This window comes from Spinacia oleracea, chromosome 5 (assembly GCF_020520425.1).
Source record: "Spinacia oleracea cultivar Varoflay chromosome 5, BTI_SOV_V1, whole genome shotgun sequence".
Lineage (NCBI taxonomy): Eukaryota > Viridiplantae > Streptophyta > Magnoliopsida > Caryophyllales > Amaranthaceae > Spinacia > Spinacia oleracea.
The window spans coordinates 75,876,007-75,940,972 of NC_079491.1; the positions used below are offsets into that span (position 1 = coordinate 75,876,007).

General features: G+C 36.4%; 1 long non-coding RNA gene across 1 annotated transcript; it reads left to right on the forward strand.

Annotated features, from left to right (window-relative positions):
* Window positions 1-29,412: 29,412 nt before the first annotated feature.
* On the forward strand, window positions 29,413-51,748 carry LOC110783647 (uncharacterized). Its single transcript, XR_002532121.2, has 4 exons — window positions 29,413-29,490; window positions 50,641-50,829; window positions 50,936-51,052; window positions 51,553-51,748. It is a non-coding gene; the product is annotated as an uncharacterized lncRNA (long non-coding RNA).
* Window positions 51,749-64,966: the final 13,218 nt, after the last annotated feature.

The following is a 64,966-nucleotide window of genomic DNA, read 5'->3' on the forward strand; positions in this document are numbered from 1 at the left end:
ATAAACCCTTAGGCATCTTAATCAGCATTCTATACTTCCAAAATCAACAGAAGTTCCCACTGCTCTGATATTGAGAACATAACTGGTTTTGTTGCTATTTCTTGGTCAAGTTTAGGAGAACCTACATCTTGTATGGAACATTACTGCTAGAGTTTATCATTACTTGTATGGAACATAAATTTCAGTGCTTTGAGTGAATCATAATGATTGCAGTATCTGTAATGTACCTTATGGGTTTGAGGGGTTCTGAGATTGTGTGGTGCTTATCGTGTTGGGTGCTTTTTCCAATGATATTTTATGTCCGTCATTGGTTGGCATGCTTGGTGTAATGTACTGGACTAGGTCAGTAGGCGTGAATTCCTTAGGCTGGGATGTCGGTTGTGTTAGGTTATGATACATATGACAATTCATAAATCATGCGGAAAAACCATAAACCCAGGAAAACATATTATTTACACATAATCATTTAGCATAGATTAGATGCATACTCTTTGTTGCGTGCCTTCCCTAGCTGCGCCCGAACCGAACAAGAACAAGTCTTTAGGACTCCAAGTGTCGTCCCTCCGTAGATAGTCCACAGCACGTCCGGATCCGCCTTAAGATTGACCAACTAGAATCGCCATTAAGGTACTATTATTTTCGGCACTTTATAGGCAAATGTGTGACTGAATTTTTCTCTCAAAAACTCACTTTGAATACTTTTAAACTTGTGTTATAAATTGTGAGCCCTAGCCTCATATTTATAGCGGTATGGAAAGGGAATCGAAATCCTATTCAGATACAAATTAATCAAACCTAGAATCCTACAAGAACTCTAATTTAATTAATTTATCAAATAGAATTAGGAATTTAATCATTAACCGAACTCTGCATGTTTTAGGAAACATGCAAGAACACAATCACTTGCACACATACGCACGGCAGCCACGATGGGCCTCATGCGTGCGCGCGAGCAGCAGCCCACTCAGCGCCCGCGCGCGCTGCGCGCTGCGCGCTGCGCGCAGCCTGCTGGGCCTGGCCTTGCGCTGGGCCTGGCGTGGCTGTTTGTGCGGCGCGCTTGGCTTGCTGGGCGATGGCCTGGCTTCGTGCTGGGCCTCGTCCGGCAGGCCTCGTCCGATGCTTATTCGTACGATGCGCTTCCGATTAAATTTTCCGATTCCGGAATTCATTTCCGATACGAACAATATTTAATATTTCCGATTCCGGAATTAATTTCCGTTTCGAACAAATATTTAATATTTCCGTTTCCGGAATTATTTTCCGATTCCGGTAATATTTCCGATTCTGACAATATTTCCGTTTCCGGCAATATTTCCGATTCTGGCAATATTTCCATTTCCGATAATATTTTCCGACACGTACCATGTTTCCGTTTCCGGCAACATCTACGACTTGGATAATATTTATATTTCCGATACGATCCATATTTCCGTTTCCGGCAATATCATCGTTTCCGGAGTATTCATTCCTTGCCTGTGACGATCTTTGCTCCCACTGAAACCAAGATCCGTCGGTTCCGAATATTCATAGATGGAGTATTTAATGCTATTAAATACTTGATCCGTTTACGTACTATTTGTGTGACCCTACGGGTTCAGTCAAGAGTAAGCTGTGGATTAATATCATTAATTCCACTTGAACTGAAGCGGCCTCTAGCTAGGCATTCAGCTCACTTGATCTCACTGAATTATTAACTTGTTAATTAATACTGAACCGCATTTATTAGACTTAACATAGAATGCATACTTGGACCAAGGGCATTATTTCCTTCAGTCTCCCACTTGTCCTTAGGGACAAGTGTGCATTTCCTAATTCCTTTGTCGCTCGATGCTTGCTCTTGAACATAAGGTAAGAGTTGTCATCCTTATTATGTCCAGAGGTGTTCCTCGGTTTCAGAGTTCAACTGATCAAATAAACAGATAATCATAGCCTATGATTCATCCGAGCACGGCCATGCATTTCACAGTTTCTAGCTCTCCGAGTGGCCTTGTACAACTTTTAAGCATCTCATCCCGATTTATGGGAGGACAATCCCAATCTTGCGATCTTGAGATTAGACTTCGTTTGATAGGTGATTACCTGAGCGTTGCCTTTATAGCCTCCTTTTACGGTGCGACGGTTGGTCAACGTCAAAGCAACCAGTTCTCAAACAAGTAATCTCAAATCACTCAGGTATTGAGGATTTAGTGTCTAATAATTTAATGAAATTTACTCATGACAGATTTTCATCTCTTACAGTAAAGTTTCATAGGTCTTGTCCGATACTAGTCTTCCCAAAGTAAGTATCTATGCAAATGATTATGACATTGCCATGTCCACATAGTTCAAGAAACAGAACTACTAGTCATCTTGCATTCTAGTCGTCTAACGTTTTCTATGCGTCCGATTTTATAGAAAACTCCGACTAGGGACCATTTTCAACCTTTGACATTCAAGTTCACTTGATAGACATTTCTTAGTCACAGGACTGGTCCTGACAGTCTATCTTGAATATATCGTCAAATTGAAGGGACTCATCATTTAATACTAAACCAAGATTAAATGGAATATGAAAATACATTTCATATATGATAAATGTTCAACCCCAATGTTTTACAACCATGGGCCTCAAACCCATCTTCTAAAACAGTTCATGGAATTTCAAAGCTATGCTTGATTTCCAGTGCTACAATGTAAGTGTTGCTTCTCACTTGTTGCATAGGTTTAGTTATCATGCTTTGCCAATCTTAATATCCTTTTCATCGAATGTTCTTCGAGATAGATGATAAGATCTTTTGAGTATGTTTATTTTGTGATCTAGTCTTTCTCGCTACAATGGTGGTTCTACGCATTTCTCAATGAAGAACCATCAAGTTAGCAGACCTTTTTCTTGCTTCAAGAGTGGTTCTACGCATTTTTCAATGAAGAACCATCAAGCCAGCAGATAGGTGATCTTCCCAAGTTCAGTGAAGAACTCTTTAAACAACCCTGTTTTATTGCTTCTTAGGCAATAATTACTTTTACTTCAACTGTATAGGTTGCTAGTGATGCTTTGTTTGGTTTTACCTATCCAAGCAGTTCATAGATATGTGGAAGACTCTCCAACTATATCTTAGAACATAGAAATTATTATTTTAATTTCCCACGCAACAACTCATGGTCTCCAATCCATGTTGCCATTTCAAAACACGATGCTCTATAGCTCGTCCTTATCAATGGTTAACTCCAAAGGGTCTTGCTTGATCCTTTGCCAGTGTTTATGCGTGTAGCATCAATATTTAGCATATCTTTATTTCCTTGAATTCAAGAACTATTCCTATGTACCTTTTCAAGTACCATAAGTATTCTTGATCTCAAACTAGTTGATCTTTACTTAGATCAATAGAGATTGGTATATGTTCGTCATGGCTAAAGTCATACAATACGTTTTTGGCGATCCTCATATTATATCATACATGATAAGTTCTTTTGCAGAATAATTCCCAATTGAATTCTATTCATGTAACTTTAGCTCATCTAGTTTCAGTAGATACTAAATCCAGCTAAATTCTTTGACATATAATATAGGTTTAAGAATCTTACTTAGATTCTTTGATGTTTAACTTAGTAAATGCTTATACATAGTTCAAACATCCTTTACTTAGATTTATTCATATGGGTCGAATATCTCCAATGGAGTCTTTCGTGTTTCATTTAGTAAATGCCATTACTTAATCCAAAACAATATCATAAGATCTTTGTAAATAGATCTTAATATCCAGTATGTACTAAGTTTCGCCATGGTCCATCATTGATGAATAATTTCAAATCTAAGTCATTAGCATTTGAATGTTGTTTCACAATAGAGAGATATGTGTGTGATACACATAGGACCAAATAAGTTTTTATGTACTCCCACTAAACTTCTTATATATCTATAAGAATCATGTATATTTTATGAAACTAAAATACTTATTAGCTTCACTAAAATACATTTCTAATTCCCAATTGCTTGCTTTAAATCTGTACTTAGATTTTATAAACTAGCTTTCTCTTTCAAGCATTTATTTGGATCCACAAATCCTATGACATACCATGTACATAGTTTCTTCCAACATTTGATTGAGGAATACGTTTTGTCATCCAATTGCTATATGTACCAATATGCAATCATTGCTTGAATTATAGACTTGAGCATTACGATTATGCATGAGGTTTCAACACAATTCACACCATGAATTTGCTTGTAACCTTTAGCAACTAATCTAGCTTTGTGTGTGAACACAATTCCATGTTTGATGGTTTTTATCCTTAAAACAAACTTGCAACCAATAGGTGTGAACCTATTCTTGCAAATCAACAAAATTTCAATTTTGTCATCAAAACATTGAGTATGTTTTATGGCCTTTAACCAATTAAACATATAGTCTATATATGGCCTCTAACCATTTTAGGGAATCTGGGTTTCGTCATAGCTTTCTTACAAGTCACTTCTTTTAGTTTGACTGCAAGTTGTAGGTTTCTTTACTATCTAATAGAAGAATTGCATAGTTTCAGTGACCTGAACTCCATGTTTCTTCACTATCTAATAGAAGAATCTCATAGTTCCAATGACTTGAACTCTATGCCTACTTGGGTATAGAACATCAAACATTAGAATATCAATAGCCACTTAAAGTCCTTTGAATATTCTGTTCTCCTTGAAGCACTTGTAAAGTCTTCTAAGAGATGTCTATTTTTTAAAGCCACTTCTAAAGTCCTTAAAGAATAAGTTCGGATTTTCTGAAGCACTTCGAAAAGCCTCCGGAATTTCCGTTTATGTTTGTTGTTCGCCTCGAAGACTTTCGAGGTCTATTTTCTCCCACTTGTCAATTTGGAAACGAATCTCTAAAAGGACATTATTCCGAGCAAACAAACATTATGTTCTCAAAAATTCGTGGTAGAAACAATACCCTTGTGTCTCATTAGAATAAATCACAATGAAACATATATCTAGACTTGGGCCTTAGTTTGTCGAATGACAAACACTAAGCTCCCACTGAGTTTTGCAACTCTCTAGATATTTTATGAAAAGTTATTCTGAAATTACTTTTCAAAAGCTTTGACGAATTTGGTTTAGTTTGGTGGTAGTTGAGCATTTTGTTTTAGAAATTATAGGAAAAGTCTTTATGATTCATCATTGATCGAATCAAGTACTAATCGACTTCGATCATTCCAACTTAGATATGCCATATCTTATGGACCTAGATTGTGAAATTACAACACACAATCATTGATGATCATATTTGGTCTCAAGTAATCATCAACATGATCTAACCTAGATCTTTATGATTTCTTGCCAAGTGGATTTTATACTTCTGAATCTTTGAACTAGCCAAACAGATTCAACTTATATCACATTTGAGTAAATAAACCTATATTCACTCAAATCCATGTGAAATAATAAAGTCATAAAATCTTTCTTTAGCTTTGAACTCTATTGTCTAGGCGTTCTAACAATAGTTCATATCTTTTGTTACTTTCAACAAGTAAGACTAGTCGTCTTAAATTGATCTAGAAATCAATGAACTTCCAAAAGTCCATCAAAATAGAGCTTTTGAAGTTTAACTTATTGATATGGTCTAAGCAACAATGCCAAAGATTAGTGGAACTCAAATCAAGGGTTTGATTTGAACCTTAGTAAAGTTCTTTAAAGAGTTGTTTGTTTTAATCAAGCATATTGACTCAACCTGTAATTGACCATTTCATTCAAATAAACAAACAAACATTGTTTTTGTTCTTCTGAATGTGAGTCTTTCTGTGTTTGAAACAGAAATTTAGGTATGCTGATTATGGAACAAAGTAGCCATTAAGTTCCAGCCTTTGAAAGGACTTAAAACAAACTAGATGACCCTACAATTAATGTAGCAATGCCATGCTTCATTTCCCACTTGTAGGTCATTAGTGTATCCTAGCTTCCATTGTTTGAGTTATTACCGAAGTAAGAACCTCAAGCGGTATATGATACCAAGGAAGTTTGATTGCTAGGTCACTTCTCTTTAAACATAAACTTATAGGTAGAAACGGAATCGTAAATTCCTTTCATTTGTTCCTCGTTTTCCTATTTCTTGTACCCTTTCTTATAGTCTTAAGAATTGAATTCTTTAGTGTTGACTTTTATACTTTGTTAGACATGTCCAATGTCACCAACAAGGTTCTTTACCATTTTAATTTATGTTGAATATTTTGTTTCAACTAGATGATCTTACCAGAAGCTTCTAAAGTTCTCTAAGCATCGATCTATTCGAATGTCTAGGGACTAGACTCATTCGAGAATTAAATGGACAACGATATTAGGTTGTTAACCATTGGTAAGGCTGAGCGTTTAAACTCAATGCTTTACGATCTCAAAACTACATTGTATTTTGAATTCACAAGCACCAATTGGTTTGCCATTCGATTTTGATATTCGAAAACAACCATAAAAGTCGCTATAAGAAACGTACACTTTAAATTGCTCACTTTCTCTCATTTCCGTGAATCGTTCTTGGATTCACTACCAATCGAGGAAATTTACTGTTACCTTTCTAAAAGGATTTATTGCAGTGCAAGATATTTAATTATAAACAATAATTAAAACATTCATTGAAGCATGCAAAGTCTAAACATTTATCATGAGTAATAACTTGAAAATGAAAGCAATCATGCAATCTAAGCAAGTCATTAGCATTTTATTCGAATTATGTGTTCCGGCAGGTGTGAATAAAATGATTCCAAGATCCTAAAATCATTGAAGAACTAAGCACAGTTTGTCGACTTAATCCTAGAATATCTTAGGTAAGCAAAAGCCTTTTGCTAATAGTCTAGAAACTATTCTTGGTTGATAGGTACGTCTAAGAACTTATTAGGTAAACCTATCGAATTTGCCACGACATAAAAGGACTCCTTACTTATATCGTTGAGTTTCACCAAAACTAACATGTACTCACAATTATTTGTGTACCTTGCCCCTTTAGGACCAATAAGTAACACCTCGCTGAGCGAAAACTATTACTAGATTGATGTAAAGGATATCCAAGCAAGTGTATATTTTGGCATGGCACCTTTTAACTCAATTTTTAAGTTTGGAACTTAAGGCTCTTACTATGTTGGTTAGATTTTAAGTGAACTAAAATCCTTAATCATGCAACATAATCAAGCTTTTGATCTCATGCATTTTAAGACATATTTAAAAGCAATAAATAACTTAAAACATGCATAAGATATTTGTGATCTAGTATGGCCCGACTTCATCTTGAAGCTTTGACTTCAAAGTCCGTCTTGAAAATCTCCGTGGGAGGCACCATTTTCTTCAAATAGGATAAGCTATAACTAATTACAACTATTTGATGGTTCGCAGACCATATTTGAATTGAAAAATAACTTTGGTACTTTAGACCAATTACATTCAAATTAATGGTACGCAGACCATATTTTCTATCCTATTTGGGCCATACTAGTCACTTCATAACCTGCAAAACAGTACATATACAATATATACCATTCACCCATTCATTATCATGAATGGCCCACATAGCTGGTTAGTAAAACACATTATGCATCACGTAAACATTTGCAGCAATTAATCAAGGGCACCAATAATCTACCAATTATTCAGTCCTTATTAATTCTAATCAAGTTGTTTTAACCTTAAGGATTTGTAGACCTAATCAAGAGTTTATGACTAAAAAGCGCTCCCACTTAAACCAATAAATTCATATGCTTTACCAATTTTAAACATAAAAATGTATTTCTAGTCTAACCGGAAACATACAAATTTAATTAAAATTTAAAGCTCATATAAATTTATAATTGAATCCAAAAAGTTTAATTTAATTTCAGTCGCATTTAAATTAATTCATGATTTTAATTTTAGTAAAATAATTAGAATAAATAACATTTATTATAATTATAATATTCAAAATTAAAATCCAAGAAAATAATTTAAATTATTAATTTTAAAATTAATTAAAATTACGTGAACTGAAATTTTCAAATTAAACATTCAGAACGATCTAATCGTAACGCAAACACCCTACGCGTTGCACGCCCATGGGCCGCACGCACACAGCCATTGCTGGCCATGTGCGCGCAGCCCATGCGCTCGTCGCATAGCTGCTGCATCCCTATCGCAAGCCTCCGCACGCATTGGTGCTCGCTGCGCGCGCCAGCGCTCATCGCACGCGGGCTATCGCTCGCAGTGCGCGCGCGACATCGCTCGCTGGGCGCGCGACATCGCTCGCTGGGCGCGCGAGCCATCGCTCGCTGGGCGCGCGACATCGCTCGCTGGGCGGGCGACATCGCTCGCTGTGCGCGCGAGCAATGCTGGGCGCAGCGCTCGTGGCACGCGAGCTTGCGCTCGCTGCGCGCGAGGCTGCGCGCTCTTGTGCGAGGCAGCGCGCGTTGTGGCGCAGCTCGCTTGCTGCCCACACGCGACTGCCTTGGCTCGCCCTACGCCCATGCCCATTCGTCCATTGGTCGTGGCACACGACACAAGGCAGGGCTGCTGCCTTGTGCTCGTGCACTACGCCCTTGCTCATTGCATTCGTGCGGCATGGGCGACGAGCTCCCTTGCTCGTCGTCGCATGCCCGCATTATACAACACCCCTTAAGGGTAACACGAAGCGTCCATTGCTTCGTGCGTGCAAGTTATATGAACGAATCGCATAAAAATTTAAAATTTATATTTAAAATTAATGACAAATTAATAAATAATATTAATTTCATAATTTTAGGGCGAAAAATCGAAAATTTATTATCCAATTGATTTCCGATTGTTATGGATTCAAGTCTAGGTCATAAAAATTTAAAATTTATCGTAAATTTACAATTTTTATGGTGGTTTTTAATCATAGGTTTCTAATTAAATTACAATTAATTATGAAAATCAAATTAATTCTAAATTATTCTAATTTTCAACAAATTAATCATAATTACAAATTAGATTGCATAATTAACAAGACTAGGCATTCAAACTTGTTAAACATATGCAGTAGGTCAATCAAAAATTCAAGATTTATCAACAAGAATCGCAAATATTTAATTTAACATCTTAAATTTACGAAATTTTGCATTCGAAAAACTAAAACCTTCGAAAATTCATAGTTAGGCTTCGAATTTGAGAATTCTGGGTTCGGCAGAAAAATACTATTTTTGTCAAAATTTTAGAATGCCTTTTACATGCGGAATTGTCACAAAAATCACTCAATTCGGATGAGTAACGAAGAAACTGCCGAAAAACTGCGTACGTATAATTAAATAAACGCAATTTGCAATTAATTAACAATTACGAAAATTAATCACCCCTTTTAATTCTTGCAAATTTGTAATATTTAACCATGTTCATGCAATTTAGATTATGAAAATAATAAGGGGCTCGTGATACCACTGTTAGGTTATGATACATATGACAATTCATAAATCATGCGGAAAAACCATAAACCCGGGAAAACATATTATTTACACATAATCATTTAGCATAGATTAGATGCATACTCTTTGTTGCGTGCCTTCCCTAGCTGCGCCCGAACCGAACAAGAACAAGTCTTTAGGACTCCAAGTGTCGTCCCTCCGTAGATAGTCCACAGCACGTCCGGATCCGCCTTAAGATTGACCAACTAGAATCGCCATTAAGGTACTATTATTTTTGGCACTTTATAGGCAAATGTGTGACTGAATTTTTCTCTCAAAAACTCACTTTGAATACTTTTAAACTTGTGTTATAAATTGTGAGCCCTAGCCTCATATTTATAGCGGTATGGAAAGGGAATCGAAATCCTATTCAGATACAAATTAATCAAACCTAGAATCCTACAAGAACTCTAATTTAATTAATTTATCAAATAGAATTAGGAATTTAATCATTAACCGAACTCTGCATGTTTTAGGAAACGTGCACGAACACAAACACTTGCACACATACGCACGGCAGCCATGATGGGCCTCATGCGTGCGCGCGAGCAGCAGCCCACTCAGCGCTCGCGCGCGCTGCGCGCTGCGCGCAGCCTGCTGGGCCTGGCCTTGCGCTGGGCCTGGCGTGGCTGTTTGTGCGGCGCGCTTGGCTTGCTGGGCGATGGCCTGGCTTCGTGCTGGGCCTCGTCCGGCAGGCCTCGTCCGATGCTTATTCGTACGATGCGCTTCCGATTAAATTTTCCGATTCCGGAATTCATTTCCGATACGAACAATATTTAATATTTCCGATTCCGGAATTAATTTCCGTTTCGAACAAATATTTAATATTTCCGTTTCCGGAATTATTTTCCGATTCCGGTAATATTTCCGATTCTGACAATATTTCCGTTTCCGGCAATATTTCCGATTCTGGCAATATTTCCATTTCCGATAATATTTTCCGACACGTACCATGTTTCCGTTTCCGGCAACATCTACGACTTGGATAATATTTATATTTCCGATACGATCCATATTTCCGTTTCCGGCAATATCATCGTTTCCGGAGTATTCATTCCTTGCCTGTGACGATCTTAGCTCCCACTGAAACCAAGATCCGTCGGTTCCGAATATTCATAGATGGAGTATTTAATGCTATTAAATACTTGATCCGTTTACGTACTATTTGTGTGACCCTACGGGTTCAGTCAAGAGTAAGCTGTGGATTAATATCATTAATTCCACTTGAACTGAAGCGGCCTCTAGCTAGGCATTCAGCTCACTTGATCTCACTGAATTATTAACTTGTTAATTAATACTGAACCGCATTTATTAGACTTAACATAGAATGCATACTTGGACCAAGGGCATTATTTCCTTCAGGTTGGTACTGTTTGTCGTTAACTGTTCTTTAGGTGAAGGCCTCTCAGTTGGAATTGTTAGATGTTAGGAAAGCGACTTATTAAGTTATTATGTTTGAAAAATTTACAAGGCGAACAGTTGACAAATTAATAAATTTAAAGGTAGTACAACAATCACTAAAATCAATTATGGGTATTCAGTTAAACCCGATTTACCTGAGTGCAAAAGTTGCTGGAGTGCCTCAGGATTTTATTCAGATATTTCACCTAATGGAAAAGGCTGATGTCTTAGTATCCCTGGAAGGGGGAGGCCTGAATAGTTAAGTTTTGGCCAACCCTGAATTCTATTTGGAAGGTCCTGTGCTTGGTTCAGGGATAAGTTAATTGGAACAGAAGGATACAAGAATAAACTTAACTATGAGTCTATGCGTGATGCAATAAAATTTATCACTTTATTTTTTGTAAACTTAACTATAAACTTAACTATAGTTTCTATGCTGAACGTTATTTTTCTTCACTCACAAGGTAAAGGTTTATCATATAAATTATCTAAATCTGTCAAACAATGTCCTAAATTAATAAAACATGCACACACAAGTTGGAAATTTTCAGTTATATATACTGTGTTGACAGGTAGATGAAAGATGAACATATCTATACACTTCTAAGAACTTTCGCCTTGCTCACCTGATTGGATCCTTACTAAGCTCGAAAATTATGAAAGCAATTCTGGAACTTTCTTGAGCTATTTTCAGCTTTCTACCAAACTTCAATCATGTAGGAATGTAGAAGGCCCATGCGTACATTCCGGAAAAAACTGTGTCACAGTTCGTAGAACTGTTGTTTTTGTTGTTGTACAGTTCGTAGAACTGTTACATCCACCCCAAAGGAAGAGGTTGCTTGTCACTGATGTTTGTCTCAAATGGGCAAGAGAGTGACGGTGTTGGACTTACAATCGTTGAAGCTCACAGGTACTCTTTCTCCAAGTATAGGAAATTTAAGCTTTCTTAGGGTGTTGAACCTCCAAAGTAACAGCATGACTTGCAAAGTTAACCAACCCCGTATATCGTTTATGTAATTAGTCTCTCTTTCAAAAACTGCGTCATAGCTAATGAGTTGCAAATAAGTAAATTAAAATCATAGACTGTTGTGCAAAAGCTGATGCATGCCTTTTGTCCTCATGTTGCTTCTGTCTTCTTTTCCTGGCATATGTACGGATCAAGGATGGGTTGGGTGTGCGGCAAGAACCCTCGGGATGATTTGGGTGAGTTCGTTCCAGCTTCCCTCAAACCTCTCCAACTCCTTTCCAAGATAATCTGCAGGGCTAACTGAATACCTTGATCTCACCCATAAGACCTAACTACAATCTGTATTTCAGTTGGTAACCCAGCTTCCATGTTTCATTACAGGACCTAAAAACTCATGCTACACCTGCAAACTCACCTAATTTTTCCAAGTTCCATTACAGGACCTAAACACACCAACTTCCAGGTTCCATATAATTAGCATTTCACCTGCAATCTTTGAATGACGAGTGATGTGGAACTAGTGCTAGTCTATTTGCTTCCGAATCTCCTTTTGTTTTTCTTGGTTAGATTGACTGGTAAATTTTTCATGCTCTATTTGCTGACATGATTCTATGTCATTTTAGGTAAACAGAAACAGAACTAGAAGTGTTTACAGCATTACCATGACTGCATTTAACAACATTTTTTAGAACCAGACTTCAAGCTTTGAGTGCACTTAACTGCATTCATCACTTTAGGTTTCAAAGACATTAACGACCTATAAACTTCCCTTGGCTCAAGAGTATGCTTCATATGAACTCACAAGAGTAACAGGAATAGCCAAGAAGTCACGAGCCATTTTAGAGAGACTGTACCAAGTAAGATGTCTGCCATGACTGTAGTCCCCTATAATTTAGTCTCTTGACAGAATTAGAGCCATTTGACCAAAGACCAACTTTTTTTAGTTAATTGATTTTAGTATTTTATTTACTATTAAGCACTTCCGAAGATTATGTGTAAAACATTATTTATGATGGTGGCAGTGGTCTCTTTTTGTACTAGATAGATAGTGCCTCAATCCTCTTTAGGTGCCTAATGAGTTGGTTTTGTGTCTCAAATCAGAGGTAATCAGAGGTATTCAACTGGTTTATGTGTCCTTATCATCTTTTGTGTTTTGCATTAACCGGTATTGTAGTACTTCCGAAAAGGTAAACTTACTCTCTTGATGGGGTTTGAAAATGCAATTGATACAAGCAGTTGTTATTCTACTATTGAGAAAGAGTTAAGTTTCAAAGTTCTCCTGATTCCATTTCTAGGTGTGAAGGTGTGCCCACAGTGCAGCCTTCCACACTGCTATGAAGGTGTGCACACAGTATAGACCACCCAGGCCCCTCTTGTCCTCGTTTATATAGGCTATAATTTGCAGCGATAAAAAAACAATGATGTAATTGCATCCCAGTTTACGCTAATCTTTTGGCTTGTTATTTGTATGGTATGTTGCGGTGTATTAATTGTAGAGAAATGTTTTCATACTAGTGATATTAATTATCGTACATTCTTTTAACTTGCAGATAACTCTTTATTTGGAAAACGGCGAAGTTGGATGTATTTGGGGAAGCACATGACTTTATCGAGTTATACTATATTAGAAGTTGCATTGTAGTAGTTAATTAGTTATTTATCTTGTCATCTGCAGATTATTAGATAACATTTGTTAAGTTTTTAAGACTATTAAACAATTATATATCACTTATGTAATGACTTATGACTTACTCTTTATGAGTTATTTATTTATAATATTATTTTTATCTTATAATTATTTGTGATTTTAAATTTATACTCATGTATAATTATAATTTTCCATATGTTTGATAGCGGCAACATTTGACAAACCATTGTAAAACTAAATTATAGTATAATCCATTATGTAGCGATTATAATCGCCGCTATAGACTGTTAATTTGGATTGTTATTTTAGCAAATGTATCAATTACGAAATTAATAGTATCACTTAAATTTGCAACAATAAGTAACCTATAGTAGTGATAATAATCGATACGATATGTATCTAATAGCGTCTATTGCATTCGCTACTATAACTACCTATAGCATCGACTCTTTTGCCGCTAAAACTAATGTATTTGGTATGTGAAATTAGGAAATTATAGCGATTATAATCGCTACAATAATCGATACTATTATACATAGTATTTTGAATCGATTGTTTTGGTCAACCCCATTGAATGTACTAATCGATACAAAAGGCTATGGCAACGTTGGCTACCGCCTCGAATAGCTAATTGACGGGGAATGTTTTCGTAGCGAATATATTCACTACTAAAGGCCAAAATAATCACCACGAAAGCTTCATATTATTTTTCTACTCAGAAACAAAATTGGATTTTAGTTCGAATGGACGAGAGAGCACATCGCCCTAGGCAAGAGCTGATGTCCGGATGCGCAGGCGCGCGAACAAGGCAATGGCCTGGGTGTTGGGCCGCGCGTTTTGGGCAAGTCGAAAGGGAGGGAGCCATCTAGGGACTCCTCGCGTGTGAGCATCAATGGTGAGCCAGTGAGAAACGCTTGAAGAGCTAGCACTCACTCGTTCCGGCGAAGCTTTTCGCGCATGATGGGTGACACGTTAATGTCGCTACATTGCCGCGCGAGGTGCTGCTTGGATAGCACAAGGATGGGCTTGGTACGAAGACAACTCCCATGGGCCACGCTACACAACAAGAAAATTACGTGAATTGGGCCTCGCAGCCTGCTGCTCATGTGCTGGTGAGCTGCACAACACAGCGATGGCTGGGCGCAAGCCCATACCTCGTTGCATCATTTTGTGCGTATTTTGTTTGTGATTATAGCCAAATCCCTTGTTCCGGCTTTGGGCTTGCGATTTCACACAGAGGCTAACAACTTAGACCTTTTGATATTTTGTTTTATTTACTTGGGCGGGGCCGTAAGTTTAATATTTAAAATTAAAAGTTCAAGATAATATTGGTTTAAGTGGGAGCTATTTTAATGAAAAATGGAAATTAATTATTTTAATTAATTTTTCGTAGGAAGATCACTTTAATTAAATAAGTATTTGATTAGAATATAATTAAGGATTAATGATTTGAAGTTGATTATTCTTCTTAGAGCGCATATACATTAACGTGATTTTAATTAATCGTGTATATTTTGTGTAAACCTGCTTGGGCCATTCGTCTTAGAGTACGAATGGGTGAATTTATATTGTATTATGTTCCATTGCAGGTTCGCAAGTGACTAGTATAGCCCAACTACGATAGTTAAATACGGTATGCGGACCGTTTTATCTTTGAATGTAATTTTTAAATATGGTCTTCATACCATGGCGTATTTTATGTAATAATAGTTAGATTATTGATTTCAAATACTTCTAGGTAGTATTTAAAAATTCTAGTATAGTGTTAGCAGTTTGAAAGGATTTCAAGATGGTGTCAAGTTAACAAGATTAAGTTTGAAGACTGGATGCTTCATGACCAAGTCAAGGGGCCATACTAGATCACAAATTTTCTTATGCTTTTATATATTGGTGTATGTATAATATGCATTAGACTGTTGTTTTATGATTTGAAAGGTTATTAGTTCACTTAATAATCAAACCAACATAGAAACAACTAAGTCCTGAAGAAATATTGAGTTTAAAATTGTCTTCCAAATCAAGCACTTACAGAAATCTTGGAACCTAAGGTAGTAGGTTTATGCCAAAGCGATGTGCTACTTTTAGTATTCTTAGATATTAAGGTATCCCAAAGGAACATGTTGATTCTGGTTGTATTTCAAGCAGTATTGGTACTTGTTGTGGCAAAGGAATAAGTTATGGAATTAGCTTATTGACCAAGAGTCGTTTGGAACTATTAGAAATTGGTTTTTGCTTACCTAAAAATCTTAAATAATTAAGATAAGTCAAGCATGAATAAGACTTAGAGATTTTAAGGGTCTTGGATTCGTTTTGTTCAAATAGTACACTCAAAATGACTCGAATAAAACGTTTAATAGATTAAAAATTGCATGGATTGCTTGTTTTTAAAGTTATTATAGTATGATAAATGTTTTTTCTTTTCTACTTCATTTTGTATAATATGAATTACAATGCATATAATTGTACATGCATCTTCAGTTTTCTTGCGTTCGGATAATAGGCTGCAATGTTTCCTTTATCAACCGATAACTTATTTTGAGCGCAATTCTCAAAAGAAAGGAGATTCAGAGCGTGTCTTGGATGCTACATTTTCTTATATTGATCTTCATGGTTTTATTCAACTAAAACTTGAATGGTAGACCAATTGGACCTAATATTCAAAATACTGGGTAGTTTTAGCATAATGAAGTATTGAGTTAAAAGGTCATGTATTACCAATGGTTAACAACCAATTGCCTTTTGATTCAATAATGAACTAGACTAATTGGATGTGGACATCGAAAATGAATAAAAGGAAAGGGACTTTGTAAGCATAACAAAGTAAGAAGATCAAGCAAAGAGTAAAATCTTTTGGCCTATAAGAAAATATGCTAGAAGGGAGAGGAAACGGGAACAAAAGATAGGAATTCAAAATTCTATTTCTACCTAGATGTTTATGTTAAAGAGAAACGACCTAGAAAATGATAATCTAACTTTGTTAAGAACTCAAATATTGGAAGCTAACACTAGTTATTGACCTACAAGTGGGAAAATAAAGCAAAATTATGCTATATTAGTTGTAGGGTCATTGTTTGTTTTAAAGTCCTTCAAAAGGCTGGAACTTAATGGAAATTTGTTCCATTAATCAACATAATCAATTTTCTGTTTTGACACAGAAAGACTCACATTCAAAGTAAACAAACCTATCATTTAATGTTTATTTTAATGAAATTGTCATTTATAGATTGAGCCATATGATTGATTAATAAACAAAAAACTCTTAACATTCAAAACATCAGAAGGTTCAAATCAAATATCTTTATATGCGTTCCACATATCTTTGGCAATGTCATACGACCGTATCAACAAGAAAAACAATCTAAAATTCCATGGCATAGATTTTTTGAAAGTTGATTGATTTAAGAAACATGGGGTCTTACTTGTTGAACGTGACATGGAAATGGACTATTGTTAAATGGTTATAGACAATTATGTTCATGGGCTAAAGATGAATTTTATTACTTGACTCAAGAATTTGAGAGAATATGGCTATATTTACTCAAAGTGAAATACGTGAATGCTTCAATGCGACTCACAAAAGGGTATAAAATCAACTTGGCAAGATATTTAGAACATCTAGACTAGGTTAAGGTGATGTTTTAATGAGCCAAGAATGATTATCAAGATTTTTTATATGGAACTATTACAATTAAAGCTCCACAATAATATGTTATGTCTAATTAGAGAAATATAAATCTATTTGAACAATACTAATCATGACTATTTTCCTATACAGTTTCCAAATGATACTCTCAAATGACTATCACACTAAACAAATTTGTCAAAGCTAAAGATAAGATGTCATAAGAATTGAATTTCGATAAGAATTGAATTTCGATTCAATGCATCTTTTCAGTATATATATTCAGGGTTGTCAAACCGAATGGGAGTTGGTGTTTACATCAAACAAACTCAAGGATAAATATATGGTTGTTTAAGATCAACTCATAGAGACCAAAGGTATTGATTCTACCACAAATCTGAGAACATGTGGTTGTCTCTCTAGATAGTGTCTTTCAGAAAACCATCATATTTCCAAAAACACAAGTGGTAGAAAAATGACCTTGAAGTGACCTTAAAAGAACTTCGAGTCAAGCAACAAAAAAATGTAGGATGCTTAGAAGTCTTTGGAAGAGATCCATACTTATAAGTCTTTGGAAGAGCTTCAAGGAGACTTTTGAAGTGCTTCAAGAGATTCTTAATACTCAAAGGAGTTGAGTAATGTCTTTATAGATACTAACATTTGATGTTCAATACCTAGGTAAATCGTATAAGGAATAGAATTCAACCAAGAAATAACATATATATCTTGAGGAATCTAAACTATGAAGATTTTGGAAGTGCTTCAAGGATATACGACTTACAGGTAAGCTACGACGAATTAAAAATTCTCAAACATGGTTTGAGGCTATTAATCCTAAAATGGTTTAAGGTTTGAGGCCATCAAATCCTAAAATGGTTTGAGGCCATTAAATCCGAAATATCTTCATCTTAAGAATCAAATCTATGATTTGGTTGTTTTGCATAAAGGGTTCACACCCATTGGTTTCAAACATGTTTTCAAAAACATACAAAGAGAATTGTATACGCATACAAAAGAAAATCTAAATTGTTGGTTAAAGATTACAAACAAGTTCACGACGTTGATAATGTTAAATTCTTTTTCACCAAGTCGGAATTCTTGAGTTATTTTGGATAAATCTAGAAGTCATTGCATATGGGAATATGAATATTAGAAAAACGAAGCATCTTCCTCAATTGGACTTGTTGGAAGAAATTGTGTACATTACAAAATTTAAAATTTTTGGATTCTAGATAAAGGAGCAAGCTTAATAAATCTCTTTGTAGATTAAAGCATGCAAGTGGGAATTGGACCATACTTTTCAACAAGGCTATTAAATAATAGCTTTGTGGAAATATGGAACATATTAGAGATAAGAAGTTTAGTGAGAGTTAACTCAAATTTATTGGTTTTATATATAAGATACGTATATCTTTATTGAATATGACATTGAAATTATAAATGGTTAGATTTGAAAATAATTATCAAAATTAGGATCATGGAAAAACTTAGAACATATTGGGTTAAAGATCTACCGGATAGGATCTAAAGCGTTGTTTGGATTCTGTAAAAGTAATTACAAAATCAAAGACAAATGTAAAACTCTTAACCCATATTAGTAAATCAATGTAATGGATGTTATGACTAAGTGTAAAGTTGGGTTGTTCTTACTAAAGTTAAACATGATGGAATTGAAAAGGAACCTTCCCCTTATATCACATGGCAAGGCAAAGATTTTAGCAAGATTTGGTATCTCGTGAAACTGAATGAGCTAAAAGTTACATGGATAGATTTTAAATTCGGAAGGGTTCTGCAATACAATCAATCATGTACGGTGTGATATATTTATCGCCAAGATAACTCGTAAGTGTTGGATCATGACGAGTTTATACCAATCTTTCTTGATCTAAATCAAAGATTATTAGAATAATATCCAGAACATCCAATACATTTGGACATGTAGGAGGAGCACTTGATAAGAGGAAATGAAGATGAACTAAGTTTTGATGCTACATACATAGCCTAAGCAAAAATTGATTTTGCTTTTAGGTAAACCACAAACATACACGGACCATTGAGCGTCGTGATTAAATGGTGGTAACATAGGTTCAAAACCATATGTGATGCATGGGAAACTGAATCGATGATTTGTTTCAAAGTTCATAGTCGAAAGATAAATCTCCCACATCTTTGTGAACTGGTTGGAGTAAATCCAAAAGAAAGCATCATTTGCAATTCTATATTATTGAAATAAATTCATTATTTCCTAAGAAGCAATAAAAGGGAATTGTTTATATTGGAGAGTTTTTCAATGAAATTCAGAATGATAAAGTGAACCTCTGCAACAAATGAGATACAACACTCCTATGCAGAAATAGAATCAAGTTTGGGTTCCATGAATGGTTTTTATGTATTGGGTGAAAAGCCCATATCTGTAAGACATAAGAAGTTTTAATTTTGGGTTAGAGGCCCATAATTGGACAGCATTTGGTTTAAACATTTGTCATTTATGAAATTAATTTTGATATTTCATTTACTCATGGTTTAGTATTAAATGATCAAGTCCAACTGACTTAAAATTATTCAAATGGGATATCAAGATTGGAGTATTTAATAAACGCCCATACGTGAACTTGAATGTTGAATCTCAAGAGGATCCCTAATCCAGGTCATTAAACGGTTGGAAGAACAATTATAACGAAGATTAGATTGCAAGTTGATATGGTTCAATTTCTTGAACTAGATGGACTTGGATGTCAGAAATCATTTTCATAGTTACTTATTGGAATTCGTATCGAATTGACCATGAGAACACTTTAAGAGATTAAATTTATGCCATAAGTCGTTCTCATTAATGGTGATTGAAACATATTCCACAAAACATGAGTAGTTATGATTTCTTGTTTAAAAATTAGTTCGCTTTGATGCTTGCTAAACGTCACACCGTAAAAGGAGACTATAAAAGAAGTATTCATGCTAGTTATGAATCAAAGTAAGTTGTTTCATAAGTTACAAGAAGGGATTGTTCTCCTATCTTTGATAGGATATGGTGTTGTTGTTGTACAAGGCCTCTCGAAGAGTTAGATACTGTGAAAATGCATGGTCGTGCTCATATTGGTTAAGGCTTAACCATCTGAAAAAAGTTTAGAAGTTGAACTCAATAATTCGAGAAACACTTCTGGATCCAATAAGGATGCTTTTGATCTTATCTTATCTTCAGTAAGTAACACTAGGAGACAAAGGAATGGGAATGCACACTTGTCTAAAGGACAAGTGGGAGACTGAAAGAAATATTCCCTTCATCCAAGGTGCATTGGTCCAATACTAAGGTCCAGATTAATTATGGAATAATTAATTCAGTGAGATCAAGTGATCAGAACAGCTAGCTGTAGCATTGCTTCCAATCATTGATTTCTAATTCTTATTAGTCTCACAACTTACTCTTTACTGAACCTACCAGGTCACACCAATGGCATTTAACGGATCGCCAAATTAAATGAATCGAAAATTAATTTATTGGCAAATCGGGAATTTAGTTCGAAAAACATGAATATACAATAAGTCGTTGGATCGTAATCGTATATCGTGTTGCGTATATTCGTAGGTCGGGCCGTACGAATAATCATATCGTACGACATTGGATTGACGAGTACTATACGATAAATAATGGTTGTATGGCCTTAGACGTAACACGAGAAAGCAGAAGCAATGTTGCGGCCCACGAGCCAAGTGTGCAAGCAGCGAGCACGCGAAGGCAACAGGCCCAATGCCACGTTGAGCGGGCGCGGAGCAAGCACAAGGCAGCAACAACACACTTCACTGCGCGACCCAAGGTCCAAATATTGTGCGCGGTTGTTGGTTTGTGTGGCTATGCGGATAGCCAACCAAGGCTCTAATCCTTTGGTCGGTTCTCTCCTTATTGCTTCTTAGGTTTTATTAAAACCTATTCCTAGGGTTTTCCAAACTAGACTACACTACACACAATGAAGAACCCTAATTCTCTTTGTGTGCCTCCAAAGTGAGTTTTCCGAAAAAGCCAAAGTTACCTTGAGAAAGTTCTAAGCTAACGGAATCAAGGTGGATCTAAATGTGTTGGTGGACTATTGTCGAGGAACTAAACATGGAGTTCTTGTTCGTGTTCGTTAGGCTAGTAGGAGTACATGCATCGATTGTATGTTTTATTTAATTTGTACTTTTACATGTGATTTTGGATTCGGGATTGTTCTTCCGCTTTGTTAATTATATTATCATAAATCCCAATACATGTTGGGTTCGATTCGTTTGGTTTTAGGTTAGGTAATGTCGGGGTTTTTCCTCCATTTCGGATACAAGTCGGTTTTGGGTCGAGTCATGTTCTGGTCGGGTTTAGTTTCGTATTTGGGTACAAATCGGGTTTGTAGCAGTTAATCTCGGGTCCTGGTCAAGTTCGGATGAGATGATTTTCGGTCTGGTTAAAATTCAGGTCAATTTCACTCTCGTAGACGGGTTAAGATCGAGTTCAATAACTATCAGCTAACAATCAAGGTTTTAACCTACAATTATTTTTTATTATATTGTAAAAATTAATTATTAATTTATTTTAATTTTTAGTTATATTTAGACCAAATCATCGTGCGTTCTTGCAAAGTCAATACATATATTATTAATGTTAAGTTGTTCAACACATTTCCATTTAGTATACCCTAAGCTTTAGTGTATTTAATTAATAACGTTAAGTTGTTCAACACGTTCCCATTTTTCCAAATCAAGTAATAAAAATTAATAACATAGACTTATCGTTTAAGTTACTATTTTGTCGGGTCAATGGCAGATCTGGTGGTTGCTATATCGGGTAAAATTGTGTATCGGGTTGTCACAGGTCAGCTCAATAACAAGTTTCATGTAGTTACAATCGGATTCGGATTGGCATCGTGCCGGTGTTGAATCAGGTTCAGATGTCGCGTCGAGTAATTCGGCTATCGGTCATCTCCAAATCGGGTCCGTGTCCGAATTCGGGTTATACGGTACCAGGTCAAAACCGATTATCGATTTTATTGGGTCGGGTTACGGATTTTCTGTTATAACATTATTTTCGAATTTCGATGAGTTGCGGATACGATCAGTTCAGGCCGCATTTTCAATTTTTTGACGTCAGGACGTCGATGGGTTTAGGGGGAAGGTGGACTGGTGGCGTTGCTAGGACCATATTAAATAAGAGCCACGGACATATTACATATAACATGCTCTATATGAGCAATACTTAAAATGGCCCCTCCCCTCCACACCTCACATGGTTTCCACTGAAGTGCAACATATGCACTTTGCATCACTTCATTATTGGGTGGGTCCTTCTTTGTGATAAGACATAAGCCAATTAATTGACAAGCTCATAAAATAATTAGTTAAAAAAATTTACTTCATTAACTAACCATCAAATTTATCACTCTAATCGCAGGCCTTACTTTTATAACACTAGATGATTAGATATAATTATATAAATGCAAGTCATACGTATTTTATTTTATTCGCTTGTTTCAATAAAAAAAATGTACTACAACACATAAGGGTAAACATTGTAAATATTAAAATTCATAATTATATACAAAGTATAAAAAATAACATTATTTTAAGTATTTTAGGTAGACAAGTAAAGTGGCTTACATAATAGAGATTAGAGTTAAATTAAAATACATAAAATGTAATTATCTCTAAATATTGGGACCCACTTATGAAATTTTTGACATACATTTTCAAAGTACACTATCTACTCCTGCAAGAAATGAGTAGAAGATCAGCAATTGAGGAATTCTCTTCGTGTCATCATCTAGGATTTAAGTTCTACCACCAACTTTGCTGAATATTCAGTATTATACTACTCCGTATAAATTATTATTATTATGTTTATTTTGTCTTTTGACATTCAAAAAAAGTACAAGGAAGAAAAAATTATAAGAAATAAAACTAAAATTAAACTAATCAGACTCTCTAGCAAAAGTAGCTAGAGAAAATCACTCTTAAATTCTAATTAGTTAAAGTGCATAATTAATTGGTTCTTGTGCATAAAAGTGGTCTAGCTGTTAGGCCGTCTTTTCTAAAAGTTTGTATACAAAACCTTTCATGTAAGACCGCCTAAAAAAAACGGTTAGACCATTTTTTTGGTACTAACTAAAATAGTGTAAAACATAACTAAAAGTAATAAAATCATAACTAATTGAATAATAAAATACACTACAACAAATAAGATCAAAGAGGGCGACATTTGTCGCCCTCTTTGATTCAAATATCGCCCTCTTAGGCTATAAGGGCGACAAAAAATCGCCCTCAAGGTCGCCCTGTTATAGTCATTGTATTAGCTTTGCAGGGCAATTGTTAAATGTCTCCCTCTTTGGTTGAGATCAAATAGGGCAATTCGTTTCGCCCTCTTTGATTAAATCAAAGAGGGCAACCCATAATTTCCGCCCTCTTTGCTCGAACCCAGACATGGCAGCTATATCGCCCTCTTTGTTCAATACCAAACACAACAACAAACTAAAGTCGCCCTGCCTGTTCAATACCAAGAAGGGCAATATCAAAAAATCGCCCTCTTTGTTCTTTTTTTTATTTCAAAAAAAAATAACAATTAGGGAACAGGGATGAGGAGGAGACCAGAAAAACAAATTTACTCTATTTTTCTACTCACATACGGTAATTACACTAAAAGTTATTACAAGGGAATAAAGATAAGTACTAATAACTGACCAAAGATAAAATGTGATTAGCCTAATTTAGTGCAAATCAAGAATCCAGAACTGCTCAAGCTTCATTTTTGGGGTAGAATAATTTCCTGACTGTATCCTTGTTGCTACAAGATGATTAGAAGCTTCAGCGTAATGAACTTCATTCCAAACTACACCCTTTCGTTTATCAGTCGTAGTGTCTGCGTGAAATAAGAAGCAGCAGTGCTTCAGCAAAAGCAAAAAACCATGCAGAACGCATAACAAACAACAAGTCCACAAATAGAAAGAAGCTTACCATTCATTTTTAACAAATAAACTTAAATCTTCTAAATTTCAAGAATCGCAATGTAAAGTTGTCATTTACGCCTAGTAATAACTAAAGAATAAAAATACACAGATATCACATGCTGGAAGTTCTGAGATGCTTTAGAGTGACAGAAAAACGGAATCACAATAATTGTATGGGAAATACATCTGGATTATCATATATCAGTAAGCAACTAATGTGGTCATACCATTCTACTCATAACCTTAACTCATAATCACTAAGCTCAAGTCTTCACGTCGATTTTGGGCCACGGGTTTCAGTTACTCAAAGCTAAAAGAAATAGGAAATATAGGTTCAGTTGGTACTTGGTACTCACAAATATCATAGGGAAGAAGTGAATTTGTCCTTCTGGCTTGGTTTGTTTTCAGAAATACTATGTCTCTGAACTTAACGGACATACACTAGCAAGAATCATTACCCTAGCTTCTAGCTGTTTATAACACCTATTCGTTTTATTGTCAAATTAGTGCATTGTTAGAGTAAAGCTAAATGACTAACATACTAACCGCCGATTTTGATTATGTTTTATAGGATGAACAGAGAAAAATACCTTCCAGTAGTAAGCAAAAGCTTCTTCCACCAAAGATGACATGCCCACACACTCGAAGTAGTAGTCGATCAACACCCCCATCTGTCATCTCGTTTATAATCTGATCAGTATAAGAGTATTTCAGAACCAAAATTTATCAAGAGTCATCCATGATAATTAAGACTTGCAATCAATGACATGGTGGATTAAGAATCTAAAATAAGAGAGAACAATCAGAAAATTTGTAAGAGACGAGATGTAAAGGTAGACGTTTTGTGGAGGCCTTTTCTCCGTGGTCTTATGTGCCTGTCTTGGCTGTCTGATTGAAGAAGCAACTCTATTTTCCTGTACCTGTCTAGTTTTCCTCTCTTCTGCCAGTCTATTCTCAAGGTCTCGCACCTGTCACATATTCAAGACTTAGACATACACACGAGTATCACTAAAAACAACGAACATACTACTACCACATCGATGCATGTGATAAGTTTCACAAGAGCAACCTGCAAGCTAATGACAATATATTGAATTGAAAGTACAGTACCTTCTCCTGGAGATTTATGCATACATGCTCTCTGGCAGAAAGCCTTAGCTTCAAAGATTGTACATTGTTCTGCAGTTTCTTTGCTTCTTTTTCATCATGCTTTGGTTTCTCAGCCTGTTAAAAGAAACACGAGCATAAGCAGTAGGCAAAACTCAACAACAATATTATTCTAAATAACTCTCACATAGAACATACAAGATGCTTATACTTGAGGAGCTTAGAAATATCTGTCTGCTTGCGAGCTGGACCATATTCGATTCCCTTGACTCGACTAGCAAATTTCAGGGAGCATAAAGTCTCCCCTAAGTCTGCAGCGCTAGGACTAATCTGGATATATAAGACAGATAACTTACAGCCACATCTCGGTTCAACAAGTCTTAGTTGTAATCTGATCCTTCTTAAGCGATAAATAATGGGCTAAAGTATCTCACCTAAAGAGCTCTGCAGCATGTGCGTAAGATTTGAGTTTTTGGAAATTAACAAAACAACCAAGTTAAGGTGATGAAGTCCTGAATATCTTGGAAAATGTGCTTATAGAGAAACATGTGATAGACCTGTATGGAACATGGGTTGTTTTGGTTGCAAGAGCAGAGATGACATCACCAAGAGCAGAGAGGGATTTATTGATGAACTGATGACATCACCAAAAGCATAATTAAAATGATAGGACAATCATTAGTGGAATACATAATCTCAAAACATGAATTTCAGGGATATAAATTTGATAAGGTAAATGTAAAATAGAGATGCAAACTCAAGGAGGGAAAGGTTACCATTTTCAAATTTAGCAGGGTTAATATATCCAAACCAATGATTTTAGTAGCTCCACAAAGTCTAGCTCCCTCTCCCACCTTCACTATAACAATGAGATCAAATCATCAAGCATTGCCTTGTCTTAGCTAGATAACAAGAGGGAATATAAGATGCATACCGCTAATCCAATTGCACCTAGGCCAAATATAGCAACTAGTATTTACAGTGAAATCAAAAAATACGAGTACTCTAGCCACACAAGTGCATGAACAGAATTACCTGTGGAAACTCCACAGCTGAGAAGGCAAGCCCTGTTGGGCGGAATTCGTGGGTCAACCTTAGTTACATGAGCAATATCCACAACAGTTTCTATGTAATCATGTCATGAAGTTTGTTTATTTTTCTTTTTAGAAGTTCGTTTATTCATTTATAGTTGTCCATTATACTACTTTTAACACTTTTTTTTTTGTAGAAGGAAATTTCATACAATAGACACTAGTCCCTTTGCCTAGTCTTTAAAGCTAGATTATGGGCTCTAGTTAACTCTAGGAACTTTAGGGATGCAAAAATAATTTAGTTCATTCAAGCTTCTAATTATATAAACAAAGATAAATTCATTAAGAGAAACTAGTCATTCAAGTTTCTTGACGTGTTCATGTTATGGTAACAAATCCAGATTATACAAATGATAATATTCAAATGATCTGAGATTTGATTATACAACCTAGGAAAGAAATATATTTTTTTTCGAATATCATCTGCTTGTGTAGAGGAAACCTCAGTCGCATAGTCACATTCATGATACTCATCTGCATATGTAAATCAGGAACTGTAGATTATTATCCTTTATAATCTAGTGAACATAATCCATTTTAAGTATCACCATAGCTGCATTTGAATAAACTAAAACCCATATCATCACTCCTTCCCACTGCCAATAACCACTAGTAGAGAAATCGTCATTTGCAACTCATCAATTGCAACTCACGCAAGTCATACGAGTTGCAACAAGGGTTTGGTCAACGCGGGTCAACATTTTAATGAACTATTCGCAGCAACTTCAGTGACCAAGCACTGCGAAAAAGCTAATTTTTTTTTAAAGAGGATTTCGCAGCGCGGGAATCATGTACAAGTTGCAATTAAACTCATTAATCGCAGCTTGTGGCCGACTGAATGCTGCAACTCATAATATTCGCAGTCTCCATGTCTCGAGTTTGCTGCAATTCAAGGAAATTTTTTCGGAAAGCATTCAATTCGCAATTTCGATCTATCTTCTCAACCCAGTCACCACAGATCTAGAATTCGCAATCTCTCTCCTCCGCATATTCTCCCAATCTCCATAGCCACTCGCTACTTCACCGGAAAGTTTCCTGCTCCATCGGATCTGCAACTCGCTCCTCCGCATCTTCACCGCCTGCGTACCTTCATCTTCTCCTCTGCTCCACCACGTACCTTCCTCTTCTCCGCTGCTCCCCCGTCTGTTCTTTTTCGATCTGTTCACGGGAAAGGTAATCGATCTGTTCTTTTTCAATTCGGTTGTTATAATTTCTTCAACGATTTCTATGACTTAATAAAAAAATATTCTCCCAATTTTAATTTTGTTGAATTAATTTCGCGTTTCATGTAATTCAATTCTGCAATTTCACATTTCGCGTTTCATATAATTTCTGCAATTCAATTCGAGAAAGGTAATCAAAAATAAAATGAAATTAATCAGGACAACCGACATAGCTAATACCAGGGCTTTCTGTTTTAGTGTTGTTTCTTTGGTCTATCGCAGTGACACAGAACATAGCTGATACCTTGCAAGCCTTTTTCTATTTGATGATTCCAATATGTTTCATGTTTCTCATTTGCTGTTTTTTTAGCATTACTCTATAAATTGTTGTCCAATTTTTACATTTTTTTAAGTCTGAATGGTTTAATCAAGAAATTTCAGACTTGAGATTTTGTTAATAAGCAACCAAAATAAAGGGCGATTTGTGAAAGAGGTAGCTTGGTGTAATAAGTTGATGTGATGTTAGTGTGTGTTTAATACTTCAATGCAGAGTGGGTATTGTTGAGCTAGTTAAATAATTTTCCTATGATAGTTGCTCATTAACTGAGGAAGTGGATGGTATGACAAAGTGGAAACATGAGATTGGGGATGATGTGAGTGAAGATAGAGTTGGGACAGGGAAGAAGAGGCAGATGGGAAGAGTGTTAGAGTTTTTTGTTGATGTATATGGGAGTGGCCGGGTGGGTATAGGAAGATGACATTGTGGTGTTTGACTTGTAGACTTGTAGTTACTAGTTATCTGTTAATATATTTTCTCGAGGGAAGTTAATATATTTTCTATTAAATGTAATTACTCCGTATCGTATATACTGCTCCCTTTGTCATCTCAGTTTACTATTGTACTTTAGTTAATGCTTACTTCATGTACTTGACAGAAGCGGCAATTTGCAGGTTGGATTGGCTAACATTCTAGATATATATTTTGAGGATTTCTGCACACTTCCCAGTAAACATCAACTATCGTGTGATGCAGTCAGAAGCCCGAAAAAGTTGTCAAAGAGTAAGGTAGAGTATGCAGATTATTCTTATTCCCCAAGCTTCTTTAGGCTGTAGTAATGCTCTCTACTTTAGATGGAACTTGATGTAGGTGTTCATTTCCTGCATTTCAATTTTTTTTTGAATTGATGATTATGATTCTCTTTTGGTTTAAAGGTAACTACTACAAATTATGGTTCTGAACTTCTTATACTCATATAACAGTTAATGAGTAGGAAATTTTCCTACAAAGTATGGTTCCGAACTTCTTATACTCATATAACAGTTTAAGGCTTGCAGTAATGGCTTTTGGTTAAACATCAATCATTTATGAGTGTCCATTGGCTAATGAAAAACTTGCTTGAATTTACAAATGAAAAACTTAAGCAAAGTCTGTAATTCTGGAGTCTTGTTTTTACTTGGTGGATTTCATTTTATCTTTTGAGCATTCTTGTTTACTACCAGTCAATCAGTCACCTTTGAAAGGATGATTGAGTTGGAATACTTCAAAGCCATAAGCTCACTGTCATCGTTAAATGATTATTAGACATCAGTTCCTTAATAACTATGGCTCACTGGCATTTAATCCCAGCTCCTACTATCTCTTATTTGTATACCAGATGGCACGGCAGGCATAACAATTTTTTTGGTTTTTTTTGAGGGATAACATTCTTTAGTGCTTGAAGTGAGGGGAAAGTCAGAATATGCCCATCCTGATTGAAATAACTTTTTGTTTTTGCTTCTGCTTCTGATCATGTTGACTATATGAAATTGACTTAAAACAACATTTGAAGCAGATAGTTCATGAATTCAAGATATTGAATTATTGCTGTTGCTCGGAATATTGAATTATTGCTATTGCTGTTCCTGTTCTGTTCTTGTAAAATATGACCGTAATTCGCTTCTGATTATTCCAGGAACACCGTAGATTTTTTGTTAATTTAATGTGTATAATCATAAAATTTATTGTTTGACTTGTTTGAAGTAATATTATTATAAATTTATTAAATTTTGTATGTTTTCATTTTCAGGACCCCTTGCTGGTATTGCTAGTTTCTTGAACCAAATCATCCATTTGAACTATCAAGGCGTGAGTTCTTCTACTAGGTGAGCATAATCTCCCGACTGTCATTCTCCTCTTCCATTTTAATTTAATATAATTTTCTTATATGTGAGTTTCGAGATAATTTTTTAATAGCTTTTGTAGGTTTACAAATTGTTTCTTATTAGTTGTTTGTGTTATTTATTTGCCGAGTTAGGTTCATATAAAACATGTAATTACTTTAAAATGAATCATTAGGTTCATTAGTTCAAAAATGGGAGCGACAATGTCTCATTTTAGCTTAAATATGTCCATAACGACCCAACAAGCCTAAAACGGGCATAACTTGATTGGAATGAGTCTTAGAAAGTTTAAACTAAGCATATAAAACATGTAATTAGTTCTAAATGTGTCCTTAGGTTCATTAGTTCAAAAATGGGAGCGAAAATGTCTCATTTTAGCCTAAATATGTCCATAACGACCCAACAAGCCTATAACGTGCATAACTTGATTGGAATGAGTCTTAGACATTTTAAACAAAGCATATAAAACATGTAATTAGTTTTAAATGAGTCCTTAGGTTCATTAGTCAAAAAATGAGAGCGAAAATGTCTCATTTTAGCCTAAATATGTCCATAACGACCCAACAAGCCTAAAACGTGCATAACTTGATTGGAATGAGTCTTAAAAAGTTTAAACAAAGCATATAAAACATGTAATTAGTTTAAAATGAGTCCTTAAGTTCATTAGTTAAAAAATGGGAGCAAAAATGTCTCATTTTAGCCTAAATATGTCCATAACGACCCAACAAGCCTAAAACTTGCATAACTTGATTGGAATGAGTCTTAGAAAGTTTAAACTAAGCATATAAAACATGTATTTAGTTCTAAATGAGTCCTTAGGTTCATTAGTTCAAAAATGGGAGCGAAAATGACTCATTTTAGCCTAAATATGTCCGTAACGACCCAACAAGCCTAAAACGTGCATAACTTGATTGGAATGAGTCTTAGAAAGTTTAAACTAAGCATATAAAACATGTAATTAGTTCTAAATAAGTCCTTAGGTTCATTAGTTCAAAAATAAGAGCGAAAATGTCTCATTTTAGCCTAAATATGTCCATAACGACACAACAAGCCTATAACGTGCATAACTTGATTGGAATGAGTCTTAGAAATTTTAAACAAATCATATAAAACATGTAATTAGTTTTAAATGAGTCCTTAGGTTCATTAGTTAAAAAATGAGAGCGAAAATGTCTCATTTTAGCCTAAATATGTCCATAACGACCCAACAAGCCTAAAACGTGCATAACTTGATTGGAATGAGTCTTAGAAAGTTTAAACAAAGCATATAAAACATGTAATTATTTTAAAATGAGTCCTTAGGTTCATTAGTTCAAAAATGGGAGCGAAAATGTCTCATTTTAGCCTAAATATGTCCATAACGACCCAACAAACCTAAAACGTGCATAACTTGATTGGAATAAGTCTTAGAAAGTTTAAACAAAGCATATAAAACAAGTAATTAGTTTTAAATGAGTCCTTAGGTTCTTTAATGCAAGTTGGGAGCGAAAATGCCTCAATTTGGCGTAAATATGTCCATAACGACCCAACAAGCCTATAAACATAACGTGATTGGAAGGAGTCTTAGAAATTTTAAACAAAGCATATAAAACATTTAATTAGTTTTAAATGAGTCCTTAGGTTCATTAGTTAAAAAATGGGAGCGAAAATGTCTCATTTTAGCCTAAATATGTCCTTAACGACCCAACAAGCCTAAAACGTGCATAACTTGATTGGAATGAGTCTTAGAAAGTTTAAACAAAGCATATAAAACATGTAATTAGTTTTAAATTAGTCCTTAGGTTCTTTAGTGCAAAGTTGGGAGCGAAAATACCTCAATTTGGCCTAAATATGTCCTATAACGACCCAACAAGCCTCAAACGTGCATAACTTGATTGGAATGAGTCTTAGAAAGTTTAAACATAGCATATAGAACATGTAATTAGTTTTATATGAGTCCTTAGGTTCATTAGTTCAAAAATGGGAGCGAAAATGTCTCATTTCAGCCTAAATATGTCCATAACGACCCAACAAGACTAAAACGTGCATAACTTAATTGGAATGAGTCTTAGAAAGTTTAAACAAAGCATATAAAACATGTAATTAGTTTAAAATGCGTCCTTAGGTTCTGTAGTGCAAAGTTGGGAGCGAAAATGGTTCATATGTTTTTTTATATATATATATTTATATGTTTGGTTTACTCATGTATATGTAAGGTGTTATATGCCGAAATTGAGGCGTCCTTGGATAGACGGAAAACGGACTAGTCTTGAATACTTGTCCGGAGTGGAGGAATTTCGTAGACAAGCTGTGGAACACCAAAGTAGTATTGGGGCTGGAACAATATTTTGCCCTTGTTGTGACTGCAAAAATGTCAAGAGATGGGATGACATAGAGGTCATAGAAGACCATCTGGTTCGTCGCGGGTTTAAACAAGACTATCACACATGGTATTGGCATGGTGAGAGTCTTGATTCAATGAATGAAGATGGTGTTGATCATGAGGATAATGGTGATAGTAGTGATGTAGAAAGTGTTGAGAGTGATGAGATGGATGAAGAAGATGGCGACGAGGAAGACCGGATGAGGGATATGATGGATGGGATTGGAGATCATGTAAAACACCAATCTAAGATGATGGAAAACTTGAACGAGGCTGCTAAAACACCGTTGTACCCTGGTTGTACGAAGTTCACAAAGTTGTCTAGTACCTTAGAACTTCATAATGTGAAAACAAAGTTCGGTATCTCTGACGTGGGCTTTGATCATTTGTTAGCAAAATTTGGTGAAATATTACCAGAGGGGAATACCCTCCCCTCTTCTACCTACTACGCAGAAAAGCTAATGTGTCCTTTTGGGTTAGATTATGTCAAGATCCATGCATGCCGGAATGATTGTATACTATATCGAAAAGAGTATGAAAATTTGGATAAGTGTCCAAAGTGCGGCGAATCACGCTTCAAACGAACAGATGGCGATGATCCAAAAAAGAAAGCCCCCCCGGCAAAGGTGATGTGGTATCTACCGATAATACCAAGGTTTAGGCGTCTGTTTGCAACTGAGAGTGATGCTAAGAGTCTTAAGTGGCATGATGAAGGGAGAGAGAAAGATGGGTTACTTAGGCATCCGGCCGATTCTCCGCAATGGAGAAACATTGATAGGGCATATCCAGAATTTAAGAAGGAGGTTAGAAATCTTAGAATTTCTTTATGTACGGACGGGATGAACCCGTATGGTACACTTAGCAGTCAATGCAACACATGGCCGGTCTTATTAGCGATATACAATCTCCCTCCTTGGTTGTGTATGAAGCGCAAGTACTTGATGTTGTCACTTTTAATTTCGGGGCCTAAACAACCCGGAAATGACATAGATGTATACTTGGCACCTCTCATAGATGATTTGAAGCTATTGTGGAATGAAGGTGTTCCAATGTATGATGCCCATACCAAAACTGACTTCACTTTGCGGGCCATGATTTTTTGTACCATTAATGACTTTCCGGCTTACGGGAACTTGTCCGGGTACAAGATTAAAGGAGAGAAGGCATGCCCTATTTGTGAGGAGGAGATGACACCCGAATGGTTGGACTACTTCAAAAAAAATGTGTATTTGGAATTCAGAAAGTTTCTCCCTCGTCATCACCCATATCGTAAGAAGAAAAGGCAATTCAATGGGTGCACGGAGGAAAGACAAGCTCGTACGCCTTTGAATGGAAAACAAATTTATGAGAAGATCAAGAATATTGAAACGAGTTATGGTAAATGCGGAAAACAGGAAAAATCACCGAAGACTGTTCTTTGGAAAAAAGTCTCAATATTTTGGGATCTTCCATATTGGAAAGATTTGTCAGTCCGACATTGCCTTGATGTGATGCACATTGAACAGAATGAATGTGATGCTATTATTGGTACATTGTTGAACATAACTGGAAAGACAAAGGACACTAAAAAGGTGCGACTAGACTTGAAAAAAAGGAATATTCGACCAGAGTTGTGGCCTGTGGATAAGGAGGGTAAGAAGAAGTCATATTTGCCTCCGGCTTGCTACACATTGTCCCGTCAAGAAAAGCGAATTTTATGTGAATGTCTATATAACATCAAGGTACCTTAGGGTACTGTGCGAACATGAGAAGAATAGTTTCTTTGACCGACTTGAAGTTAATGGGTATGAAATCCCATGATTGTCATGTGATGATGCAAGTTTTTTTTGCCGATTGCTCTGCGTGGAATTTTACCAAAGCATGTGAGACATGTGAAGGAAATAATGCCCTTGGTCCAAGTATGCATTCTATGTTAAGTCTAATAAATGCGGTTCAGTATTAATTAACAAGTTAATAATTCAGTGAGATCAAGTGAGCTGAATGCCTAGCTAGAGGCCGCTTCAGTTCAAGTGGAATTAATGATATTAATCCACAGCTTACTCTTGACTGAACCCGTAGGGTCACACAAATAGTACGTAAACGGATCAAGTATTTAATGGCATTAAATACTCCATCTATGGATATTCGGAATCGACGGATCTTGGTTTCAGTGGGAGCTGAGATCGTCACAGGCAAGAAATGAATACTCCGGAAACGATGATATTGCCGGAAACGGAAATATGGATCGTATCGGAAATATAAATATTATCCAAGTCGTAGATGTTGCCGGAAACGGAAACATGGTACGTATCGGAAAATATTATCGGAAATGGAAATATTGCCAGAATCGGAAATATTGCCGGAAACAGAAATATTGTCAGAATCGGAAATATTATCGGAATCGGAAAATAATTCCGGAAACGGAAATATTAAATATTTGTTCGAAACGGAAATTGATTCCGGAATCGGAAATATTAAATATTGTTCGTATCGGAAATGAATTCCGGAATCGGGAATTTAATCGGAAGCGTATCGTACGAATTAGCATCGGACGAGGCCCGCTAGACGAAGGCCCAGCACGAAGCCAGGCCGTCGCCCAGCGAGCCAACGCGCACCAGCGCACGCCAAGCCTCGACCAGGCCCAGCGCAAGGCCAGGCCCAGCCAAGGCCTTGGGCGCGCGCGCGGAGCACAGCAGTGGGCCGAGCGCTGTGCGCCTAGCTTGGGCCGCAAGGCTTGCGCGGGTGTACGGTGCTCGTGCAATGCTTGTGCGGGAATCCTGAAGCAATCAGGATTCGAAGTGTGATTAAATCCTAAAACTATTAGATAATGATTATATAATTAGAGTCCTAGTAGGGTTATAATTAAATAAATTAGTATCCTAATAGGATTCCAAAACCCTTTCCATAACTCTATAAATAAGTGCCTAAGGTCACATATTTTGATAGATTATTCAAGTATTCAAAGTGAGTTTTTGAGAGAAAATTCAGACACATTTCTTGACTATAAGTGCCGAAAATCTTTAGTACCTTAAGGGCGATTCTAGTTGGTCAATCTTAAGGCGGATCCGGACGTGCTGTGGACTATCTACGGAGGTACGACACTTGGAGTCCTAAAGACTTGTTCTTGTTCGGTTCGGGCGCAGCTAGGGAAGGCACGCAACAAAGAGTATGCATCTAAACTATGCTCTATGATTATGTGTAAATAATATGTATTCCTGGCTAAATGGTTTTTCCGCATGATTTATGAATTGTCATATGTATCATAACCTAACAGTGGTATCACGAGCCTCTTATTATTTTCATAATCTAAATTGAATGAACATGGTTAAATATTACAAATTTGCAAGAATTAAAAGGGGTGATTAATTTTCGTAATTGTTAATTAATTGCAAATTGCGTTTATTTAATTATACGTACGCAGTTTTTCGACAGTTTCTTCGTTACTCATCCAAATCGAGTGATTTTTGTGTCAATTCCGCATGTAAAAGGCATTCTAAAATTTTTCTGCCGAACCGAGAATTCTCAAATTCGAAGCCTATCTATGACTTTTCGAAGGTTTTAGTTTTTCGAATGCAAAATTTCGTAAATTTAAGATGTTAAATTAAATATTTGCGATTCTTGTTGATAAATCTTGAATTTTTGATTGACCTACTGTATATGTTTAACAAGTTTGAATGCCTAGTCTTGTTAATTATGCAATCTAATTTGTAATTATGATTAATTTGTTGAAAATTAGAATAATTTAGAATTAATTTGATTTTCATAATTAATTATAATTTAATTAGAAACCTATGATTAAAAACCACCATAAAAATTGTAAATTTATGATAAATTTTAAATTTTTATGACCTAGGCTTGAATCCATGATAATCGGAAATCAATTGAATAATAAATTTTCGATTTTTCGCCCTAAAATTATGAAATTAATATTAATTTATTAATTTGTCATTAATTTTAAATATAAATTTTAAATTTTTATGCGATTCGTTCATATAACTTGCACGCACAAAGCAATGGACGCTTCGTGTTACCCTTAAGGGGTGTTGTATAGTGCGGGCATGCGACGACGAGCAAGGGAGCTCGTCGCCCGTGCGGCACGAATGCAATAAGCAGGGGCATGGTGCACGAGCACAAGGCAGCAGCCCTGCCTTGTGTCGTGGGCCACGAGCTATGGATGAATGGGCATGGGCGAAGGCAAGGCATGGCAGTCGCGTGTGGGCAGCAAGCGAGCTGCGCCACAACGCGCACTGGCTCGCGCAAGCGCGCGCAGCCTCGAGCGCAGCGAGCGCAAGCTCGCGTGCCACGAGCGCTGCGCCCAGCGTTGATCGTGCACAATTTCTCGCGCACAGCGAGCGATGGCTCGCGTGCATCAAGCGCTGGAGCGCGCGCAGCAAGCGCTGGCGAGCGCGCACAGCGAGCGATGGCTCGCGTGCGTCGAGCGCTAGCGCGCGCGCAGCGAGCACCACTTGTGCGATGGCTTGCGATGGGAAGATGCAGCAGCTATGCGACGAGCGCATGGGCTGCGCGCACATGGCCAGCGATGGCTGTGTGCGTGTGGCCCATGGGCGTGCGATGCGTAGGGTGTTTGCGTTGCGATTAGATCGTTTTGAATGTTTAATTTGAAATTTTCAGTTTACGTAATTTTAATTAATTTTAAAATTAATAATTTAAATTATTTTCTTGGATTTGAATTTTGAATATTGTAATTATAATAAATTTTATTTATTCTAATTATTTTACTAAAATTAAAATCATGAATTAATTTAAATACGACTGAAAATAAATTAAATTTGTGGATTCAATTATAAACTTATATGAGCTTTAAATTTTAATTAAATTTGTATGTTTCCGGTTAGACTAGAAATACATTTTTATGTTTAAAATTAGTAAAGCATATGAATTTATTGGTTTAAGTGGGAGCCCTTTTAGTCATAAACTCTTGATTAGGTCTACAAATCCTTAAGGTTAAAACAACTTGATTAGAATTAATAAGGACTGGATAATTGGTAGATTATTGGTGCCCTTGATTAATTGCTGCAAATATTTATGTGATGCATAACGTGTTTTACTAACCAGCTATGTGGGCCATTCATGATAATGAATGGGTGAATGGTATATATTGTATATGTACTATTTTGCAGGTTATGAAGTGACTAGTATGGCCCAAATAGGATAGAAAAATATGGTCTGCGCACCATTAATTTGAATGTAATTGGTCTAAAGTACCAAAGTTATTTTTTAATTCAAATATGGTCTGCGTACCATCAAATAGTTGTAATTAGTTTTAATTATAGCTTATCCTATTTGAAGAAAATGGTGCCTCCCACGGAGATTTTCAAGACGGACTTTGAAGTCAAAGCTTCAAGATGAAGTCGGGCCATACTAGATCACATTTATCTTATGCATGCTTTAAGTTATTTATTGCTTTAAATATGTCTTAATTATGCATAAGATTGTGGCTTGATTATGTTGCATGATTAAGGATTTTAGTTCACTTAAAATCTAACCAACATAGTAAGAGCCTTAAGTTCCAAACTTAAAAATTGAGTTAAAAGGTGCCATGCCAAAATATACACTTGCTTGGATATCCTTTACATCAATCTAGTAATAGTTTTCGCTCAGCGAGGTGTTACTTATTGGTCCTAAAGGGGCAAGGTACACAAATAATTGTGAGTACATGTTAGTTTTGGTGAAACTCAACTATATAAGTAAGGAGTCCTTTTATGTCGTGGCAAAATCGATAGGTTTACCTAATAAGTTCTTAGACGTACCTATCAACCAAGAATAGTTTCTAGACTATTAGCAAAAGGCTTTTGCTTACCTAAGATGTTCTAGGATTAAGTCGACAAACTGTGCTTAGTTCTTCAATGATTTTAGGATCTTGGAATCATTTTATTCACACCTGCCGGAACACATAACTTGAATAAAATGCTTAATAAACATTGAATTATGCATGTATGCTAGAATTTAAGTTTATTAAGAGAAACTGTGAATGGTTATTTATTTGTTTATTCTTTTCAATTGTAGTTTTTAATATGGCAAACAACAATTCATTCAACATTCGATCAATTCTCGAAAAGGAGAAGTTGAACGGGAAAAACTTCCTTGACTGGCAAAGGAACTTGCAAATAGTTCTTATGCAGAAAGAAAAGGAGTATGTCCTAGATGAGGCGATGCCCGAAGCCGCAGGCGACGGGGTCACTCAGGCAGCCCTCAATCGTTGGATTGATGCCAACAAGGATGTGAAATGTCTAATGCTCGCCACCATGAGTGCGGATCTGCAGAAAACGTTCATCAACTCAGATGCTTTCACAATCATCAGTGAGTTGAAGAACATGTTCCAAGATCTGGCTCGAGTCGAAAGATTCGAGACTCATAGGCAAATTCTTGAGACCAAGCTTAAGAAAGGCGAGCCCGTAAGTCCACATGTTCTCAAAATGATTGGACTCATTGAGAATATGAGTCGGCTGGATCAGCAATTTTCTCAGGAAATGGCTATAGACACCATCCTCCATTCTCTTCATAGCGGGTATGATCAGTTCAAACTGAACTACAGTATGAATAGTCTGGACAAAACGCTCACTGAGCTTCACGGTATGCTGAAGACCGCTGAAAAGACGCTCAAAAGTGATAAGCAGGATGTGCTTATGGTGCGTGGGGGCAAGTTCAAGAAATCTGGAAAGAAGAGGAATGCTAAGAAAGGTGGCGACAAGGCCAACCCAACTAGGCAAACTGACGCCAAATCTGTAAAGAGGAAGGTCAGTCAACCCACTTCTGAATCCGAATGCTTCTACTGCAAGAAGAAGGGGCATTGGAAGAGAGATTGCTTGAAGCTAAAGGAAGATCAGAAGAACGGAACAGTCGTTCCATCTTCAGGTATTTTCGTTATAGACTGTATACTTGCTAATTAAACTTCTTGGGTATTAGATACAGGTTGTGGCTCACACTTATGTTCCAATCCACAGGGACTAAGAAGAAGTAGAAAGTTAAGCAAGGGTGAAGTCGACCTACGAGTGGGAAATGCAGCACGGATTGCTGCATTAGCTGTAGGAACTTACTATTTGTCGTTGCCCTCCGGGCTAGTTTTGGAACTGGAAGAATGTTTCCATGTTCCAAGTCTTACTAAAAACATCATTTCAGTTTCTTGCTTAGATGCTAAGGGATTTTCCTTTTTAATAAAAGACAATAGTTGTTCGTTTTATTTTAAAGAGATGTTTTATGGATCTGCTAGATTAGTCAATGGACTTTATTTATTAGATCACGACAAACAAGTATATAACATAAATACCAAAAAGGCCAAAAAGGATGATTCAGATCTCACCTATCTGTGGCATTGTCGATTAGGCCATATAAACTTGAAACGCTTAGAAAGACTTCAAAAGGAAGGAATTGTAGAACCATTTGACTTAGAGGATTATGGTAAATGCGAATCATGTTTACTTGGCAAAATGACAAAGCAACCTTTCTCTAAAGTTGGAGAAAGAGCAAATGAACTATTGGGTTTAATCCATACAGATGTATGTGGACCAATGAGTACAAATGCTAGAGGTGGTTTCAGCTACTTTATCACTTTCACTGATGACTTCAGTAGGTATGGTTATGTCTACCTAATGAAGCATAAGTCTGAATCCTTTGACAAATTCAAGGAATTTCAGAGTGAAGTAGAGAATTAATTAGGCAAGAAGATTAAGGCACTGCGGTCTGATAGAGGCGGTGAATATCTGAGCTATGAATTTGATGACCATCTGAAAGAATGTGGAATTCTATCAGAATTGACTCCTCCAGGAACACCACAATGGAACGGTGTGTCGGAACGGAGGAACAGAACCTTGCTAGACATGGTCAGGTCAATGATGGGTCAGGCCGAACTTCCATTAGAATTTTGGGGACATGCACTAAATACAGCTGCACTCACTATAAATAGAGCTCCGTCTAAAGCTGTCGAAAAGACTCCATACGAATTATGGTTTGGAAAGCCTCCAAATGTGTCTTTTCTTAAGATTTGGGGATGTGAAGTATACGTCAAACGATTAATTTCGGACAAACTTCATCCAAAATCTGACAAATGTATCCTTGTGGGCTATCCAAAGGAAACAAAGGGGTATTACTTCTACAATACATCTGAGAACAAGGTGTTTGTTGCTCGAGATGGTGTCTTTTTGGAGAAAGATCACATTTCCAAAATGACAAGTGGGAGAAAAGTAGACCTCGAAGAAATTCGAGTCGAACAACAAACTCTAGAGAATGCTCAAGATGACATTCAGGATGAAACTCAGAGATCTTTAGAAGAATCTGGTGAGTATCATGGTCAATCTAGAAATGTTACCCCGCGTAGATCGCAAAGATATAGATCTCAACCGGAAAGGTACTTAGGTATTTTAACGAACGAGAGCTATGACGTTCTATTACTTGAAAGTGATGAACCTGCGACTTACAAACAAGCTATGACGAGCCCTAGCTCCAAGCAATGGCAAGAAGCCATGCAATCAGAATTAGACTCCATGTCTGAAAACCAAGTATGGGATTTGGTCGATTTTCCAGATGGCTACCAAGCCATTGGAAGCAAATGGGTTTTCAAACTGAAAAAGGACAAGGATGGGAAACTTGAAGTTTTCAAAGCTAGATTGGTTGCAAAAGGTTACAGGCAAGTCCACGGTGTGGATTACGATGAAACCTTTTCACCAGTTGCAATGCTAAAGTCTATTCGGATAATGTTAGCAATCGCTGCATATTACGATTACGAAATATGGCAGATGGATGTCAAAACAGCTTTCTTAAACGGCGTTTTAACAGAAACTGTGTTTATGACACAGCCTGAAGGTTTTGAGGATCCAAAGAATGCTAAAAAGGTATGCAAGCTAAAGAAGTCAATCTACGGATTGAAGCAGGCATCCAGGAGCTGGAATATACGTTTTGATGAAGCAGTCAGTGACTTTGGTTTCATCAAGAACGCGGACGAATCTTGTGTATACAAGAAGGTCAGTGGGAGCAAAATTGCTTTCCTAGTATTATATGTCGACGACATATTACTTATCGGAAATGACATTCCTATGTTGAACTCTGTCAAGATTTGGCTTGGGAAATGTTTTTCGATGAAAGATCTAGGAGAAGCACAGTACATATTGGGCATCAAGATTTACAGAGATAGATCTAAAAGGATGATTGGACTTAGTCAAAGCACTTATATCAATAAGGATCTTGATAGGTTCAAGATGGCGGACTCCAAGCGAGGCTACCTACCCATGTCTCATGGAATGACTCTAAGCAAGACTCAGTGCCCAAAAACACTTGATGAGCGTAGACGAATGAATGGGATTCCATATGCATCATTGATTGGTTCAATAATGTATGCTATGATATGTACACGCCCGGATGTTGCATACGCACTCAGTGCTACGAGCAGATACCAGTCAGACCCAGGAGAGGCGCATTGGACTGCTGCCAAGAACATTCTGAAGTACCTGAAAAGGCACAAAGATGACTTCCTGGTCTATGGTGGAGATGATGAATTAATTGTTAAAGGCTATACGGACGCAAGTTTCCAAACCGACAAAGATGATTTCAGATCACAGTCTGGGTTTGTCTTCTGCCTCAACGGAGGAGCAGTAAGCTGGAAAAGTGCTAAACAAAGCACTATTGCGGATTCTACAACTGAAGCGGAGTAAATTGCTGCACATGAAGCAGCAAAGGAATCTATATGGCTAAGGAAGTTCATAGGTGAACTTGGTGTAGTCCCCTTCATTAAAGGACCAATAGCCCTGTATTGTGACAATAACGGAGCTATTGCACAGGCAAAGGAGCCTAGACACCACCAGAGAGTCAAGCATGTACTTCGTAGATTTCACCTTCTACGAGAGTTCGTTGAAAGAAAAGAAGTCGAGATAAGCAAGATTGGAACTGATGACAACATATCAGATCCATTGAATAAACCTCTGCCGCAAGCGAAGCACAACTCGCACACTGCAGCTATGGGAATCAAGCATATTGGAGAATGGCTTTGATGTCTCTGTTTAATGTTTTAAAGTTTTAGAGTTTAAATCTTTGTAAAACATTATTGGTTAATCATTCACAATAAATGAAAAGAATTCATTTTTCCATTTAATTTGTGGTTTATTAAATGATGAGTCCCTTCAATTTGACGATATATTCAAGATAGACTGTCAGGACCAGTCATGTGACTAAGAAATGTCTATCAAGTGAACTTGAATGTCAAAGGTTGAAAATGGTCCCTATTCGGAGTTTTCTATAAAATTGGACGCATAGAAAACGTTAGACGATTAGAATGCAGGATGACTAGTAGTTCTGTTTCTTGAACTATGTGGACATGGCAATGTCATAATCATTTGCATAGATACTTACTTTGGGAAGACTAGTATCGGACAAGACCTATGAAACTTTACTGTAAGAGATGAAAATCTGTCATAAGTAAATTTCATTAAAATTATTAGACACTGAATCCTCAATACCTGAGTGATTTGAGATTACTTGTTTGAGAACTGGTTGCTTTGACGTTGACCAACCGTCGCACCGTAAAAGGAGGCTATAAAGGCAACGCAAAGGTAATCACCTATCAAACGAAGTCTAATCTCAAGATCACAAGATTGGGATTGTCCTCCCATAAATCGGGATGATATGCTTAAAAGTTGTACAAGGCCACTCGGAGAGCTAGAAACTGTGAAATGCATGGCCGTGCTCGGATGAATCATAGGCTATGATTATCTGTTTATTTGATCAGTTGAACTCTGAAACCGAGGAACACCTCTGGACATAATAAGGATGACAACTCTTACCTTATGTTCAAGAGCAAGCATCGAGCGACAAAGGAATTAGGAAATGCACACTTGTCCCTAAGGACAAGTGGGAGACTGAAGGAAATAATGCCCTTGGTCCAAGTATGCATTCTATGTTAAGTCTAATAAATGCGGTTCAGTATTAATTAACAAGTTAATAATTCAGTGAGATCAAGTGAGCTGAATGCCTAGCTAGAGGCCGCTTCAGTTCAAGTGGAATTAATGATATTAATCCACAGCTTACTCTTGACTGAACCCGTAGGGTCACACAAATAGTACGTAAACGGATCAAGTATTTAATGGCATTAAATACTCCATCTATGGATATTTGGAATCGACGGATCTTGGTTTCAGTGGGAGCTGAGATCGTCACAGGCAAGAAATGAATACTCCGGAAACGATGATATTGCCGGAAACGGAAATATGGATCGTATCGGAAATATAAATATTATCCAAGTCGTAGATGTTGCCGGAAACGGAAACATGGTACGTATCGGAAAATATTATCGGAAATGGAAATATTGCCTGAATCGGAAATATTGCCGGAAACGGAAATATTGTCAGAATCGGAAATATTATCGGAATCGGAAAATAATTCCGAAAACGGAAATATTAAATATTTGTTCGAAACGGAAATTGATTCCGGAATCGGAAATATTAAATATTGTTCGTATCGGAAATGAATTCCGGAATCGGGAATTTAATCGGAAGCGTATCGTACGAATTAGCATCGGACGAGGCCCGCTAGACGAAGGCCCAGCACGAAGCCAGGCCGTCGCCCAGCGAGCCAACGCGCACCAGTGCACGCCAAGCCTCGACCAGGCCCAGCGCAAGGCCAGGCCCAGCCAAGGCCTTGGGCGCGCGCGCGGAGCACAACAGTGGGCCGAGCGCTGTGCGCCTAGCGTGGGCCGCAAGGCTTGCGCGGGTGTACGGTGCTCGTGCAATGCTTGTGCGGGAATCCTGAAGCAATCAGGATTCGAAGTGTGATTAAATCCTAAAACTATTAGATAATGATTATTTAATTAGAGTCCTAGTAGGGTTATAATTAAATAAATTAGTATCCTAATAGGATTCCAAAACCCTTTCCATAACTCTATAAATAAGTGCCTAGGGTCACATATTTTGATAGATTATTCAAGTATTCAAAGTGAGTTTTTGAGAGAAAATTCAGACACATTTCTTGACTATAAGTGCCGAAAATCTTTAGTACCTTAAGGGCGATTCTAGTTGGTCAATCTTAAGGCGGATCCGGACGTGCTGTGGACTATCTACGGAGGGACGACACTTGGAGTCCTAAAGACTTGTTCTTGTTCGGTACGGGCGCAGCTAGGGAAGGCACGCAACAAAGAGTATGCATCTAAACTATGCTATATGATTATGTGTAAATAATATGTATTCCTGGCTAAATGGTTTTTCCGCATGATTTATGAATTGTCATATGTATCATAACCTAACAACATGTCATTGTTAAGTTGTGTATGTTTTTCAACACGATTTCTAGCAAAGTGATTGACCCGGAAAAACTAGATGCACTTCAAGCTGATATAGTTGAAACGTTATGTAAATTAGAGATGTATTTTTTACCATCCTTTTTTGACATAATGATCCATTTAATTGTGCATTTGGTTCGGGAGGTTAAGATGTGTGGTCCAGTGCACTTGCGTTACATGTACCCCTTGAGAGACATATGGGGGTGTTGAAAGGTAGAGCACGAAATCCAGCAAAACCTAAAGGTAGCATCGTGAAAAATACTTTGGCTGAAGAGATTGCGGAACATTGTGCTGAGCACTTGGCTGGAGCTAAGACAATCGGAGTTCCGACATCTCGTCACAAGGGAAGACTTCAGGGGCAAGGGACAATTGGGAAGAAAATGGTGATACCTCCGAGTGAAAGTCAGAAGCAAGCACACCTTTGTGTCTTGCAGCACCTTGCTGATGTCAATCCATACATAGAAAGGCATTTGACAGAATTAAAAAGTGAAAATCCTCGAATTGGTGAAAGAGATTTAATGGTTCTGCACAATCGCTTTTTTGTTGATGGGTTCACGAAGAAAGGGATGGATGACTTTCGTAATCCTGATATGGTTGTCCCTGAAACAATCGAGTGGCTTGCAAGGGATCCTCGATCTCGATATGTGGAAACTTTTGAAGGGTATGACATCAATGGGTACACATTTTATACAAGAAGACAAGATCACAAATCCGTTGTGCAAAATAGTGGTGTTACATTGGTAGCATCCTCCAGAGAATATGCTAGTGCTAAGGACAAAATGCCAGTTGATGAGACACAATCATATTATGGGTATATTGAAGAAATATGGGAGCTTGACTACACCGACTTTAAGATTCCTGTTTTTAAATGCAAGTGGGCAGATAATGGACGAGGCCGAAAAAACTGTGAATCTGGTTTAACTTTGGTGGATTCAAATCGTTTTAGTGACGGTGATGAGCCATTCATTTTGGCATCTCAGGCTAAACAAATCTTTTATGTAGAAGATAATGTTGATCGTCAATGGAGGGTTGTTGTTCAAGGCAAAAGACGAATTCTAGGGATAGATGACGTTGTTGATGAAGAGGAATATGACCGGTTTGTTGATACTCCACCTTTGTCAGTTGGTGTTGAACCTATCCCTAATGAGGAGGATATAAATGGAGCATATGTGCGCTTAGATCACAATGAAGGGATTACTGTTAATAACTACGAAAATACTAAGAAGAGAAAATCAGTAAGTGTGTTTTACAGGAATCAAAGATTTAATTATATATCTATATCATGAAATGCAATCAATTATTTCTTTTGTTCTATGCATGTGGTGTCGTTGTTTGCTTCTGTTTTTTGTATATCTTTGAATACATATTGATGTTTTTGTTTCAACTTTTATTTTGCAGTTGTATTGACATCATGGATGCAGAAGAACGTAATGATGAAATAGAGGAGGAAATGGCTATGCACAATATTGTAAAGCACTACAGGCAATGGAAGAACAAGATGCTTCATCTTCACATGTGACATCATCAATAGGCAAAAAGGTGGGCAGAGGTCCATCAAAAGGGGTGAAAAACAAAAATCATATGTTTCTTACTTTTAATGAGTTCGCCCAACCTGATGGTGAGTGGGCACATGCCTATGGCGTACAAATTGGCATATGTGTTCTTAAGATTGATATCAATGAGCCATCATATCCAAAGATGGAAGGTGTGACCAAACAAAACTTTTGGGAGGAGACAAAGGTAATAGTTGAGTAAGTTGACTTGTTTTTTAGCCTAAATATGTCCGTAACGATCCAACAAGCCTAAAACGTGCATAACTAGATTGGAATGAGTCTTAGAAAGTTTAAACATAGCATATAAAACATGTAATTAGTTAAAAATGAATCATTAGGTTCATTAGTTAAAAAATGGGAGCGAAAATGTCTCATTTTAGCCTAAATATGTCCGTAACGACCCAACAAGCCTAAAACGTGCATAACATGATTGGAATGAGTCTCAGAAAGTTTAAACAAATCATATAAAACATGTAGTTAGTTTAAAATGAGTCCTTAGGTTCTTTTTTGCAAAGTTGGGAGCGAAAATGTCTCATTTTAGCCTAAATATGTCCGTAACGACCCAACAAGCCTAAAACGTGCATAACTAGATTGGAATGAGTCTTAGAAAGTTTAAACAAAGCATATAAAACATGTAATTAGTTTTAAATGAGTCCTTAGGTTCATTAGTCAAAAAATGGGAGCGAAAATGTCTCATTTTAGCCTAAATATGTCCGTAATGACCCAACAAGCCTAAAACATGCATAACTTGATTGGAATGAGTCTTAGAAAGTTTAAACAAAGCATATAAAACATGTAATTAGTTTAAAATGAATCATTAGGTTCATTAGTTCAAAAATGGGAGCGAAAATGTCTCAATTTTAGCCTAAATATGTCCATAACGACCCAAAAGCCTAAAACGTGCATAACCATATTGGAATGAGTCTTAGAAAGTTTAAACAAAGGCAATGGACTCATTTTATTGCACTTGATTTGTTTTTTTCACAGAGACTCTTTCACATTATTGATCTTGACGGTCAGAGGGAAAAGTCATTCACAAAGTAGTTGCGGCACATTTTAGGATCTTCAAGTCGAGGTTGGTTGGTCGTTGGATCAAGTTTACGATTAAGCCTCCGAAAAACAGCGCACACTTGATGCCATGGCAAGTTTACAAGGGCTTCATCACCGAGGAACAATGGGAAAAATTCAAGTCAAGTAGACTACAACCTGACGCTGAGGTACTATAATTTGTTTCAACACTCTCACTTATAATCATTGTATATAGATAATCGTGAGTTTATATGATTGCTTTAATCGTGGCCTATTTAAAGATGGATATGGCCTATAATTTTTTTCTCATTTTTATCTTCTTTGCCTAATACGCTGCCAATCTGTTATCTTATAGGAAAAGAGATTGAAGGCACAAGGAAGTGCAAAGCAAAACAAGCATCCTCATTACATGGGTCAGTTGAGTTACCCTAGGGCCGTAAAGAAATGGGAGAAAGACAAAAGACTCCCTCCTTCCCCTACATCATCAACGGCCTCTACCACCTCCTCTTCAGGGACAACCTCGATATCTAGTAGGGTAACTAACCGCCTAATACATTGGGTATTAGCTCACCAAAAGAAAATGCCTGACGGGACGTGGGATGTTGATCCAAATGAGCCCGATACACAACGGATTGTCTCTCTAGTTGTAAGATTTTATATATGCCTAGACCTTTATTTTTATATTATATAGTGGTTAAATATGAGATATAATTTTAATATATATTCATTCATCCAACAGAATGAGAATATGGAGCAACAAAACAAACAACAAGAGGAAGGGACATTTGTTCCAGAACGAGCTGTTGATGCATTAACAAAGGCTCTTGGAAAGCCTGACCATCATGGGCATGTCAAAGCGCTCGGTGGTAATGTTGGGTACGAAAAGGCATTTGGACCACTAGATAGAAAGGCAAGAAAGGCGAGTCAAAGTATTTGTTCCTCCGAAGAGTTAGATGCATTAAGGTCTTCCTTGACCCAATTTGAGGCCACATTTGAAGAAAGATTACAAGAACGGGTGGCACAAGAAGTCCAAAAACATGTTAAGACCATGATGGAACAAATGAGTGGTCTACACATGCCTAACTTAGGCACACCTAACTTAGGCACGCCTAACTTAGGCACACCTAAGTATCACACCAACGTGACAAATTCATCACTACCATTCCGTAAAATAAAGGTAAACAATGTTGTTTTTGTAATTAGTACATGTAAAATAAATGTATTTATATAACTTTTGTTGATCATTGAAGGAAATGCTTGCCGTCCGTCTTGCCGTAATTGATGAGTACAATGGGAATTTGGTGGTTGTGGCAGATGGTCACGTAGAACCTTGGCCTAATGACTTGGTTCACCACACAAAAATGATGGAAACCCATTACAAGGTCGGTGTTGATAAACCATATAGCGAGTTCGGTGAGATAGACCTTCCCGTTCCCACGCCAGATGGTCTTACCAAATTAGGGGAAACTGAGGGCAGTTATTTGCAATGGCCCAAAGAGTTGGTGTTGTTCGACGACGAGGTAATGTCCTTTATCATTATACTTAAAATGAGTCCTTAGTTTCTTTATTGCAAAGTTGGGAGCGAAAATGCCTCAATTTGGCCTAAATATGTCCTATAACGACCCAACGAGCCTTAAACGTGCATAACTAGATTGGAATGAGTCCTAGAAAGTTTAAAAAAAGCATTTAAAACTTGTAATTAGATTAAAATGAATCATTAGGTTCATTAGTGCAAATTTGGGAGCGAAAATGTCTCATTTTAGCCTAAATATGTCCATAACGACCCAACAAGCCTAAAACGTGCATAACCATATTGGAATGAGTCTTAGAAAGTTTAAACAAAGCATATAAAACATGTAATTAGTTTAAAATGAGTCCTTAGGTTCATTAGTTCCAAAATGGGAGCAAAAATGTCTCATTTTAGCCTAAATATGTCCATAACGACCCAACAAGCCTAAAACGTGCATAACCATATTGGAATGAGTCTAAGAAAGTTTTAAAAAAGCATTTAAAACATGTCATTAGTTTAAAATGAGTCATTAGGTTCATTAGTTCAAAAATGGGAGCGAAAATGTCTCATTTTAGCCTAATTATGTCCATAACGACCCAACAAGCCTAAAACGTGCATAACCATATTGGAATGAGTCTTAGAAAGTTTAAACAAAGCATATAAAACAAGTAATTAGTTTTAAATGAGTCCTTAGGTTCTTTAGTGCAAAGTTGGGAGTGAAAATGTCTCATTTTAGCCTAAATATGTCCATAACGACCCAACAAGCCTAAAACGTGCATAACTTGATTGGAATGGGTCTTAGAAAGTTTAAACAAAGAATATAAAACATGTATTTAGTTTCAAATGAGTCCTTAGGTTCTTTAGTGCGAAGTTGGGAGCGAAAATGCCTCAATTTGGCCTAAATATGTCCATAACGACCCAACAAGCCTAAAACGTGCATAACTTGATTGGAATGGGTCTTAGAAAGTTTAAACAAAGCATATAAAACATGTAATTAGTTTCAAATGAGTCCTTAGGTTCATTAGTTTAAAAATGGGAGCGAAAATGTTCATTTTAGCCTAAATATGTCCATAACGATCCAACAAGCCTAAAACGTGCATAACTTGATTGGAATGTGTCTTAGAAAGTTTAAACTAAGCATATAAATTATGTAATTAGTTCTAAATGAGTCCTTAGGTTCATTAGTTCAAAAATGGGAGCGAAAATGTCTCATTTTAGCCTAAATATGTCCATAACGACCCAACAAGCCTATAACGTGCATAACTTGATTGGAATGAGTCTTAGAAATTTTTAACAAAGCATATAAAACATGTAATTAGGTTTAAATGAGTCCTTAGGTTCATTAGTTAAAAAATGAGAGTGAAAATGCCTCAATTTGGCCTAAATATGTCCATAACGACCCAACAAGCCTAAAACGTGCATAACTTTATTGGAATGGGTCTTAGAAAGTTTAAACAATGCATATAAAACATGTAATTAGTTTCAAATGAGTCCTTAGGTTCTTTAGTGCAAAGTTGGGAGCGAAAATGCCTCAATTTGGCCTAAATATGTCTTATAACGACCCAACGAGCCTTAAACGTGCATAACTAGATTGGAATGATTCTTAGAAAGTTTAAACAAAGCATATTAAACTTGTAATTAGATTTAAATGAATCATTAGGTTCATTAGTTCAAAAATGGGAGCGAAAATGTCTCATTTTAGCCTAAATATGTCCATAACGACCCAACAAGCCTAAAACGTGCATAACCGTATTGGAATGAGTCTTAGAAAGTTTAAACAAAGCATATAAGACATGTTATTAGTTAAAATGAATCATTAGGTTCATTATTTTTAAAATGGGAGCGAAAATGTCACTAAACCATTTAAGTTACTGATTTCTCAATGTTCTTAGTTATATTGTTGAAAGCATTAGTGCAACTTTCCCTTTTCTTTTTTCATAGAGTTTTTTAGTTTTAAAGGAAATGGTGACGCCGCCGCCAAAGAAGAAGGCTAAACCGCACCATGGTAAAGGAAGTGAGAAAGGGAGCACCAAAGGTAGTTGTGTCCTTAAAAAGGGATCTGGATCAAAAAACAAAGATACATAAAAAAGTGATAACCCCATTGGTAGTAAAGTTGATGTCCTTAGGGTGGAGTGTGAACTACTATCTTACATGATGTCCAATATGCTTAAATTTTCATCAGCATTATCATTTCCTGCTTCAATTTTCTCGTACAAAAAGGACACACTGAGTTCTGTAAAATGTCGTGATATCTCTAAGTTTCTCACGAAGGATTTCGCCGGTATTAAAGTACTTCAAGTTTATATGATGTATGTTATTCTGCCTATGCTATCTCATTTGATTCTACCTACATGGAAATTTATAAAATCTTTGTCATCCTTTGATCTTATGGTTAATGACCCTATGTTTGCATATGTAGGTACTTGTATCATGAATACATATGCCCCTTAAAGTTGTCTCATATTAACTTTTTGTGTCCCGATGCAATTTCTTGTGTCGCAATGAAGAAGAATTGTTTAAGCGTTATTGACTATATAAAAGATGCTTTCTTAAATGAAAGGAAAAAGGATGTGCAGTCAAAATTCTTGTTGGCTCCCTACCATGAAGGGTATCTTATATAACCTGCTAACTTTTATATATGTTATTTATTTTTTAATATTATTAGAACTCTTGTTTTCATGGAACTAATCATATAATTGGGTACTTTATAATAGGAATCATTGGGTTCTTATCGTCCTTGATCTTGTCTTTGGCCTAGCATACGTGTTTGATTCGGCCACTCCTCCCCCTCCCGAGACACGGAAGTAAGAAGGGTTCAATTGTATACAAATGTAAGTTGAATGTACAAACCCATTTGCAACTCATTATATTATGTCAATAAAACACATGCTATATTTAATTTCTTTGTTGAAAGTAATATGATTAGATTTTTGATAGAGAACTAAAGTGTTATAATTATTGTTTATGTAGGGCATATAGAATTTATTGGACTAATCTTGAAAATGACAAACGAAAGACTAAGTCACAAAAGTTACGATTCATACAGATGAAGGTACTAATTAAAGTTTGTACTCCTTAAATCTCTTAATTTGAAAATATTTGCTTTGACACATATATACGTGCCTCATTTGTGTAAATAGTGTGCTCAACAAGTTGATGCAGTTGATAGTGGTTATTATGTGATGAAATACATGCATGATGTTGTCACAGTATACAATGAATACAAGGATAATTTGTCTGAGGTACGTGAACTTATTTAATTAGGTATAAGATTCAATTTTCTCTTAAATTAGTTTTCGAGTAATTAATACCAAGTTTTTGGTTTTTGAAGGGTTATGTACAAAGAGAAATGCCATATTCTGATGAGGAGTTAGAAGAAACTCGAGAACAATGGGCAAAGTATTTTAAGGACAACTATTTGATGGATGCCCGCGAATGAGTTTGTTGTCTAGTAATGTTATGTTTTATGTTTTTGTTATGTGTTGGATATGACGTTGGATGCTACTTGGAGCATATATTTGGTTGTTGGAACATATATGTATGTTATGTCTTATATACAGGTTTTTGTAAATTCTCGTTTTGCCGGGTTTCGCAAATTACAAAGGAAACTATGGCAAAATTTTTGCAACCTATTAAACTATTTATAATGTTTTTATTATAATTTTTTGTCAAAATAATAGGATTGTCCAGGGATAAATATATAAATATGCATCTGATCGTAGCTATTATATTTATTTTAAAAAAATATTAATTGCAGCGCGTGGGTTAGCACCAAGCTGCAAAATGACAACTAATAGTAGCGCGTATTTCAGCACAAGGCGTTGTAACTACTTTTTATTTACAACTTATATGGGTAGACCCGCGCTGCAAATAATACACTATTTGCAACTTATACAAGTCTACACGCGTTGCAATTAACCTATTATTTGTGGGGAATATAGGCGCTGCAAAAAATCTTACGGTATTTGCACCCATCACAATTGCAGCGCGCGAAAACGCTGCAAAAAGCCCGTTTTACCCGCGTTGCAAATGTGATTTTTTCTACTAGTGAACAAAACATTATACTAGCAAAGACTCTACCTATTACCTAACAAACCTTACAAATACCACACATAGTCCCTTTCAATTCAAGGATCAACAAACAGCAATTGGAGCACACAAATAAGATACAATGAGTAATTGAATTTACCATGTAAAACATCATCATCAGCCGAAGAAGAGGAGACCAAAGAGGAAAGGACATATAGCAATTAATGCGTGTAAACCAACTAAAAATTGCAGAAATTTGAAATTGCAGAAAACCGCCATTAACATCTTAATATCCCTCCACATTAAACCAACTTCAAACTCTATAAACCGAGCTCTTTCAATTTCTATATTCAATAATGAAAAAAAAACCACCTTAATGCAAGTTACACTTCGTATATGGTATCCCACAGATATCCAAGCACTTCTTTGAAGGCAATATCCAAAACTGAAATTGTGCGAGCAAAAACCACACAAAAAATTAAAAAATAAATATCGGAGAAAGTAGATGATACCAGTAAGAAAAAATCGGTCTCCTCTCGAACAAATCGTAGCAGAAATCGTTCTTCTCTCAAACATATCTCAGCAGAAGTCGGGCTTTTTTCGAACAAATCCCCCGAAGTTACGAACTAAGCATAAACAAGTTGATAAATCAACCATTTTCGACTAAATTAGGATAATCTATGAAGGAATTTGGGAGAGAATCAAGAGCAACGAAACATCTGAGCATCTATTGATTTATTTTTTTGGGGAGAACGAATTTGGGATTTTAGGGATTATCTTCTTCGAAGAACACTGTCTCCTGAAAAACGAATTTGGGGATTTAGGGGTTTATGTTTTGGAGATTCTTCTTTTTATGTTTTATTATTTTCTTACAGTTATTTGATCAAGGAGGGAGATTTTTAAAACTCGTCCTTATATTATAACAAAAAAGGGCAACATCATACAAGTCACCCTCTTTGTTATTATATAAGACAACGACAATTGGGAGGGGACTGGAACGTATCCACCCAGAACTCGCCCCGAATCCGGATTATCCCTAAGGGTGAACCGGTTTCTAACACCAAAAAGTATAAGACAACGACAACAACTCGCCCTAGTTGGTTATTTATTTAAAGGCGATTATATACTCGCCCTCTTTGCTCAAATAATGTCGCCCTGGTTGCTCTTTGTTTTTGTAGTGATAGTTAAGGTGTAAAGACAAATAGTTAAATTTATGAGTCGAATAGTTACTATTTTTTAGCAAACTTATTATTAACTAAAACTCATAAAATCATAACTAATTGATCTCATTTCTTAACTAATCAGTTTCATTGTTTAGTTAATTGGTTCAGCGGTTAACTAATTGGTTCGGTTGCATAACTAATTAGTTTCGTTGCTTAACTAATTGAATTTTGGACTTAACTAATTGGTTTCAGTGGTTAACTAATTAGTTAAAGTGCATAACTAATTTGTCCCAGTGCATAAAAGTGATTTAACCGTTAGACCGTGTTTTCTAAAAGTTTGTACTTTATGAAAGACCCGTCAATAACGGGTCTCTCATTTATTTTTCTTTATTCTCCCTGGAAAAATTGTGGGCCCTTCGACAAAATAGAGACACGTTATTTGAAATAACGGGTATCATTTTTCTCTCATTTTAATACCTGGTGGGCCCTTTTGACTCAATTCCGGAAAATAACACACATTCTTAAACCTAAACCCTAAGCTTGAGTATTGACCGAAGCTTTTCTTTGTCCCGTATTCGTGTGTCTGCCGCATTTAACACTCTGTTAAGCAGACCCTTCCCGCACAATCACCTGATTAGTCTGAATATTTCCTAAGTGTTGTTGAAGTCTTAACCCAATTCCTAAGCCTAAAACATACAAAAAACTCCGGAAGAATCCCGTCCCGCAGTCAGTCAGTCATCGGAAAGTTCCAAAGCCAAACGGAAAGCTAGTAAAGTCATGTGGTAGGTGTTCCTAAGAACCGCGGTATAGCCTACGCTATACTGTAACTTTAATCTATATTTTACATCTTTCGTCACCATATAAATCTGTTAACTTTAACCTGTTATATTGTTCACGCCAAAATCAGATAACTCTTGGACAAACCGGTTTATTACTGGGCACCTTGAATTAACCTGAATCAGCGTTTTGACATCTGTTCAGTAATATCTGTGCATTAAAATCAATCTAGAGTAGTAATGTAGCATAACGCATGTCCCATCATCGTCATAGTTGAACTAGTAAGGACCGCGCCGCGTGGGCTAATGTCGGGCACTACCCGTATTAGTAAACGTCCCCGAATTCTCAATCTCTGCTCCGCTGGATGTACGTTGAGGGATCTCCACACTACGGATCACAAGGGAACCTGTGGCCGTGGTGATTCAAATATGTTTGCACTCCAAGTATATTACGATAACCGGGTTTTGTCAGTTTTTTAAACTAAATGGCGACTTCTATAGTCTAGTAAAAAGAGGCTAACGCCAACAGTTAGTTCGTATTTACTTAATATGCTTGCCACGTCCAAAGGGGAAAATTCTTGGGGGCCGTATACTCATCTAGAGGCGCCCCGTCATGTTTTTCGACCCCCTCACAGTGGCGACTCCACTGGGGACAATATTGAAATAATCTGTGCAAGTAGTACGTCGGTGAGGAAGCGTATAGCAGAAATCGAACGCTACGCCACAATTATTTCCTTATTAAGTTGGGACGACCTGAATATTCAATGTGACGAATGATCGCGACAGAACCGTATAACCGAATCTCGGCTTCCTTGGCATGTTTCATCTCGGAAGTCCAGAGTAAGGACACCTATCAGCCCGGGGGTGCACAAGCTTTCGGATGTTATCCACTCGATGCATTCGTAATGTAGCACATCCACCAAAACTGAACAGCTTATCTCATAGGTCCATTCACGGTATATGCCACTCCAGCACGTACCGGATAGGCCTTGATAAAATTCGTCATGAACCTGGCTACTCTAACAAGGGCTCTTTGGGGGATTGGCTGTGCGTTGCGTGATGATGTTGCATCACGATTAGATCGTTCTTAAAATTTTAATTTGAAATTTTCAAATTACGTAATTTGAATTAATTTTAAAATTAATAATTTAAATTATTTTCTTGGATTTGAATTTTGAATATTGTAATTATAATAAATTTTATTTATTCTAATTATTTTACTAAAATTAAAATCATGAATTAATTTAAATACGACTGAAAATAAATTAAATTTGTGAATTCAATTATAAACTTATATAAGCTTTAAATTTTAATTAAATTTGTATGTTTCCGGTTAGACTAGAAATACATTTTTATGTTTAAAATTAGTAAAGCATATGAATTTATTGGTTTAAGTGGGAGCCCTTTTAGTCATAAACTCTTGATTAGGTCTACAAATCCTTAAGGTTAAAACAACTTGATTAGAATTAATAAGGACTGGATAATTGGTAGATTATTGGTGCCCTTGATTAATTGCTGCAAATATTTATGTGATGCATAACGTGTTTTACTAACCAGCTATGTGGGCCATTCATGATAATGAATGGGTGAATGGTATATATTGTATATGTACTATTTTGCAGGTTATGAAGTGACTAGTATGGCCCAAATAGGATAGAAAATATGGTCTGCGTACCATTAATTTGAATGTAATTGGTCTAAAGTACCAAAATTGTTTTTCAATTCAAATATGGTCTGCGTACCATCAAATAGTTGTAATTAGTTTAATTATAGCTTATCCTATTTGAAGAAAATGGTGCCTCCCACGGAGATTTTCGAGACGGACTTTGAAGTTGAAGCTTCAAAATGAAGTCGGGCCATACTAGATCACATTTATCTTATGCATGCTTTAAGTTATTTATTGCTTTAAATATGTCTTAATTATGCATGAGATTATGGCTTGATTATGTTGCATGATTAAGGATTTTAGTTCACTTAAAATATAACCAACATAGTAAGAGCCTTAAGTTCCAAACTTAAAAATTGAGTTAAATGGTGCCATGCCAAAATATACACTTGCTTGGATATCCTTTACATCAATCTAGTAATAGTTTTCGCTCAGCGAGGTGTTACTTATTGGTCCTAAAGGGGCAAAGTACACAAATAATTGTGAGTACATGTTAGTTTTGGTGAAACTCAACGATATAAGTAAGGAGTCCTTTTATGTCGTGGCAAAATCGATAGGTTGACCTAATAAGTTCGTAGACGTACCTATCAACCAAGAATAGTTTCTAGACTATAAGCAAAAGGTTTTTGCTTACCTAAGATATTTTAGGATTGAGTCGACAAACTGTGCTTAATTCTTCAATGGTTTTAGGGTCTTGGAATCATTTTATTCACACCTGCCGGAACAATAAAATCGAATAAAATGCTAATAACTTGTTTGAATTGCATGATTGCTTTAATTTCAAGTTATTATTCATGATAAATGTTTAGACTTTGCATGCTTCAATGTATGTTTTAATTATTGTTTATAATTAAATATCTTGCCCTGCAATAAATCCTTTTAGAAAGGTAACAGTAAATATCCATGATTGGTAATGAATCCAAGAACGATTCACGGAAATGAGAGAAAGTGAGCAATTTAAAATGTACGTTTCTTATATCGACTTTTTTGGTTGTTATCGAATATCAAAATCGAATGACAAACCAATTGGTGCTTGTGAATTCAAAATACACTGTAGTTTTGAGATCATAAAGCATTGAGTTTAAAACGCTCAGCTTTACCAATGGTTAACAACCTAATATCTTTTTCCATTTAATTCTCGAATGAGTCTAGTTCCTAGACATTCGAATAGATCGATGCTTAGAGAATTTCAGAAGCTTCTGGTAAGATCATCTAGTTGAAACAGAATATTCAACATAAATGGTAAGAACTTTGATAAAATGACATTGGACATGTCTAACAAAGTATAAAAGTCAACACTAGAGAATTCAATTCTTAAGACTATAAGAAAGGGTACAACAAATAGGAAAACAAAGGAACAAATGAAAGGAATTTACGATTCCGGTTCTACCTATAAGTTTATGTTTAAAGAGTAGTGACCTAGCAATCAAACTTCCTTGGTATCATATACCGCTTGAGGTTCTTACTTCGGTAATAACTCAAACAATGGAAGCTAGGCTACACTAATGGCCTACAAGTGGGAAATGAAGCATGGCAATGCTACATTAGTTGTAGGGTCATATAGTTTGTTTTAAGTCCTTTCAAAGGCTGGAACTTAATGGCTATTTTGTTCCATAATCAGCATACCTAAATTTCTGTTTTCAAACACAGAAAGACTCACATTCAAGAAAAACAAAAACAATGTTTGTTTGTTTATTTGAATGAAATGGTCAATTACGGGTTGAGTCAATATGCTTGATGAAAACAAACAACTCTTTAACAAATAAGAACTTTACTAGGTTCAAATCAACCCCTTGATTTGTGTTCCACTAATCTTTGGCATTATTACTTAGACCATGTCAACAAGTTAACATTCAAAAGCTCTGTTTTGATGGACTTTTGAAAGTTGATTGATTTCTAGATCATTCAAGACAAGCTAGTCTTACTTGTTGAAAGTAACAAAAGATATGAACTATTGTTAGAACGCCTAGACAATAGAGTTCAAAGCTAAAGAAAGGTTTTATGACTTTATTATTTCACACAGATTTGAGTGAATATAGGTTTATTTACTCAATGTGATATAAGTTTGAATCTGTTTGGCTAGTTCAAAGATTCAGAAGTATAAATCCCACTTGGCAAGAAATCATAAAGATCTAGGTTAAGATCATGTTGATGATTACTTAATTCAAGAATGATCATCAATGATTGTGTGTAGTAAAATTCACAATCTAGCTCCAAAAGATATGTCATATCTACGTTGGAATGATCAAAGTCAATTAGTACTTGATTCAATCAATGATGAATCATAAAGACTTTTCCTATAATTTCTAAAACAAAATGCTCAACTACCACCAAACTAAACCAAATTCGTCAAAACTATTGAAAAGTAATTTCAGAATATCTTTTCATCATATATCTAGAGAGTTCCTAAACTCAGTGGGAGCTTAGTGTTTGTTATTCAACAAACTAAGGCCCAAGTATAGATATACGTTTCATTGTGATTTATTCAAATGAGACACAAGGGTATTGTTTCTACCACGAATTTTTGAGAACATAATTTTTGTTTTCTCGAAATGATGTCCTTTTGGAGATTCGTTTCCAAAATGATAAGTGGGAGAAAATAGACCTCGAAAGTCTTCGAGGCAAAAAACAAACATAAACGGACATTCAGGAGGCTTTTCGAAGTTCTTTAGAAAATCCGAACACGTATTCTTTAAGGACTTTAGAAGTGGCTTTAAAGAATAGACATCTCTTAGAAGACTTTACAAGTGCTTCAAGGAGAATAGAATATTCAAAGGACTCTCAAAGTGCCTGTTGATATTCTATTGTTTGATGTTCTATACCCAAGTAGGCATAGAGTTCAGGTCAATGAAACTATGAGATTCTTCTATTAGATAGTGAAGAAACCTACAACTTGCAGTCAAACTATTATTGAGTTTGAGACCTGTAAGAAAGCTATGACGAAACCCAGATTCCCTAAAATGGTTAGAGGCCATATATAGACTCAAATGTTTTAGATGGTAAAGGCCATAAAACATAACCAATGTTTTTATGACAAAATTGAAAATTTGTTGATTTGCAAGAATAGTTTCACACCTATTGGTCGCAAGTTTGTTTTAAGGATAAAAACCATCAAACATGGAATTGTGTTCACACACAAAGCTAAATTAGTTGCTAAAAGGTTACAAGCAAATTCATGGCATGGATTATGTTGAAACCTCATGCATAATCGTAATGCTCAAGTCTATAATTCAAGAAATGATTGCATATTGGTACATATGGCAATTGGATGACAAAACATATTCCTCAGTCAAATGTTGGAAGAAACTATGTACATGGCATGTCATAGATTTTGTGGATCCAAATAATGCTTGAAATAAATACTAGCTTATGAAATCTAAGTACAGATTTAAGGAAGAAATTGGGAATTGGAATTATATTTTAGTGAAGCTAATAAGTATTTTAATTTCATAAAATGTACATGATTCTTATAGATATATAAGAAGTTTAGTGGGAGTACATAAAAACTTAATTGGTCTTATGTGTATCACACACATATCTCTCTATTGTGAAATAACATTCAAATGCTAATGACTTAGATTTGAAATTATTCATCAATGACGGACCAAGGCGAAACTTAGTACATACTGGGTATTAAGATCTATTTACAAAGATCTTATATCATTGTTTTGGATTAAGTAATGGCATTTACTAAATCAAACACGAAATACTCCATTGGAGATATTCGACCCATGTGAATAAATCTAAGTAATGAATGTTTGAACTATGTATAAGCATTTACTAAGTTAAACATCAAAGGATCTAAGTAAGATTCTTAACCTATATTATATGTCAAAGAATTTAGCTGGATTTAGTATCTACTGAAACTAGATGAGCTAAAGTTACATGAATAAGATTCAATTGGGAATTATTCTGCAAAAGAATTTATCATGTATGATATAATGTGAGGATCGCCAAAAACGTATCGTATGACTTTACGCATGACGAACATATATCAATCTCTATTGATCTAAGTGAAGATCAACTAGATTGAGATCAAGAATACTTATGGTACTTGAAAAGGTACATAGGAATAGTTCTTGATTCAAGGAAATAAAGATATGCTAAATATTGATGCTACATGCATAAACACTGGCAAAGGATCAAGAAAGACCCTTTGGAGTTAACCATTGATAAGGACGAGCTATAGAGCATCGTGTTTTGAAATGGCAACATGGATTGGAGACCAAGAGTTGTTGCGTGGGAAATTAAATATTAATTTCTATGTTCTAAGATACAGCTGGAAAGTCTTCCACATATCCGTGAACTGCTTGGATAAGAACATCCAAACCAAAGCATCACTAGCAACCTATACAGTTGAAGTAGAAGTACTTATTGCCTAAGAAGCAATAAAACTGAGTTGTTTACATTAAAAGTTCTTCACTGAACTTGGCTGGATCACATGTCTGCTGACTTGATGGTTCTTCATTGCAAAATGCGTAGAACCACTATTTAAGTAAGAAAGACTAGATCACATAATAAACAAACTCAAAAGATCTTATCATCCTATCTCGAAAAACATTCGATGAAAGGGATATTAAGATTAGCAAAGCATGATAACTAAACCTATGCAACAAGTGAGAAGCAACACTCACATTGTAGCACTGGAAATCAAGCATAGCTTTGAATTCCATGAAATGTTTTAAAGATGGGTTACAGGCCCATGGTTGTAAAACGCTGGGGTTGAACATTTATCATATATGAAATGTATTTTTCATATTCCATTTAATCTTGGTTTAGTATTAAATGATGAGTCCCTTCAATTTGACGATATATTCAAGATAGACTGTCAGGACCAGTCCTGTGACTAAGAAATGTCTATCAAGTGAACTTGAATGTCAAAAGTTGAAAATGGTCCCTGGTCGGAGTTTTCTATAAAATTGGACACATAGAAAACGTTAGTTGACTAGAATGCAAGATGACTAGTATTTCTGTTTCTTGAACTATGTGGACATGGCAATGTCATAATCATTTGCATAGATACTTACTTTGGGAAGACTAGTATCGGACAGACCTATGAAACTTTACTGTAAGAGATGAAAATCTGTCATAAGTAAATTTCATTAAATTATTAGACACTAAATCCTCAATACATGAGTGATTTGAGATTACTTGTTTGAGAACTGGTTACTTTGACGTTGACCAACCGTCGTACCGTAAAAGGAGGCTATAAAGGCAACGCTCAGGTAATCACCTATCAAACGAAGTATAATCTCAAGATCGAAAGATTGGGATTGTCCTCCCATAAATCGGGATGAGATGCTTAAAAGTTGTACAAGGCCACTCGGAGAGCTAGAAACTGTGAAATGCATGGCCGTGCTCGGATGAATCATAGGCTATGATTATCTGTTTATTTGATCAGTTGAACTCTGAAACCGAGAAACACCTCTGGACATAATAAGGATGACAACTCTTACCTTATGTTCAAAAGCAAGCATCGAGCGACAAAGGAATTAGGAAATGCACACTTGTCCCTAAGGACAAGTGGGAGACTGAAGGAAATAATGCCCTTGGTCCAAGTATGCATTCTATGTTAAGTCTAATAAATGCGGTTCAGTATTAATTAACAAGTTAATAATTCAGTGAGATCAAGTGAGCTGAATGCCTAGCTAGAGGCCGCTTCAGTTCAAGTGGAATTAATGATATTAATCCCCAGCTTACTCTTGACTGAACCCGTAGGGTAACACAAATAGTACGTAAACGGATCAAGTATTTAATGGCATTAAATACTCTATCTATGGATATTCGGAATCGACGGATCTTGGTTTCAGTGGGAGCTGAGATCGTCACAAGCAAGAAATGAATACTCCGGAAACGATGATATTGCCGGAAACGGAAATATGGATCGTATCGGAAATATAAATATTATCCAAGTCGTAGATGTTGCCGGAAACGGAAACATGGTACATATCGGAAAATATTATCGGAAATGGAAATATTGCCGAAATCGGAAATATTGCTGGAAATGGATATATTGTCAGAATCGGAAATATTATCGGAATCGGAAAATAATTCCGGAACCGGAAATATTAAATATTTGTTCGAAACGGAAATTAATTCCGGAATCGGAAATATTAAATATTGTTCGTATCGGAAATGAATTCCGGAATCGGGAATTTAATCGGAAGCGTATCATACGAATTAGCATCGGACGAGGCCCGCTAGACAAAGGACCAGCACGAAGCCAAGCCATCGCCCAGCGAGCCGCACGCACCAACGCACGCCTCGACCAGGCCCATCGCAAGGCCAGGCCCAGCCAAGGGCGCGCGCGCGCGAGAGCACAGCAGCGTGGGCTGTGCGCCTGTCGTGGGCCGCAAGTCTTGCACGGGTGCAACGCTTGTGCGGGAAATCCTAATCCTATTAGGATTTGTGCAAAGATTAAATCCTAATCCTATTAGATTGGTTTTGTTATTTAGAGTCCTAATAAAGTTCTAACCAGCAAATCCACATCCTAGTAGGATTACAATTCCTTTTCCATACTCCTATAAATAGGTGCCTAGGGTCACAATTTATACGCACGATTGAAGTATTCAAAGGGTAAGTTTTTGAAATAAAATCAGCCATACACTTGCAAACACATAGCCGAAAATTCCTAAGCACCTTAAGGGCGATTCTAGTTGGTCTAACTTGAGGCGGATCCGGACGTACTGTGGACTATCTACGGAGGGACGACATTTGGAGTCCTAAAGACTTGTTCTTGTTCGGTTCGGGCGCAGCTAGGGAAGGCACGCTACAACATGTATGCATCTATTCTATGCTAAATGATTATGTGTAAATAATATGCTTTCTTGGCTTTATGGTTTTTCCGCATGATTTATGAATTGTCATATGTATCATAACCTAACAGTCACACCAATGACACGTAATAGATCACCGGATTAAATGAATCGGAAATTCATTTAATAGCCTTTCGGGATTTAAGTTGGAAACGTATTATACGATACGACCTTGCATCGGAATCGTATATCGCATCGCGAATATTCGTAAGCTAGGCTAGACGAATAAATCGTATCGTACGACGGTGATTCGTCGTATACGAAACGATAAATAATATATCGGAAATATATTTAATCGCGAATACGAGGAGCGGCCCACGAGCCGAGTGCACGAAGCACTCAAGGCCCATGGGCGCGCGCACGACTAGGCGAGCAAGCAAAGCAAACACAGCAGCAGCGAGGCCCTTGTGGCGCGGAGCTGTGCTCGTGCGTGCAGGCCGAGACCACGACACAACAGCAGCGCGACCCACGGCCCACTGGTTGTGCGTGTCCGTGGGTTTGACGTGCGGGCTTGCTAGCCGACCTTGCCTCATGGCTTGGTCGGTTAGTAAGGTTATGTAAATAACCTTACAACCTATATTCCAACTTAGCACAATCATAACACAATACACACAACCCTAGGAGAAAACAGAGAACCCTAATTCTCTCTGTGCCTCCATAGTGTGTTCATCCCAAAAGGCAAAGTATCTTGATCAATTGTCTAAGCTACGATAATCAAGACGGATCTGATCGTGTCGGTGAACCAAGTAGAGGAACGACAAGTGGAGTTCTTTTTTCGTGTTCGTTGATAGATTATTGTGGAAAACACGCTTCGAATGTAAGTTTGCTTAATCTGTGCTTTATACATGTTTCCTGGCTTTGGGGATTGTTTCCGCACATGTTATTATGTTTAACTGTATTCCCCTACAGTGGTATCAGAGCCTTATGTATTCAAAGCATGATTTAACATGATTATTATTGTTTTTGCATCTGTCGAAAAATTTGGAATTTTTGTTAATTTTTCGGAATTTTTACGAATTATTGGATGAATTGCGTAATAATCAGGCCCGAAATAAAAAATGTTCGTTTTTTCGAGTTTTAAAACCCTAATTTGATTGAAAAGGATTTTCTAAGATCAACTCATGAGAACGGAATTGCAAAACAGGCCTCGAAGTGTCGTTTTTGTTAATTTTCATTAAAAATTAAAAGTGTCGAACAGTAATTCAATTAATAGCTCGACCTAAACTACTCAGAATTGCTTGAAAGTTGGACACAATCTTGCTGGGTATATTCCTAATCTATGGTAAAATTTTCAGATTTTTCTGATAAGTATGAACCGTAATTTTGCCTTTCCCCAATTCGTAAAATTTGAAACCCTAATTGAATTTTAATTAGTTTTGGTTTAATAATTTGGTTAATTGGGAAAGGGGATATAATTTCATGGGTCAGTGGCTAATTTTAAAAATTATTGGATTAAAATTTTGAATGGTTTCGTTAATTTTAATCGCACTTAAACCAAATTATTAAAAATCTGAAATTTAATTGTTTATGAACGATTTAAAGCTTCGGATTTTATTAATTAAAAGTTCAAATTTTATTGTTGATTCGTTCGTTCTTAAAAGTTTGAATATTGTTAGCCCTTGATTTAATAATTTTACGAAATTGGATTGTCGTTTGAATTTATTAAATCGTTAAAAATCGTTGTTTTTCGAAAATAAAAATCGTAACTTTTTGAAAAATAAAATTAATGCAAGTTCGTGAAATTAAATTAAATTTTAATTGAGTTGGTCCGTATCACGAACCAAAGGCACGAACACGAGTGTGCTGGACGTATGGCTCATCGAGCCATACGGGCTGCTACACGAAGGCCGAGCCGCAGCGACACGGGCAGCAACAAGCGTGCTGCGTGCCTCGTGCGCGCTGGGCATGGAAAGGGGCAGGCGGGACATTTGTGGGGGCTGCGACGAAGCAAGGCGCGAGCCATGCGACGTCCAGCACACACGAACGCACAACACACAGCGCAGGGGCAGCGGTGGTGAGGGGACGCGCGCGCGCGAGGGGCCTGGGGTGTGCGAGCCTTTCTCGTGCGCCTCTTGGGCCACACGCAAGGCATAGGGCTGGGCGCAAGCCTAGCCCAACTACGTAATCGGACCTTTTTCGTTGAAAATTGTTTATTTCGTTGGGCTTCGTATATTTGCATTAATTTGGGCTAACGGGATATTTAATTTAATAATTTATTTGCTTGGGCCGGGCCGCGAGTTTTAATTTAATACTTCATAATTAATTATCCGGAACAATTAATGGTTTGAGTGGTGAT